Source organism: Mytilus galloprovincialis, chromosome 5 (genome assembly GCF_965363235.1).
Source record: "Mytilus galloprovincialis chromosome 5, xbMytGall1.hap1.1, whole genome shotgun sequence".
Lineage (NCBI taxonomy): Eukaryota > Metazoa > Mollusca > Bivalvia > Mytilida > Mytilidae > Mytilus > Mytilus galloprovincialis.
Genome location: NC_134842.1, coordinates 26523479 through 26595567, shown reverse-complemented (window position 1 = coordinate 26595567; position 72089 = coordinate 26523479). Strand labels below are relative to the sequence as shown.

General features: G+C 33.1%; 4 protein-coding genes across 4 annotated transcripts in view; 2 read left to right on the top strand and 2 right to left on the bottom strand.

Moving 5' to 3' along the window:
- LOC143075497 (uncharacterized) overlaps nt 1-3402 on the top strand; it is a 10152-nt gene extending 6750 nt beyond the window's left edge. The window contains exon 2 of the mRNA XM_076250928.1: nt 2055-3402. Coding sequence (XP_076107043.1) covers nt 2055-3150 — 1096 coding nt within the window. The 3' untranslated portion in view covers nt 3151-3402. The remainder of the gene's footprint in view (nt 1-2054) is intronic.
- Nucleotides 3403-7378: 3976 nt separating this feature from the next.
- Nucleotides 7379-12406, bottom strand: LOC143075496 (uncharacterized). The gene is made up of 3 exons (XM_076250927.1): nt 12008-12406; nt 10338-10525; nt 7379-8688 (listed from the first exon to the last, which is right to left on the bottom strand). The coding sequence occupies exons 1-3, from the start codon at nt 12289-12291 to the stop codon at nt 7532-7534; spliced, it is 1629 nt and encodes a 542-aa protein (XP_076107042.1). The 5' UTR covers nt 12292-12406; the 3' UTR covers nt 7379-7531.
- Nucleotides 12407-23699: 11293 nt separating this feature from the next.
- Nucleotides 23700-32569, top strand: LOC143075495 (uncharacterized). Its single transcript, XM_076250926.1, has 2 exons — nt 23700-23755; nt 30993-32569. Exon 2 carries the CDS (start codon nt 31039-31041, stop codon nt 32404-32406), a length of 1368 nt encoding a protein of 455 aa, XP_076107041.1. The 5' UTR covers nt 23700-23755; nt 30993-31038; the 3' UTR covers nt 32407-32569.
- Nucleotides 32570-45818: 13249 nt separating this feature from the next.
- LOC143075505 (uncharacterized) lies at nt 45819-54028 on the bottom strand. The gene is made up of 2 exons (XM_076250939.1): nt 53995-54028; nt 45819-46941 (listed from the first exon to the last, which is right to left on the bottom strand). The coding sequence occupies exon 2, from the start codon at nt 46894-46896 to the stop codon at nt 45874-45876; it is 1023 nt and encodes a 340-aa protein (XP_076107054.1). The 5' UTR covers nt 46897-46941; nt 53995-54028; the 3' UTR covers nt 45819-45873.
- Between the last annotated feature and the right edge of the window lie 18061 nt (nt 54029-72089).

The following is a 72089-nucleotide window of genomic DNA, read 5'->3' as shown; positions in this document are numbered from 1 at the left end:
TCTTCTTCACGTTCTATGTTTGTTTCGATTGGGTCTTTGTTATCAAGATTGTCATTTTGGTCCTTACTTCGGCATGCATTAACAAATTCTAATAGTTTAGGGAATTCCTCTTCACCAAAAACAGTATACCCATTTCCTTGAATAGTAATTGTTCCAGTTTTCAAATATATCTTTATAAGAAAAAGTCTTGGGTTATCTACTTTTGTCATCTTGTCATTATCTACCTTTATTTGTATTTCATGTGTTTTCTCAGAGTTAATTTCTTCCCAATTTATGCTGAATTGTTTATTTTTTCCCAATTGTTCCCAGTATCTCATTGTCATACTTTTTATCCAAAGATGTAGTCTTTCCTTACTGGTATGAAAACTGTACATACTTGCTTTTGGTTTATATTGGTTTATTTTGATAGTTTCATACGGAATTTTCTCGATTTTGGATGGTTCAAAGGGAGGTAATTTAAGAGACTGAATGTATTCATCGTAATTAAAAGTTGAGTTATCACTGGTGAACGGGAACGGTGGCATTTCTAAGGAGCTCATCTTGAATTGTTTGTAAATATCTTGTTTATTTGTAGCTATGACTCACTCTTGTCAGTATTGTGATCATTTTATTGTTTAGAGCATGGACGCTGCCATCTTTTCCTTCAACCGGAAGTTATTTAGATGATGTAGAATTATAAATATTCTGTCACAGCATTGGCCCCAACAAATATATTTTCTTTCTAAAAAATTATGAAGAAAAAAAACCTGATTTCTTAAGGTGTCCAAAATTATACTTTTTTTTTAAATTTAAGTGGGATAACCCGGATAGGCATACATGTACTTGTTTCAATATTTTTTAACTTATTTTTCTGTATATGTGACATGTTCATGCAGCTGTGTTCATGTATGAAAAAATGCAGAAAAAACTACTATAGTTGGATGTTATATATTAACAAATTCATAGTTAATTCAAAGTCCTTGTTAAATCTCTTATCTTCAGTTCAGTTAAGAAATTAATTGAGAGTTTACTAATCTCAGTAATTTAGGTATTTAATCTATGATATCCGAAAAAGTTTAAACTAATTCAAATATTGCTTTTTCCTTATTTGATACTGAAACATTTTTGTAGGTCAATATACTGTTCATTCTTTATGAAATGTACAATGTACAAATGTATACATGGTATATTGTAGTACTTAATTTAAATACTAAATTTACAATTTAAATGAAATCCTTTTTCGTCCTCAAAATGATTCACACTGTGTTACATATTCTTTTTATTTAAATAAAAAATGTCTTTAAAGTTATAATCATTTATTTATTAAAGTCTGATGCCCATATGCATTCTTCTATTTATTTAGACAAAACTAATGTATGCATACTTCTTTAATATTCTATCCTTAAATTTTCTTAACAAGTGTGTTAAAACAGGTTCTTCCATCTATAATTTTCTAGTACACTTATTTATATCTTCTACATGACCAGTTATTTACTAACAAAGAAAACAATTTATTTAACAATGCCTATGAAATTTTGTGGTATAAGATGTATATATAGTGTATATGATCCAGTTTTTTTTTCATTTTGTATGAACTTACAGACTCAGTATTTGTTTAAACATTATATGTATATGTATTTATAAATGGTATATGGATAAAAAGTATACATCAGTGAGACAGCAACTGAACAACAAAAAATAAAAATGGATTTATATTAGTTGTAATAACTTGTTCACAATCCTGTATATATGAGTCACTTGAGCTTTGAACTTTGAAAAAAAAATGAAAAGGTGTCCACATTTTGAGAATTACATGATTTTTAAGGAGAATAATAAATTCTAGAGCCAATTTAAAAAAATGATCTCATGAATTCAAGTTGATTGTAAGTCATGAATAATACAGTATATTTCAAAAAATCTTTTTTGTCAAACCTACTCCAGTGATAGAGTAAAGTAAAAATAAGAACTTAAATCTTAATTTGTCATCTGGGCATAATAATCTAAACATATAACTGTTCTTTACATACATGTATAAATATCTTTTATGCTCCTGAATTTCTTTCTCTATTTTTCAGGGATGATGGAGGATGTAAGCATGTTGTAGCACTGTTATTTTGCCTAGCAAACTGGTCTGACAGACACATAGATAGAAACACAGAGACATGTACAGATACCAAATGCGGTTGGGATATTCCAAGAAAGGTATCTGTTCCTATGAAACTGGATAGTATAGAACATTCAGTAAATTCCAGGGTACAGCCATTTGAACATGTGTATGACCCAATAAACCATGATGACAACATGTCTGATGTAGAATTTGAAGCAGGTCTCCACAACTTAATTCAAGGTCATGACACTCAGATTATTGAAGTGCTTGATATATCTGAAGACAGTTTAACCATGCCTAAATCTATCATTGAATCAGCAGAAGACTTCTTGGAAAATTCTTCTTTTTTGGAATACCTCAAATCAAAAGTGAACCAGGATGACTGTGACCAAATTTATTCTTTAACAGAAGGTCAGTCTGATAATCAGAATTGGTATGAGTACAGGCTAGGTAGGATTACTTCATCAATAATTCCTCTTGTGTATCACTATCAGGGCAATGATAAAAACAATTACATTGTCAGACAGATATTGGACAAAAACAACAATTTTTCAACTCCTGCAATGATTTATGGGAAAGAAAGGGAGCATCTTGCAAGAGACTTATACAGCAAGGAATATATTTCTGAACATAAAAAGGCTGTAGTTGAACTATCAGGACTGATAATAAACAAAGATATTCCACATCTAGGAGCTTCTCCAGATGCTATTGTTAACTGTAAATGTTGTGGGAAAGGCATTGTAGAAATTAAGTGTCCTTACACATTCAAAAATCTAACATTAGTTGAAATCAGTGAAAAAAAATATCATCTTACCAAAACCTCTGATGGTGTCATTAAATTAAAGAAAACTTCAAATTGGTATATACAGATTCAATCTCAAATGGCAATTTCTAATTTACAATGGTGTGACTTTGTACTTTACCTTGAAGGAAGTATTAAAACAGAAAAGCACAAATTACATGTTGAGAGAATTAAATTTGATCCCCATTTGTGGAGTAGTGTATTGAACAAAGTTAACTTGTTTTACAGTAAATATGTTGTCCCTAAATTAATCCAGGATTAATGAAGATCTTAGCATGCTAAGCATATATATTGATAATGAATTGTTTCATTAATGTTCATTATTGTGTTATTAGTACAATTACAGAAACAGTCAATGTCACTTTTGTGCATGTAAAATTTGTAATTGTGACTACTCTAATAATATATGGGTCTTTTAAAATTATTGTTTTTATATTATTGTTTTATTGATGTTAAAAATCATAAAAAAGGTGATATTAAATTGCAGTTAACTTAAGTACTGTTTTCAAGTTCATATCGTTTGTTTTATCATATATTTAAACTACATGTATTGATACATGAACATGTACTGCTACATGTATTTTATACTGGAGAACATGTGTTTCTTTAAAAAGAAGATTAAGTATTATTGCTGTTGAGACAGCTATCCAGCAGAGATCAAAGGACAATAAAACAACTATTTTTTGTCACCTCATGACCTTATAGATGATACATGTAGATATAGGAATACACTAACAATTGACCACATCCCCTCAAAAACATTTCAAAAGGAAATCAAAATCAATCATATTGAAAGATAAATTTCTAAACATACTGTGTCATATTTATTTTCACTAGGATAAGCTTTAAACTGAGGACTTACCAAAAGTTTTACTACAAGTTCTTATATATACAAATGTACAACACCCTTTTTTGTACTCCTGGTTCAGTTTTGCAGCATTTTTCTTTTCTTCATTTTTTTCATGGTGGCCGAGTCTAACACTTATTATTTGCTGATTCTTCAATAAGGATGTAATGTATAAAGAAGTACCTGGAGTCAGAAAAATGTGTCCTCCTCATAGACTTTTTCCTTGTTAACTACATGTATGTGAAGAATCTGGCGGTTGGAGTCATTCAAGTATAAATAAGGATCAATCTTTGAATTATTCCTATCCCAATAACATATTCTCCACCTGAATATGAATTTTTATTATCCTTCTTTAAATGTGGTTACACTTTTAATAGGCATCATGCACTGAAGAGGCATACATTGTAAAAATGCACATCTGGTGTAATAAAATTGGTACAACTTGAACTATAAACTTGCCACTGGACATCAAGAAACCATGCATAAATCTTTTTAATAAATGACTGTTTCAATATCGTGAAAGTAACACATTATGAATAACACATTTGGGATATACAATGATGGAGGCAACAACCCAACAACAAAAAATTGACATCTTAAGAAGAAAAAAAAAGCCACTAACAAGAAATTCTCTGGAAAAATCATTATCTGACAAAGACAAATGAGGGGTTACTGATTTTAGACAGGCACATCATGATTTTTAATGCTGAGAAAAACCGCACACATGCTACATGTATATAAATGTAGCAATGGGTAATATGCCAAAAAGTGTCACAAGGGTGTACAATGATTGTGGTTTTTTGTCGAGCCTGCAACTTTTGTTGCAGAAAGCTCGACATAGGGATAGTGACCTCGACCTCATTTCATGGATCAGTGAACAAGGTTAAGTTTTGGTGGTCAAGTCCATAGACTATAAATTCGGTGTATGGAAGGACTGTAAGGTGTACATGTCCAACTGGCAGGTGTCATCTGACCTTGAACTCATTTTCATGGTTCAGTGGTTATAGGTAATTTTTTGTGTTTTGGTCTGTTGTTCTCATACTATATGCAATAGGTCTACTATATTTGTTGTATGGAATGATTGTAAGGTGTACATGTCTAGCGGGCAGATGTCATGTGACCTTGACCTCATTTTCATGGTTCAGTGGTTAAAGTTAAGTTTTTGAGTTTTGGTCTTTTTATCTAATACTATATGCCATAGGTCAACTATATTTGGTGTATGGAAATATTTTATGATCTTTATGTCAGTCGCACAGGTTTTATTTGACCGTGACCTCATTTTCACGGTTCATTGCACAGTGTTAAGTTTTTGTGTTTTGGTCTATTTTTCTTAAACTATAAGTAATAGGTCAATTATATATGTTGTATAGAAGCATTGTAGCTGTACATGTCTGCCTGGCATGGTTCATCTGGCCTTGACCTCATTTTCAAGGTTCATTGGTCTTTGTTTAGTTATCTTGGTTAATGTTAAGTTTATGGTACTTGTTATAAAGCGTAGCTTTATACTTAGGACTATCAACATAATATCAATGATTAGAATAGAAGGGGAGACATTTCAGTGTGTGCACTCTTGTTTACTTATTTAATGGAGGTTGGAATTCTGTAATGTTGAAAATTCACTGGTTTCTCTCTTATTTTATTAGCTTTAGTCTGAATGTTTTAATTTATATATAATTACTCTAAATAACAGCATAACAATGTCAGACCTGCATTTTTCTTCCCTCACAAGGATTTTAATTCATGCTCCTGTGATATCATGGAAACACTGCCAACACTGTAACTACATGTAGCACCATAGACCACTTAACCACCTACATTGTACATGTAAACTGATTGTCTAATGTAAAGTTTGAAATAATGGTAAAAACATATAAAGCTAGACCATAATCTCTGTCATTACTTCCTAATTTTGATTGCAGGATAACCAGGTTACTGCATCATCATATAAATAAGAAGATGTGGTATTAGTGACAATGAGACACTCTCCATCCAAGTCGCAATGTATTTAAAGTTAAGAATTAATGGTCAAAGAACGGCCTTGAACACAGAGGAAGCATATTTTACTTAAATGGTCAAATTTTTTATGTTCCACTTTAGGGCTTTTGTACGCATGTACTTTCTATGGACATGATGGACACATTCTTGTTTTCTTCACATTTCAATTTACACTGTTCAGATGAAGTTACTACTAAGGCATGAACAAAACACATTGAAATTGTTATACATACTTTAAAAATTACTTTAAATGGCAATATGAAGTCATTCATTTGTGTCAGCTTATTTATTGGAAAACAATTCATAAAATGTTCTACAGTGGTAACCAATATAAATATTCAACAGTGATCAACAATATAAATATTCAACAGTGATCAACAATATAAATATTCCACAGTGATCAACAATATAGATCAATATAAATATTCAACAGTCATGACAGTGCTAAACAATTGCACTTATCATCCCAGACATCAAAATGAAGTTATTGCATAGAAAACAATACATATACAAACAGAATAACATATATAATTTCATTTAAGTGATCTGTAATTTGTTACAAATCAGCCCTAGCTTCCAGGTGTTTTCTCTAGTTCCCCACCAAAATGTAAAATAAGACTAAAATTTAAAATGTTTTTTTCCGCTCTCCCCCCATGTAATCAGGCTGTGACATCCAGTTAAAAAAAGTTAACCTGCCTTCCTGGTCTGTTTACAAAGGATAGTCCCAGGGAGGGAAAACAGATATTCTTTTAGTTGCGGCCTAAATCCACAATTTCATATTAATCTACTTGTGCATGTATGTCTTTTAGAATCTACTGATCGTAAAGCAGTGCAATTTAGGTACAATGTAGGGGACCCTCATCTGGATTTTTTTTTAAACAATCCTTTTGTATTGCTAAGATGCTAAAAATTATCATGACCCCCTCTAAGAATCTAAGGAGAAAATTAGATACCCCCCCTCCCCCCCCCCCTTTAATAAAAAAAAATGAAGCAGTAAATTAATTAGACTAGCTTTCAACTTTGGTAATGCGGTAATGCTGTTACATATCATGAAAATAATTCCAACTGATATACCTTTAACTTGAATATTTTAAACTTCTAATAATATAATCATTATGCATGAAAATGTTCAGATCTAACAAGTAAGAAGAATTCTGCAAGACATTCAAAAGTCATAAATCAAATACATGAAATAATGCAAATTTTACAGAATTTTAATGAAATCAGCAGGAAATACTATAACATGGTCTCTGTTCCAGTATATATATAACGTAGCCTGATATCATAAACTATAATTGCAGTTTAACTAAAAGCAGTTAACTGTAACAAAAATTCCAATCTAAAGATCATATATTGAAAAGACATCATATTCATTGTAATAAAGGTCAAAGATTCAGTATTTTTGCAATAAACACAAAATTGTTACATTGATTAAACACCAAAAGCAAGACATTACATTGGTGCAAATTTTAAAAGTTTAATTTTTCAGTTAATCATACTGTTTTCAACCTATTAAAAAAATGATGTGGTATGATTGTCAAATGAGACAACTCTTTGTCCAAGACTAAATTTTTTTTAGGGGGGGGGGGGGGGTATCATGACCCCCTCTAAGAATCTAAGGAGAAAATTAGATACCCCCCCCCCCCCCTTTAATAAAAAAAAAAAAATGAAGCAGTAATTAGACTAGCTTTCTAAATGGCATTTTTTTTAAAAGTATGAGTTTTAAAACTAGATTAATGTGTAAATTTACTTTTTCCGGTAATATCTGTAACTGTGCCATTTCTAGATCTCTATGGACATTTTACCGCCTAACTAATTTTGGCATTAAATTGCATAAAAATGCTGAAACTTTGACCATTTGATTAGTCAATGGTTTCAGAGACCATGCTATAGTATTTCCTATTAGTTTAAATAGCTTTAGTCTTTGAATGGCTCTTTCAACATGAATTCTCAACTTAGCTATAGAGCGAGTTTGTTTAATTTCATTCACATTAAGTCTTTTCTTTTTTCCCCACACACACTTGCGGGTAAATGGTGGCATATTTAATGTTGCTTTTTTTTCTGTTAATAAATCTCTTATTGTGAAGCCTCTATCTGCCATAATGTCATCTCCCTCTTCAATATAATCCATAAAACCAGACTTTTCAGTAATAAAACGATCAGATACATTGCCGCCATAAACATCTGAAACAAAAGTGAAGGTTCCAGAAGGTGAGATCCCTAAAAGACATTTCCCAGTATTTTTTGATTTATAAGTGCTGTATGTTGAGGCCTGTGCTGTAGGAGATCTTGGATGTTGAAAAAAAAATTCTGTACAGTCAATTATACATCTTGTTTTCGGATATAACATTTTGAATGAATGTGGCATATGTTTTCTTACTTGTTGCTTCGATGGCCATTTTATTAGTTTTCCAAATAAACCTGACATAAATGTTATCCATGTTGTAAATATCTGTGAAACACGGGTCTTTGAGATTCCAAAAATATCAGCTAAGTGATAATCTATTAGACCAAGACGAAGACGTACTAACGTAAGTATAAATTCCTGAAAATCTGTCAATTTCCTTTGTGGTCCAGGCTTTAATTTATTTCCAGTTTGGTAGTTTTTGTCATTAACACTTCCCTTGCCAGACCAATACTTTAATTTGGAACATTTGGTAATAAGAAGCTGGAAAATACCCATTAAAATAGCGAAATTTTGAACACCGGTGTAAAACTTCACATGTTTGTCATCTTTGGTAACATGTTTAACAAAAATTTCTCTGGACAAGCTCTCTTTATCTTCCAGGGTATGCTTGAGTCTGTCATTTTCCTGTTCCAGTAGCCTGATATCATTAGCTGTAACTTCTGTTTGAGTAGACGAATCTACAAGCACTTTATCATCTCTGTGATAACTGTAGTCATGGTCTTTAGTTGGCTTACGTGTGGGATAGTTTAATTTTGATACATATCTTTGACCTGAAAATAAAATTAAGATTAAATAAACAGCAGCACCAAGTGTTTTGAGCATTTTAAAATTTAATAAAATTATATAACTCAAGTTTCAGTTATTGTATGACATTTGAGATAAATGGTGAATGTACATGTGTCCATGTGACATGTATGCCCCAGCTGGTAAATGATATGAAGATGCATTTATGTGTTGTGAAAATAAGCATGGAAAAAAAATCTTCAAACAATTAATATTTAAATTTCAACCTTTTGATTGATTACATTTAACCATCCCCATTCATAGAAGACAAGAAATTTAATGGTATTTACCGCCCTGGACAATACTCCCCAAGTGGTCAATAGGTCCGAGACCACAATTATTTCGTAGTGCATTTCTTTTAGAACATAAATGAAAATAAAAAAAATCCCACCTGCGCTTTCTCAAAGAAACTTTTACAGTGTGTTGTACTACTTTTGGGACAAATTATATCAAAATAATAGAAAACTTCATTGGCTCTAACTCAAAATATGGACAATTTTATGTTTAGGGCGTCTTGAAATCTTTTGACAGCTTCCAAAGTGCTAATTTTCAACCTTTTTCAGCTGGACCAAATCACTACTTTCCTTTAAAATTATGGACCCAAATTATTTTACAGTGTAATTTCATCCCCCTTCTTGCAATTTGAGGCATTAAACATGGAGAAATAAATTTGGAAGGGGTATAAAAATTAATGGCAAGTAACCCACTATCAACACTAGGGTGTATATTCGTGAACAACGAAAATCAAGGGACGACAATTGTGGTCTCGGACCTAATAGGATAGAAAGAGTTGACAAATCTTAAAAAAACTTGGTATGACCATAGCTTAATAAATTATAACACTGCTTACAAAGTTTCATGACAATAGGATGTATATTATAGACAATAAGTGAAGTTCTATACTCATATTTGCGTGTAAAATTTTGACGTTAAAATTGAAAAATTTCAACTATAAACATTTGGGGCTTTAAAAATTAAAATATTGCAAAAATTTACTTTTAAAATGCCTAATATATAACTTATCATGTACTAAAAGCAACTGAGTACTCATTTGATTTATCAGACTTGGCATAATTATTTAAAAGTCAAATTTATATGAGCCTGTGCCTAAAAATTGAGGTTTTTCAATGAAGGGGGCCTTACATGAAGATGTAATATTTTCCAGCAATTTTAAATTTGTGAAGCTTTTTGGTTATAAATAATCCATACATATGTATTGAAAATACTTTAAATGGAAAGAAAAGTTACAAATAACCTATCATATTAGTATAAAAGGGTCTTAGGCCAAGTAAGACTGGAAAAAAATTAGGGTCTATTTAGGCCGTACCACATATTTACATTAAAAAATGCATATTGAGGCTATAAGAAATAAAAATTTGTGTCTTTAAATGCCAGTATTTCCAGGTATTTACCACTGGCATGGTCAATACTAGTATTGACCACTTTTTTGCCAACCTTGGCTTTTTGCCGTGATCATTGATCCATGAAATGAGATTGCAGTCGACTAAAAAACATTCTGACGGGCATGAGGACCTTGCAAGGTATAAATGTACGCAAATACCAAATATATTTATCCTTTTACTCATAATAAGACAGAAATAAACATTACAAAACTTTTTAACTTTTTTGTTCTTACCTGGCAAATATTCAGTTGTAACAAACTTTTCTGTGCTAATGACCTCAACTTCTCCACAAACATAAGGTATAGCCGAAAAGATAACTTGGCTCTCAGGGATGGATCCATGATGATGATCAGAGTTACATGCATGCATTGGAGATTCAAGGTTATTGTCTGTTCCAACTTGTGTTGAATTGCTGGTTTTTCTGTAATATTAAATTAAATATATCATTATATAATAAAAAGAAAAACATATATTTTGTAAATATAAATGATATACAAAGTATTTATTGTATCGACAGTTAACACATTATTAATGTTCATACCCTCTGCTGTTGTTTTTTATTTGGTCAGGTTGTTGTCTCTTTGACACATTCCCCATTTCCATTCTCAATTTTATGTTAAAAAAAGGATACATGTACATGTACATGTACATATTAAAAAAATATTAATAAAACATTTGTTCTCAATTAAAAACAATCATTAATATACTTTAAGGTGATTTTTATAATGACTGACAAACTGCTATTTAAAATTGTGGTCATATGCCTCAGTGTTATAGCTGAATGAAATTTAATAAAATTGAAATAAAGATTAGGTATAATATTTTGTATATAAGTATCCATCAAAGATGTATAGAAAGGATAGATTGAAAAGAACTGGTATTCATCCTCAATTTCTTGTTTATTACTGTTTCACAGGATGAGTAAATGTTTTGATTTCTTTCAATGTTGGTATAACGCCCCCTTTACAATTGCTAGGGAATGGGCACTGAGATTAAATTTTCTAAAAACTGATATAAATATATATATACATAATCAGTAACAATAACAAGATCTCTTATATAATGCAGCTTTAATAAATAATGACTTAGTCATACATTGTATTAAAGTATTTGGGGAAAAAACTACATCCTACTCCTCTTAAATCCAAGCTTTAAACATGTACATGTAGCTGTTTACCAATTCTTCATCTTAAAAGGTAATAGATTATTTTACAAAATTAAATGCCATTTTTTGCATTCTGACAGATCTTAGAGTTTTTGCATAATAATAATAAACAACAAATATTTATAAATAGGATTTTTTATGCAAAATTAAAGTATGATTCTGAAAAAGCCCCCGCCCACCAAAAAATAATGCTGAAAATGGCAAAGTCCAGACTTGCAAACAATTTGGGCAGCACTTCTCCTAGTAAATATGCTTTGTTACACACCCATCCCCTATTCCTCAGACCATACAGAAGGAAATCAAGAAAGATACATTGTATCGAGAGGTGCTGGGCAGGTTTATTTATATGACATCAAACCATACACCATCTCAAGTCTTAACTACATGTATAGTATTGAAACTAAAGAAAATCTACAAGCCTTGCACCATTGCTAGTAAGCAATCTTTGAAAAAAACATTTTTTGTGGTTACTCAACATTGTAGTATATTTTTTAAGAATGTTTTTGCACCATCCCCTTTCTTTCCTGATCAACTGCTGTAAGCACAGGCACTTGTTTCTATTAATGGGAAGTTCGACTTTCCATGCTTCGATTATAATAGAGAGTTTGACCTTCCCATTGATAGAAACCTGTTCCTTTGGTTCATAATCATACATGTACTCATAGACCTGTACAAGTAAGATCGATACTTTGCTTTATTTTTGCGGGGGGGGGGGGGGGGGGAGGATCTGTTAATTACCTTTCACTCAACGGCTTCTTGAAATTGTTGTAAGGAAACAGTGTTGGTAGAGTGTTGTTGTTGTTTTCATCAAAGTGCAGTGAACAAATACGTGTGTATTTCGTTGGAGTCCAATCATTCGGCCGCCTAATCAATCTCAACCAGTCTCGCCTTTCCTTTGCATTCCTTGTCTTATTCGGCAGAGAAATAAATGTCACACCTTGCATCCAAGGATATTTATGCAGTTTGTTAAACTTTCTAGTTGATGCGGTGCAGTTTGGAACACAACAATGATAAACCACCATTTTCCCGCAGGCGTCCTTAGCAGTCCCACCTTCCGGTACAGAAATACACGGAACGCAACCTCAGACCGGAGATTTCATTCAGTAACGATAACTCAGGCAGGAACCCGAAACTTGCGTATTATAGACAACCGAACGGCCTTCAATAACGAGGAAAACATATATCGTATAGTCATTTATAAACAAACAGCCGTTTATGAGGAACATTTTATTTATTTACCTGATAATGAAAAATATTTTATATACGCTTTAGACATGTTAGACAGAATTATTGGCTTCTTTATTTTAAAAAAAATGTCATTATAGAACTGAGGACAGAGCTGAGGTCTTATTGTCACATGGATATTTCATAAGTGTAACAATTTAATTTTGGATGTAACGCGTCTTCTGATTGGCTGACGTTATTTTGTTATCAACCCATATATACAATTTAGTCATGTGACCGTGACGTCATCAACGTTTCTTCGTGGTTTTCTACGGTTTGAAATGGAATTTAGAATAAAATTGTAAGAAATGAGTGTAATATTTTTTTCTGTCTATTCAAAATAACATAAAAAATGTGGTACACACTGTTAAATAACCCGCTACGCACTTTATTCAGTGTGCACCAAATTTTTAATGTTATTTCTTCATAGACAGAAAAAATATTACAGTCATTCCTTGAATATTATAAATTTATCACTTATGGCTTTGTCTATTGGATTAACTTTCGTATATATTATGTTACTAGTAGTGAGCTTTTAAAATCGACATTATAATACACACAAACAAATAACATGATGTAAACAAAACACACATATTTAGAAAAACATACATGTATACCTTACAGCAGGACAATTAAAAGCACATACATGACATAAGCAAATAAAATAACACTGTTCATGCAGATCAAAATATAAAATCATAGTTAGCTAATTTTAGTATTTAAAAAAGGGGGAAGCAAAACTATGCCAATCAAATCACTAATGGCATGCTTTACATTGGCATAAGTTGCCCTTCCAGTTCTGTATTAGATTGGAAAATTGAGTTAAAGAATTTTACTGTCTTATATGTGGTTAGGCAGATCATTGCATAATTGTGCAGCACTAAAACGAAATGATTTTAACCCGTATCTTGTAGTTTTAACTTTCGGTATGTCAGCTGTTTCCTTAGATCTAAAATTATAACGCTGAGTTTTAATATTTATTAGGTCATGAAGATAACTGGGACTTTTCTTGTGTACAATTTTAAATGTTTCAATTCCAATGGTTCTACGTCTACGTCTGCGAATTTTTAAAGATGGAAGTTTAGAAGTCAAAAGCAAATTAAATTTCATAACTGCTTATATAATTACTAGTCTTCATATATGAAACGGAGAGTTCTTTCCTGTATTTTTTCAATTTTTTGCGTATTTTTTTCACTACAGAAATGCCAAATTACCGGACAATAATTAAAATTTGAAAGAATGAAAGAGTAGTAAGCTGTTAGACGTCCCAACCTGTTTAGATATTTGCCAAAGCGTTTAAGAATGTAAATTAGTTGTTTAGAAGCTTTTTTACAAATTTGTGAGATATCATATCAAAATTTAGTTCAAAATCTATCGTTACACCTAGGAGTTTAACATCTTCATCACATGAAAATTCATTGCCTTCTAAATTAAAAGTTAAATTATAATTTTCAGTCTTCAGTTTCCCAATAGCAATGGCTTGGAACTTATGCGGATTTGCTTTCATTAAATTTTGTGAAAACCATTTTATCATTTTTCCACTGTCATTTTCAAGTGTTTTTACTAAATTATCTACATTATTGTCACAGTAAGACATGCAGGTATTATCCTGTGCATAATATTAGTTACACAGTGTGTAATTGTCCTAATACGAGAATTTATCGGGTCAATAAAATCCGTATTAGGACAATTGAACACTGTGTAACGAATTTATCCTGATTTTGTAATATTACATATTATTATATTTAAATTCAATATAAGGACAATATCAACCAAATATATTTTAGATATTTAATCTAAAACTGTGAAAAATTAAAATATAAGGACTATGAAGCAATTAATTTTTTTTTATTAGGTCAATGGTATAAGGGAGATAATCCCAATTGACGTAATAAATAAGGGAGATAATTTCTATTGACGTAATAAAAAATTGTACTGAAATTTATTAGGACAATATCAGCCAATCAAATTGCGAGAAATTACTCTAAATCAGGATAATTATATATATTGTACTGTCTTAAACACAGTTGAAAATATCATTTATAAAGACATTAAACAACATTGGACCAAGAATTGACCCTTGGGGACCCCCTTTATTAGTATTTCCCAGTCACTGTAAGTGTTGCAAATCTTTATACGTTGCCTCCTATTTTCAAGGTCACTTTTAAATAATTTTAACGAGCTTTTAGAGACGCCATAAGCCTCTAATTCTAACTTGAAAAGTAAATTGTGGGGCAAACAGTCGAAGGCTTTTGATAGATCCATTAGTATGGCAGCAATATATTTATTTTCATCAAGAGCTTTTTTCCAATCTTCTAATATTTTTAATAACGCTGTTTGACAACCAAAACCAGAACGAAAAGCTGACAAAAGGGGATTAAAATGGTTTTTTTTTTAAATTCCATTACTTGATCGTGAATTGCTCGTTCATGAAATTTTGAAATAGCTGACAGCACACTTACAGGACGGTAGTTGTAATATATTAGTTATAGAAACTGGATTGTATTATTACATAGCAAATATATTACACATTTTGGCGACGAGGAAAAAAACTGAATATTAAAATAAATGTGAATTTCTACAAGTGACAATGCCGACTTACGGGAAATTAGACTCTTTTGATGAATCCGAAGATTGGACACAATATGTAGAACGTATGGAACATTATTTTAATGCTAATGAGATAGACGAAGAAGACCAGAAAAGGGATATTTTATTAAGTGTATGTGGGAAGAATACCTACAAATTAATAAGGGATTTATTAGCACCAGCCAAACCAGGAACGAAATCAATGGCCGATTTAACAAAACTAGTGAAGGACCTCGTCGGGATAAAGAGTGACCGCATACAGAGGAGACTGTTAGCAGAGCCGAATTTAACATTTGAAAAGGCATTGGAAATTGCTACCGCTATGGAGACTGCAGAGAAGAATGCACAGGACATCCAAGCGAGTGGGACAAATGGAACATTTCAGAAACAAATCAACAAAGTTTCAAAATCATATACAAGAAACAACTCTGGAAATTCGAAACAAGGAGATTGTTACCGGTGTGGAGGAAATCACTTAGCCGCTGAATGCAGGTTCAAGGATGCAAAATGCCACAGTTGTATAAAAAGAAAGGACATATCGCAAAGAAATGCCGTAACAAATTTGCCAATGGGAATTTAAGTGAAAATCACAGAGAGTTTAAATCACGTTTTAAACCACGTGCTCATTTCATGGAGCAGGATGAAAGTAGTGAAAGTGAAAATGAAGTTTACTCAGTTTTTCATTTTGGAAATAAATCTAATGAGGCATACAAAGTGCAAATCAATGTAAATGAATGTGAAATAGCCATGGAAATAGATACCGGAGCGTCAGTTTCTATCATGAGCGAGGATACTTACAAGGAATACAAGTCGAAATTCAGAATCGAACCGACAAGTGCTAAACTCCGAACATACATGGGAGAGCAGATTCCAGTAATAGGACGTGCAATCGTCAATGTCAATTACAAAAAGGAAAGCGCAAAATTACCGTTACTGATAGTGAAGCGTAAAGGTCCGAATTTACTTGGCCGAGACTGGTTGAACAAACTCCAATTGGATTGGAAGGATATTTTCTCCGTCGTTGGAAGTGATAATCAATTAAGTGATTTGAATGTGATCTTGGAAGCAAATAAGGAGGTTTTCAAAGATGAACTTGGAACTGTAAAAGGCATGAAAGCCAAGATCTATGTTGATGAGAGTGCCGTACCGAAATATTTCAAGGCTCGCCCTTTGCCGTATGCGTTGAAGGATAAAGTGGAGATGGAACTTAAACGTCTTGAGAAGGAGGGTCAGATTCAGCAAGTGGAATTTTCCGACTGGGCCGCTCCGATAGTAACTGAAGTTAAGGAGAACGGATCTATTAGAATTTGTGATGACTACAAGGTAACTGTAAATGCCGTTTCAAAGTTAGACAATTATCCGATTCCTAAAACTGAGGATTTATACGCAACGCTTGGAGGACAAGAATATACAAAATTGGATTTAAATCAAGCATATCAACAGATTGAACTTGATGAGGACAGTAAGAGGTATGTGACTATAAACACGCATAAGGGTTTATTCAGATACAATAGACTTCCGTATGGTGTAGCGTCCAGCCCAGGTATTTTCCAAAGAACACTTGAAAATGTTGTTCAAGGTATAGCCAATGTTTTGGTTCGAGTAGATGATATACTGATAACGGGTAAAACAAGGGAGGAACATCTAAATACTCTTTCTGAGGTTTTGTCTAGATTTAAGAGAATCGGAATTCGGTTAAAGAAACAGAAGTGTGTGTTCATGGCCGAAGAAGTTGTTTATTTGGGATTTAAAATAAACAAACACGGAATATATCCAGTGGAAAGTAAAGTTGAGGCGATCGATAAAGCACCAAGTCCGACAAACGTGACAGAACTGAAAGCTTATCTTGGAATGCTGAACTATTACAATAGATTCTTAGCGAATTTGTCTCACTTGTTAAAGCCTCTACATGTACTTCTACAGAAAGACACAAAATGGAGTTGGGAAAAAGAACAGGAAAAAGCGTTCATAGAGTCAAAACAGCTGTTGAAATCCGCATCAGTACTTGTACATTTCGATCCGAAAAAGAAATTAATATTAGCATGTGATGCATCACCATATGGATTAGGCGCCGTACTTTCGCATAAAATGGACGACGGCAGCGAAAAAACCAATAGCTTATACATCTCGAACACTTACATCAGCAGAGAAAAATTATTCCGTTCTTGAGAAGGAGAGTCTAGCCATAATATTTGGTATCAAGAAATTTCATCAATATTTGTATGGACACCCCGTTACAATCATAACCGATCACAAGCCGCTCATATGTTTATTTCGAGAAGATAAACCTATACCTACAATGGCCGCATCTCGAATTCAAAGGTGGGCACTGACTTTAGCTGCATACGAGTACACGATTGTATACAAAGAAGGGAGTTTGAATGGTAATGCGGATGGACTAAGTAGACTACCACTGAAAACAAACATTGAAAAGACACCAACGCCAGGTGATACTATATCATTAATGGAACATTTAGCCACTATGCCAGTTGATGCTAAACAAATTCAAAAGTGGACACGCAAGGACACAATACTGTCTATGGTGCTTAGATACATTTTGAATGGATGGCCGTCAAAATGTCCCAGTGAAGACATAAAACCGTATTATAGCAGAAAAAATGAACTGTGTAGTCAGAACGGATGCATATTGTGGGGAGGAAGAGTAATCATAACACAACCAGGACGTGAAGCCATGTTAAATGAATTACACCAAGGACATCCAGGGATTACTAGAATGAAAAGTCTAGCAAGAAGCTATATATATGGTGGCCGGGAATGGACAATGACTTGGAATTAACTGTTGTTTATTGTTATAGTTGTCAGGAAAACCGCAAATTGCCAGCAGAAGCACCGTTACATCCGTGGGAATATCCGAGCCATCCGTGGTCAAGAATACACATAGACTTTGCAGGACCATTTATGAACAAATCATTTCTAATTATGGTTGATGCGTATTCAAAATGGATAGACATACACGTTATGAATTCTACAACATCCGAAGCTACGATTGCAAAACTTCAACAAAAATTTGCAACACATGGATTATGTGATCTTATTATTAGTGATAATGGAGCCGCATTTACTAGTAAGGAATTCGCCGATTATGTGAAATCAAATGGAATTGAACATCCCACTTCCGCGCCGTGGCATCCAGCTAGTAATGGTTGTGATGAACGAGCAGTTCAGTGTTTCAAAGAAGGAATGAAGAAAATCAAAGAAGGAACTATCCAGGAAAAGTTGAACCGTTTTCTTTTCAACTACCGTATTACACCACAAACAACGACAGGACTGGCACCGTCAGAATTGCTAATGAAAAGGAAACTCAAGTCACGTCTAGATTTAGTTTTTCCAAATATCGAGAAGCGAGTTCAGGAGAGACAACAAAAACATGAACATTAGGGAGCTACCATTTGATTTTTATGGGGGGGCTAGGATGAAATTTGAAAAAAAAAGGCAGGACAGGATTTTGAGTAAAAAAAAAAGGCAGGATGAGTAACTTGGCAAAAAAAAAAAGGCAGGATGACAATTGTTGTAAAAAAGTCAGGATAAGCTAAGAAAAAAAAAGGCAGGAACGAATAGCCTGAAAAATAAAAAGGCAGGACAGAGATTACAACTAAAAAAAAAGGCAGGACACAATTTTTCATCCTAGCCCCCCCCCCCCCCATAAAAATCAAATGGTAGCTCCCTTATCACGATAAGAAATCTGTGAACAGACAAATTAATGTAGGACAGGGAGTATTTGGCCGAAATTTCGCAATTGGTTCAAAGATTAAATGGATTCCAGGAGAAGTTATAAAATAATCAGGACCACTTTCATTTCATATTAAATTGCAAGATGGACGTGTCATTCGTAGACATATTGACCACATCAGAGTACGAAACTTCGATTGCACAAACAACGAAAATGAAGAAAAATGTGACAATGACAGTGATTTGTTTGAGCCAGAAATAACTATACCGATAACATGGATAAGTACTCCTGAACAACCGCAAATCGAGAAACCGTCAAACATGACTGAACAAATGGAACCACGCTATCCGAAGAGAATAAGAAAAGAACCATCGCATTTAAAGGATTTTGTGTTGAAATAAATGGTTGATTTATAAAGAGGCATAATAATCCTCACAACCGTTTGAAGTGCATTAATTAAGTACTTCGCAGTGCATGTGTGTACATATCAATTAGTGTAATAAATAACAACAAGACCAGTGCGAACATTTTAATTTTTATTTTCATAGTAGGACATTATAGTTTCAGTGCAGACAAACTTTAACGAATGAATCTTTGTGATCTGACATTTTTATTTGTTTTCAAACTGATATGGACTTATCAATCAGTAGCCGTGAAAAGACATTAATTTTCTGTAGTCTGACCATCAAACGATGTACTTGTTAATAAATTAGTTATAGAAACTGGATTGTATTATTACATAGCAAATATGTAGGACTCGGAGGTGCGATGGGGACGCTGAAGTGCGATGGTCACGCTGAAGTACGATGGTCTACGCCGAAGTGCGATGGTCCTTTCGCTGAAGTGCGATGGTTTAGCGACTTTTAGTTGTTTTGACGTTTTCTAAACAACACGGATTCGCAGGCAGGTGGATAAGATTATTTAGATTAAGATTTATTGCGAACAAAGGAATTAAAAAAAAAAAAACCCAAAGTAACGAACAATTCAAGTCCAGAACAGTTTTGAGCATTAGAGGTTGAGGTTACAAAATAATTTATAACTAAGTCATGCTACAAATCATAAGGAACAAATCGGCTAAAAGATGATCTTGGTCTGCATATTGGTTATCTAGCGTTTGGTGTTATGCCGCAAACATTTTGTACGACCAATAAAATGTCTGGGTCTTTGCTTCAAGTATGTTTCACTAAATTATATATGTGATTTTTTTTTAAATAAAATAAAATTTATTAAAAGCAATCATATTTATCGAGTCGATATAATTTTGCTTTACTATTGAGATGAATTCTACTTTGTAAGAAAACTCGCACTACATATAAGTCTAATTTTATTGTTCTTACAGTATAAATCTTCTGCAACAGGTTAGTCTGCGGAATAGCGGAAAATCAGCTTATTCTAAATTTTTCACAGAACTCGCGTCACGTTTCGCTATAAGTCAAGCATAAAATGTTTTTAACAAATAAAAGCCATCAAGTACATGTATATTATATACATGTACTTGATGGCTTTTATTTGTTAAAAACTGTGGATGAATGAGTGTCTTATGAGCAATTTCTCGGCTATGATCGATATGACGAGAACAAGTTATATTTGATAAAATGAGATTGACCCTGCGTATCACTATATAGACCGACACGCGGAACCTCTTTTTTTGGCGCACTTGACATTTCCTCCAACTCGAATCGCGTATACTAAAATAAAATTAATGCCATCTAGCCCATTTTTTCTGACTCCATACTTCTCCGTGCTAAGCGGATGATTAGCAAATTAGAATTGTATGTATTTTTTATTAGACCTGACTAAAAATTGAAACCGATCTCCCAAATGCGAAGCTAGAACGCTTACCACTACACCACACCTCATTCAATAGAGTTCTTCCTTCAGTTCATCGCATTTAGCTGGAATAAACCATCACACAGTTTCATTAAAGTCAACTTTATAGTTAGACCATCTCTGACAGAGCCGCCATCGCACTTCAGCGTAACCACCATCGCACTTCAGCGTAGATATCAACAAGTTAACGTCACAATGTTACCATCGCACTTCAGCGTGTTAACCAACGCACTTCAGCGTATACACCATCGCACTTCAGCGTGACCATCGCGGTTCGGAGTACCATCGCGGTTCCGAGTCCTACAAATATATTACAGTAGTTACTTTTTTCAAGGGTGTTGTTCTTTTTGAAAATTGGGGCCACTTAGGCAGATTTAAGTTTTTCTGGTAAGACTGAATTTTCAAAAGATTTATTAATTACCAATTTAATAGGACTTGCAATAGCTGATAGTGCTAGCTTTATGATTTGAGAAGAAATACCATCATACCCTGTAGCCTTTTTTACATTTAATTTGTTTATCTGTTTATTTACAAAATCATCTGTTACTGGTGTAAAAATTAGTTCTTCTTTATTTATTCTATTCATCTCAATTTGTTTAATGCTTGAATGGTTTTTTTCTTCAATTTTTATACTGTATACTGTCTCCAATGTTTTTAGCAACAATTACAAAGAAATTGAGGCCGATGGTTTTTCCGTTTGAATGGTTTTACTTGAGACTTTTTGGGGTCCTTTATAGCTTACCGTTCGATATGAGTCAAGGCTCCGTGGTGAAGTCCGCATTTTGACCAATAATGGTTTCCTTTTACAAATTTTGACTTGGATAGAGAGTTGTCTCATTGACACTCATACCACATCTTCTTATACTAGTATCTCTTTTGCCGTAAATGTCTATACCAGTTAATCTGTATCCATGTTTAGGAACCCCATGAGTTACTAGGGAATATTATTCAGTTTGTCTTCTTCCAATCGTCAGTAAAACCATTGAAAAAGACCTTCAAACTAGGAAAGTGAAAATTAGGAACCTTTATTGTCTAAATTTCCGTGCATATCAAATTTTATACTCTGATGTTCCATTGGAAGACCAAATACTAGTATCCATCACGTTCAACCCCTATTACCGAACTTTCCTATTGTAAGTGTTAATATTGTGATCATGTAATTTGTTCTTGTCCTTAACATCATCATGCGTAAATTATTTACCACCGGCCAATCAGCGATTTTAAAAAAAGGTGTGGAATTGGGGAGGGGAGGGGGAGATGGTAAGAGCTAAAATGACAAATTTTCTCCTACATTATTTTTTTAGTTGTAATCTGTGTCCTGCCTGTTTATCTTACACTATTCGTTCCTGCCTTTATTATTAGTTTCTCTGACTTTTTTTTTACATAAATTGTTTAATATCTTTCTAATTTTTGCAAATTGTCTCGTTCTGCCATTTTTTTTGCAATGTTCACTCTCCTTTATTGTCTTGTAAAATATCATGAAGTTAAACACAGCTTAAGGTATCTGGTCACGTATCATGCTTGAACACATCAACTTTATTTTGTTATTTGAATATATGATTTTATTCATGATTGATAAAATGCATGACAACATCGATCACAACCCGGTAAGAAGACACATATTCCCCATTTCCATTCTCAATTTTACATTATAAAATATCAATTACAATGGCTTTATAACTCAATCAAAAGACAAATTTACACAATTGAACAAACACTCCAAACAAATAAGAATGTTTTAAAAGCATTTAGCATGCATCTGTTAATGAGTATGTAATATCATGAAGAGTGTTTCTTTAACAAGGATTGGTCAATTGCATGTAAAAAAAAAGATGTGGTATGATTGCCAATTAGACAACTCTCCACAAGAGACCAAAACGACACTGAAATTCACAACTACGTAAAAGTACGGCCCTCAAGAATGAGCAAAGCCAATACCATGATAGTCGGCTATAAAAGGGCAAGAAATGACAATGGAAAAAAATTCAAACGAGAAAACTAAGTAACGGCCTCATTTGTATAGGTGTTCAGTGGCAAATAGTTAACGCATGTTCAGGATGAAAACAAATAACATTGTAACAATACATACAATCGGAAGTCCAGTAATAGCTAGGTATACATTTTGGGGTATTTTTTTTTAATATTTCTAAATATAAAAAAAAGTAGGCAGTTATTGTTATAGGTCGAGTTTTATAGGCCTAATGATTTATAATGATGATTTAGGGTCGGCATAGTATAAAAATTAAATAGTGAGCCCGCTCACACACCCCACGTCCCTATTGTCATTGGAGAAAAAATAAGTGTAAAAAAAAAATTTTAAGAAAAAAATAATTGAATCATAATTTCCTGTCAATATGCACATCTACATAGTATGTCCTTTAAGACCTTATCATCTACAAAATTTCATGAAATTCTGTTGTGTGCCGTTTCAGACGGAGGAGTTGAGGTGACAAACTGTTGCAGTAAAGTACATTCATGAAAGCAAATAAGTTCAAAGGGGCGTAATTCCTAGAAAAAAAATAATGAATCGTAATTTCCTGTTAATATGCACAACTACATAGTATGTCCTTATTATCTATAAAAAAAGTTTCGTGAAATTCTGTTGTGTGGTTTGAGACATGTGAGAGGAGTTGCGATGACAATTAAGAAACAGAACTGACGGACTGACTGACGGGCGGACGGCCGGTAAAAAACATTATACCCTACGCAACTTCGTTGCGTGGTGTATAATAAGGACATGTATGACATGACCTATAATGGTCTTTTAACCGACATAATTGAACGAGCAGTGCTAACTTATGTTCTGTTCTGTAGAGGTATGTGCATGTACATCCGCTTTTACTTCGGAGAACTCAACTTTACAAGCCTTATCGGATGAGCAATGGAGAGTTGTCTCATTGGCACTCACACCATATCTTCCTATATCTAAGTAATGTTTACTAATCGAAAAGTCCGATATCTTAACACAATAGCAATGACACAATGGGTTATGTTCATTATTAACAGAGAAACTATATAGGAGTGCACCTAATATACAAAACGGGGATTCGTATCCATTGAGGAGGTGTTCCATAATTGGAAGGGGAAGGACAAAGAGAAGAAGATAACGTTGGTCTCTTTCCCTCGACTTATATTATCCCTTGAAAAACAAAGTAAGTTTATGACTAGAATAAACATTAAATAGATCTGAGACTACTATAACAGTTATAGTAGTCTCAGAATAGATCAAGCTTATATATTTCGGCAAAGAGTTGGTGGTACTTACCTTTATGTCTTTATGTAACATTGTTTATGATTCTAAATAACACATCATAACTTTTATTTACAATGTTTAAGATGGTACTGTTGCCTTGTTCATATTCATGGGTTTTTTTTACATTAAATTTGGGTCTTTCGTCGATCCAGACGTTCCGTATTAGAGGACGTCTCTGGCATTTCCTCTGCACTTCTTGTATTATTATTACTTCATCACGATGACAACAAGAACAGTAGAGAGTATCATTAACAGATTAATTGATAGAACAAAACAACAATTCGCTGAAGTCATGTTTACAAAATGTCAAAACGAGCAAAAGACCAAAAAGTGACAAGGACAGTTAAGCGCCTTTTATGGAGACCAAAATCTATATTCATAAATAGGCTTTGGGGTTTTTCAATCGAAATAATAGCAAGCTAAACTACAAAAATGTAACTTAAAAGATTATAATTAGAGATAAATCTTGTTTGGTATAGCCGAATTTCACATTTATAGTTATGGTTAATTACGTTTTTGGGTAATCAGTTTAAAAGATCCCGTCAGTATGATATGATATGATCTGATATTGTTCTGATTTATGTCATTATGATGAAAAATCGCTGACATACTTAGAATTCCCAAGTCAACAGTTATTGACAATGTTCGAAAATTTTTAGACACGGGTTCTGTGGAGAATAAACCCAGAAGTGGCCGACCATTGTTTGTAAAACCACGCGACTACCGCAAGCTTGAACGCATTGTAAAGACAAGTCGGAGGAGCTCTTTATGTGACATAACAAACAAGTTTAATGAGGAAAATTGTGTTCCCGTGTCTAAACGTACCATCCAGCACCATTTACATAAACATGGGTATCACAGGTGTGTAAATAAGAAAAAAATCGTGATCCGGGAAGTCAATCGGAAAAAAAGACTTGCATGGTGCAGAGAAAAAAGGAGATGGACGGTTAATAACAACTGGAAAAAGGTTATTTTCTCTGATGAAAGTAAAATCATGATTGGACATGATGAACGTGTGTACGTATGGCGAAAAAGAGACGAGGGGTGGAGACCGGACCTTGTGCAACCGCGGACTTCACAAACTAAATATCAAGTCATGATTTGGGGTTGTATTTGCTGGAATGGCGTCGGTACACTTACTCCTGTAGAAGGCAATATTAATGCTGTCAAATATCAAGAAATACTTGATGAACATTTGTGGCCAGTGATAGCTCGGCATTTTCCGGGAGGAAATTATTTATTCCAGGATGACAACGCCCCTGTCCATCGTGCACGGTCCACACAAGAGTTTGTAGCTCGGAACGGAATAACCGGTATGAGCTGGCCTGCACAGTCCCCCGACTTAAATATAATCGAAAACGTTTGGTTACATGTAAAAAGAAAACTTCAAACACGTACTGGGATGATTAAATCTAAAAATGAATTATTCCAAGAAATCCACCGTATTTGGGTCAGTATTTCCCCTGCCTATATTCAGTGCTTATACAAGTCGATTCCGAAAAGGATATTAAATGTAATCAGGCTAAAAGGACACTTAACAAAGTATTAGAGGTAAGTTTTTATTTTTGTTGTATTTCATTGGTTGATTTATTTACAGTGCAAGCATGAACTTTACAACTTTCGTTTTGAAATGTAAACACGACGCCATTGTGACCGAATACTTTTTGCACGTCTCTATATATAATATTTCTATTATGAATTACAAAATACGTTGAACCATAAACGTCAAAATCATTCATGCAGTCGCGTAGTGGAATTAACTATTTGTGGATTCTTATAAATTCTATATATAACTTTTGGACTATTTTCAATCTTGGTCTATTTTTGAAATTTATTCTTACATACTTTTGATTTTTTAACCCTATAGTAGATAGATGTTTTTGTGTTCTGTTAAATTGTTCCTTTTAAAATTGTTATACGATCACGACTGATGTACCCATATTTTGACTATTTTATTTATTGTATCTGTTTAGTTAACGCATCAATGTAAATGTAGTAGTGTCATTTTTACGTCTATTAATTATATATAAATAATAGTAAAAATATCTTTAAAGTTCTGTAATTAATTGTATAAACGTTTAACTTGAATTTTGATAAAGGAATATTATTATTTAAATCAAATCTAAACTTTACTTTTTATATTGAGTTCATGAATATTCAAAAGGTTCTTACTTTAAATTACGTATTTGATTGGTCATTGTGATTTCGCGGTCAATTTATATTTTGTATTGACCAGGTATAATTTGCACGGGAACTTGACAATTACAGTCGCATTATATTGTATCCCGATTTATATAACTGTGTTATGGTTTTAATTCATTGTGGACACAACCTATTACCTGATTATTGTAAGTTAATTTCTTTATTATATTATTAATATTTTCACATGTAAATGATAAATTTAGTAAAGTTTCCATTATATGATTTCGTTCTCCTCGTAGAGTTTGGTTATTACATAAGTAGGATAGATGAACCCGAGAATATTTTATTTAGCTTCGTGCTACATGTATTTTATTATCTACCGTTAATTTGTCACGGTAGAACTAGATATTTGCTTAGCTATTTTGATTATTGATACAGATAATTTATATTTCATAAATGGCGGCATATTAGACAAAATAAGGAAAAGTGTTAAAGTGGATATTTATTAGTACACTTATATTATACATTGTAATGATAGAAGTATAACTATAAATGAACTGGAGTTATTTTGTCATATCGTATATTTTAATATTTTACTAGTCCGAATGTTTATGATTGCATTTTGGTTTTAGGACTCCATTGATGTAATTGTATAAAGAATGTATTAGTGTCTGAACTGTGCCTTGTCCTTGCCAGTAAAAACTCACTCCACAAGTGGTAAGAGTCAATCTATTTTTAACTATGTAATGTTGTAAACAAGACGTTATGGATTATTTCCCTTTAAATATGCGGTTTTAAGCATATTTAGTATATTGGCTTAATTAGTCTTTATGAGAATAGTATCTACATTTTAATTATTGTTGTAATGTAATTGTATGTAAAGAACAAACAATATATTATGTTCCGATCAGTTTAATGTTATGTTCGCAGTTTTAACTTTAGTTTTGTACCGTACACATAGTAAACCAGTAAACACTATATAGTATATAATTTACGGTCAAGGGTTACATTCTTGTGTAGTGTATCACAATTAGAAGTAAAAGTACACGTGACATCAGCTCACTGATTGTCTATTAAAGGTATTCGCAGTATAGTACACAGTATTAATGTGCATTGTATTTTACCATAACTATATGTGATAATGTATAGCTTAGTTTTATAATAGATCCGTTATTTATAATTGTGATATTGTTATTTCAGAGTTTATTTTTATACTACTGGAATAATAAATCATCCGAACCCTAAACAGAGTTTGTTATATCTTTACCCAAGAACCGACCCTGTTACATAAATATAACAGAAATTGATGAGACTGTCATCAAAGTGAGAGGGTTAGCGCTATAAACCCAGGTTTAATCCGCCATTTTCTACATTTGAAAATGCCTGTACCAAGTCAGGAATATGACAGTTCTTGTCCATTTGTTTTGTTATTTGATTTTGCCATGTGATTATGGACTTTCCAAATTGATTTTCCTCTAAGTTCAGTATTTTTGTGATTTTACTTTTTATACAGCATATATTTCTATTGTCATGATTATTACCCAAGGAAAACACCCAAGACATTCCAAAAATATATAAGTGCTCCTATCATTGGAGGAACAGTACACACACATGGCGGCACGGAACACGATCGGAAATCCATTTGACGATATCTAAACGTTTCGAAAACAAAGTGAAATATTTCGTGCGCCACGTGAGCGCCTATATTTGTCATTTGTCTATATTTCTGGTGGATATACGCTGTAGGCGCACGTCCTTCCCGGAGTTCACTGATCAAGTGCAAATATTGTGTCCATTTTTACCCCAACTGTTCAGGGTTGGACCTCTGCACTGAAAAGTCTACAGTCATATCAGCTGCGCTCGACGAAGCAATTTATTTTACATTTAATCTTGGTTGCTTAACAACTGATTTCATTTGAATTTTTCTTTTGAACTTCTCTTATCTTGCTACAAACATGTACGGAAAATTGGTGTCCTGAGGTCTTATCCCTTGTAGTTCATGGTTCAGCAACTTCATATTTATTACATGTAGCAATGTTGATGTCCATCAGATTATCTCATTCTGATTTTTTTTTCTGCTGACAGGTGAGACATATCTCTGAGTCAACAGTTTATTTTTTATAAATAAGAAAATTTGGCTTGCATGCCAATGGAACAACTTACCATCCACTTTTATCTAATTAAAATTAATCTGATCAGCACTTGCAATGACTTACTCCTCAATGTTTATATGTTGCGCATGGGATTATAAACAACGAGGAGCAAGTGCTGAGATTTAATTTTTGGGGAAAGACGGCTTTCAATTCCCTGATGGGGTTGACCAGAGTATCATTCCCTCACGTCAATCATTTTGTTTTGATAGTTTGGAAACCCCCTCATAATTATTAATGGCATACTGAAATTGATGACAAGGAGAACAGATTGACTTTAAATACATTTTTTACACATTTCCCTTCTGTATCTCGTGAAATTATCGTATATTGAGCTTTCCCTTACACTATATACGTTTCTTTTACAGTCCGGAAAAATCAGTATTACGAAATATTCTAAATATATCTAACCTAGTGAAGTCATTGTTGGAATGCCGACCTACACAGGGATATCCTTTATTCATTATAAAAATCCTTCACAGTATTTGTATACTAATTTAAAATCCGTATTTGTTAAATGTAAACCTAATGATGTTTGCTGTAGTGTAGATGATTCATACACCAACATGCAATGCTTTAATCTAAGACTATAATCAGATAATTTGTAGGTCAACTTTCGCGGTATAAAACAATGTCAATGGGGATACATGAGATAGGGGAGAGAAACGGCAGTTTTCATTGTTTCTGTAAAGTTTTGTTTTTCGAATCTTCCTCCAATTCAGGAGCACCTCAATTGATGAGTAATTATACACTAAAATCAAAGTAAATGTTTCTGAACACTTAAAATGTGACATTTAGTACCTCTGCTGGTGGACTATCAGTCCCGGAGGGTATCATCAGCTCAGTAGTCAGTGCTTCGGTACTGACATGATTGAACAAACTTTATTAAAATTGTCCGTTTATAAATTTTGAAATTAATAACTAAGGTTTCAACTCCCTCAGGCAAAGTTGTCTTTAGATGAATTTGGCTATTTATTTTAGGTATTTTTAACATATAGCTCTTCAACGATTTTCGGTACTTATACATCTTCGGATTTCAAATGTTTGGCTTTGAGCGTTCCTGATGAAGGTAAATCCAGAAAAGCGCTTCGGACGCAATAAATTAAACGTGTTGTTTTATATTTTTGGTATATGATAAGTAGTCTTCTATATAAAAAAAAATTTGTGTACCAACATAATTATTGAAATGGTTAAAAAAAAAATGTTGCTTTTTGCAGTTTATTCCTATTGAGATTGGGGAGAGCAACTGCAGTTTTCATTCTTTCTGTAAAGTTATGTTTTTAGAATCTTTCTCCAATTAAGGGGCACCTCAATTGATGAGTAATTACCCACTAAAATGAAAGTTAATGTATCTGAACACTAAAAATGTCACATTAAGTATATATATGATAAGTAGTTATCAATTAAAAAAGAATTTTGCGTACCAACATAATTATTGTAGTGGTCATTTTTTTTACTTTTCTTTTTTTTTAAATATTGCTTATAAAGCTATTTATTCATGAATTTTACAGATATATCAAAATGTGGGATCTGGAAACAAACTTCACACAGCTTATATCAATCATATTTGATTTTATAAGTACATGTATCCCTGTGATGAGAGTTGTAACTGGGAAATTTATCAATGGAAAATTAAAACTGAATAGATTTTTCAGTCCTCACTTTCTTGAGAATACTGTCACAAATAATTGAGAATGGTCTTAGCCTGCCGTTCAGTTGTACATATTAAATTAAAATTCTAAAATATATTGTAGTAGGTGTTAAATTCAATTGAATTTTAGATAATTAACTCCCAACTTTAATTAAATGTTTTGATTTAGATGGTGCAGATCTCATTGGTCCAAATTGTCTCTATGATGAATTCTTGACTAAGGAAATGAAACAACAATTAGTTTCATTATTGTCAGCCTTTCTATATGTTCTAGCTGTTCTTTTGCTCATTCTTTGTATGTAGACTATCAAAAGATACCCCCCTAAAAATTGAAACAATGGCCGTCTTTTCCCTCAGAGCTCTTCAGCTCTTTGATTATTAGATTGCATCCGAGGTGGAATTAGAGGTTTTTTTCTAGGGAGACGGGCCCCTTTTGTGGTTAAATTCTTATTTTTTGATTATTATACATGTATAAAAGGAATCATTGAAGCATGACTGGAGCGGGCTCACTCTTAGACAGTCAGTGGGCCCCATCTTATGAACATTTCTGGATCCGCCACTGGTCTTCAACATGCAGTACAGAGCCTGTAAATTACAAATGAAATATGTTGACATAAACCAGCATTTTTTTCCTCATGAATAAAGAAGATGTTAGGTATACATCAATGAGGCAGAACAGCATATACATGATATATATACGTCTTGTATACATGTTATACATAACATGAAATATAATGAGGCAGATCAGCTTATATACATCTTGTACATGTTAGGGGGGATACCTTTTTGTGTTAACCTGTTATGGCCCTTTCTTTTCAAGGTGTTGTAACTGTTATTATCTGGGATCAATTTAAGGTTTTAACTGTTTTCAACTCACTTTGTTAACTCTTATCAGCATTTTTGCAACTGTTTTCCCAAAATCAAGGTGTTGTTAAACATGTTAACAGATCCCCTATTGCCCCCCTCTGTTATATATAGTATGGGATTAGAATTACCCAAACATACAGAGAAAGTCAAAATAGATATATATATTTCTGTGTCATTTTGGTCTCTTGTGGAGAGTTGTCTCATTGGCAATAATACCACATCTTTTTTTTATATGTTACGTTTAAAATTTGCCGGAAGGTATAACATACATTGGCATATATAAAAAGGTTTATGTATAAAATTAAATTTGTTTTTGTTTCTTACAGAGTCGTGAAAAAACTCACATTCTGGAGATAAAACATTATCAATAAGATGTTAGAGGGAGGAGAGGATTTACATGTAGTCACACTCAATGGTACTCTACAGACACACATAAACACACAGGCTGGCAAAACACATCATAAATGTGATGTTTGTGCTAAAGAATATAGTCAAAGTAGTCACTTAAAGAGACACATGAGAACACATACTGGTGAAAAACCTTATAAATGTGATGTTTGTGTCAAGGAATTTTCTCAAGGATATGACTTAAAAAGGCACATGAGAACACATACAGGTGAAAAGCCATATAAATGTGATGTTTGTGCTATTGTATTTCCTCGCAGTGCTGTTTTAAAGGAACACATGACTACACATACAGATGAACCTCATAAATGTGATTTATGTGGAAAAGGGTTTAGTGAGCTTGGAAGATTACAAATTCACATGAGAATACATACAGGTGATAAACCTCATGTCTGTGAAGTATGTGGGAAAGTGTTAAGTCAGCGTAGTGGTTTACGGAGTCATATGAGAATGCATACAGGTGAAAAACCTCATAAACCTCATGTCTGTGAAGTATGTGGGAAAGGGTTTAGTCGGCTAAGTGGTTTACGGAGTCATATGAGAATGCATACAGGTGAAAAACCTGATAAACCTCATGAATGTGATGTATGTGGAAAACGGTTTAGTCATCTTCGTTATTTACAAATTCATACGAGAACACATACAGGTGTTAAACCTCATGCCTGTGATGTATGTAGTAAAGGATTTAGTCATCAATGTAATCTAAAAATTCACATGAGAACACATACCGGTTATAAACCTCATGAGTGTGATTTATGTGGTAAAAGGTTTAATCAGCTTGGTAGTTTAAAAATTCACATGAGAACACATACCGGTTATAAACCTCATGACTGTGATGTATGTGGTAAAAGGTTTATTCAGCGTAGTAGTTTACAGATTCACATGAGAATACATACCGGTTATAAACCTCATGAGTGTGATTTGTGTGATCAACGTTTTAATCAACATAGTCATTTACAAAGTCACATGAGAACACATACAGGTGAAAAACCTTTTCACTGTGGTGTGTGTGGTAAACAGTTTAGTCAACTTAGTATTTTACTCAACCACATGCGAATACATACAGGGGATACACCTTATAACTGTGGTGTATGTGATCAACAGTTTAGTCAACATAGTAGTTTAGAGATTCACATGAGAAAACATACAGGTGTTAAACTTCATGTCTGTGATGTATGTGGTAAAGGGTTAAGTCATCATCGTAATTTGCAGATTCACATGAGAACACATACAGGTTATAAACCTCATGTATGTGATGTTTGTGGGAAAGGGTTTAGTGATCCTGGTAATTTCATTAAACATAAGAAAATACATACAGGTATGCAGGTTAAATAGGAAAACCCAACATTTGAGATGGCAAAGGGTTAAGTCAATTGAGTTGTTTAAAAGGAAGATAAGTTTTTTTTGTACATAATTATTAATTCATTTTTACCCTCTTTAAAGATAAATAATTTTGTTATTCATGATTGTATGAAAGGTTGAGTGGGTATTTAATGTTATAACATCAATTGATTGAATTTTGAGTATTTTACGTCACTTTCATCATGTTCATCATAAACATGATAAAGAAACCTGTTTTTGTTTTTTCGTCGAAGTATACAGGACATAAGACGACATGGGTATTACTATTCGGCAGCAGTGTAAATTATTTGAATACAGCTTTATATTGCAAATGGTAGGACATGTAGGAGACTTGGATGTTTCATATCTAATAAATAAATACCTATTGTTTGAACTTTAATTTATACTGCAACTAGTTGTGTTTATTTCCTTAATATAGTAACCATGGTACAGTCAGGATTCTACTTCGTCAAAATTATCTCCCAATTACGCCAGTTCATTTTCACAATCGTAGAAATGGAAGCCATTGTAGGGATGACGCCCTGCCAATTTTGCTCTTGGAAACCGATAAATTTATCCACATTGCACCATTACAATTCTTACATGTCAGTTGTATTTTAAAAGACAAATGTATCAACTAGCTAATAAGCATCAGTAAATGATGATCAATGATCTTGTCTGCATTGATTCAACTTTAAACTATTGTCTGATTGCATGGATCGGTTGTCAGGTGGAATTTTTGAAAATTCATAAACACTTAAAAAAATTCTAACTAAATATTTCGTGGAGGGGCAGACTAGATTTGTTTAGTGGTTGGAGACAATAAACCCTAGTTATCACACACAAAAAAATCATACTTTTCGAAGATATGCATTTTTCAAAGCATAACATATTTGGTACACTGTTCAGGTATAATACCTTGTTTATTTGTAATATGTTTCTTTTTTCATCAAAGAAATCTTAAAAATAAAGAAAAATTATGATAAATAGATTGAAGTTAGATTTTAAAATTTTTGAATATGTAACCTTAAAAAATTGTCTTCTGTACTAATAAATCGTGATATAAATAATATTATAACCAAGTATAATTTTAAAATGTGAAATAAGAGTATACTCTAAAAATATAATTACTTTGACCATTAATCAAAGATATAAAATAATGGGTGAACATGTTAACTTAACTTCAAAGCATTAAAAATTGATATAAAATGTGGTCCTTATCCAGTCAAGTCATTATTCAGTTACAATGGCTAATGCACAACTACAAGTAAAGTTTGTTACAAACAGACTCAGGAACCAAAACCTTGTACACAGTTGGTTTAAGTTCCAGGCAAAGAACAAAAGGGGCATAAGAACTTACTGGAAGTGTTCAACTTCAAACTGTCCTGACACCATCAATACATTGAACAACATACCAACCAAAATCTCAGCAAATTACAACCATGGGTCTGACCCCATACAGCTGAAATTAAAGTAGACTATGTCCTCCAGAGAATGAAAGTTCGCTGCACAAATGAGCTGACACCAATTCCAATCATCTACGATGAAGAACTAGTCACCTTTGGAACCACTACTTAACACAAGGACTAAGGACAACAAATCATCTAGAGGGAAGGCACTGCAAGCTGAGGAAACAAGCCATCTACGAGTATTGCCACAGAACCGTGAATACACACACCGTATAAACCTAGTCATAGCAGAGATAGTAAAAGGTCAATAAGAGTACACCAACATATTGTCTTTACAGATTATTGTACTTTAATTTGTTCACCTTTTCAGTCCGAAAATGCATTAATTAAAAATAACTTTTTGTGTTGTCTAAAAAAATAATTCGAATATATACGTTTAACATAGAAAATTTATCTCATGAATGTGTACAATTGCACATCTGTGCGTTTTATCTTCTTATTATCGGCTGGTTATTAGATAAATCATAAGTCATCGGCGCGCTTACGATTACGTTAAAATATAATTAAAAACCAAGACTTTTAATGATTGTATTTTAAATCCCGGCATGCAAAAACCAGGAGAAAACGTCACGACCTACAGGAAGTAGTTAATATTTTTTCATTAATTATTGAATTTCTCCTTTATTACTGCACATTTAGCGATAAAACTTTGTGAATATATAAATTATGTCATTATGAACATATTTAAACCATAAGAAAAAAATCGCGAATTTTCCCTTTAACAACCGGTTATCCGATTCATCTGAAAATTCTATGGCAGACCGATCTTCACCTGAAAAACAATTTCAGCTCATGTCAAATTTGCTCTAAATGCTTTGGTTTTTGAGTTATAAGCCAAAAACTGCATTTTACCCCTATGTTCTATTTTTTAGCCCTGGCAGCCATCTTGGTTGGTTGGCCGAGTCACTGTACACATTTTTTAAACTAGATAACCCAATGATGATTGTGGCCAAGTTTGGTTTAGTTTGGCCCAGTAGTTTCAGAGGAGAATTTTTCTAAAAGATTACTAAGATTTACGAAAAATGGTTAAAAATTGACTATAAAGGGCAATAACTCCTAAAGGGGTCAACTGACCATTTTGGTCATGTAGACTTATTTGTAAATCTTACTTTGCTAAACATTATTGCTGTTTACAGTTTATCTCTATCTATAATAATATTCAAGATAATAACCAAAAAACAGCAAAAATTCCTTAAAGTTACCAATTCAGGGGCAGCAACCTAAAAACGGATTGTCCGATTCATCTGAAAATTTCAGGGCAGATAGATCTTTACCTAATAAACAATTTTACCCATGTCAGATTTGCTCTAAATGCTTTGGTTTTTGAGTTATAAGCCAAAAACTGCATTTTACCCCTATGTTCTATGTTTAGCCATGGCGGCCATCTTGGTTGGTTTGCCGGGTCACCGGACACATTTTTTAAACTAGATACCCCAATGATGATTGTGGCCAAGTTTGGTTAAATTTGGTCCTTTAGTTTCAGAGGAGAAGATTTTTGTAAAAGTTAACGACTACGGAAGACGACAGACGACGGACGACAGACGCAAAGTGAGGGGAAAAGCACACTTGGCCAACCAACCAAGATGGCCGCGGCCATGGCTAAAAATAGAACTTAGGGGTAAAATGCAGGTCTACAATCCATATAAATTGTTTCTGTCCATAGGAAGGTCGACTATCCATATAAATTATATGGATAGTCGACCTTCCTATGGATAGAAACAAGTGTTATATCATTTGTATATGGATAGTCGACCTTCCTGTGGATAGAATTTTCTTTACAAAGCATACATTGGTACGATGTAATTTTATAATAGATTCACACGGAATCCGTGTGAATCTTTTATAAAATTACATCGTACCAATGTATGATTTGTAAAGAAAATGATATAGAAACCCAGTCGGAACCTTGTTGAAATAGAACAAAAGAATCGAAGCTCTTTGTTATATTAGAGAAGGCGATAAATGCTTACTGTAATGTTTGATATAGTGACAAAATGTTTTAAAGTTAATAGAAACAAATAAAATTACAATTTTTTTCTCAATTGCGAAGTGTTTTATTTAAGAGTCAATTCTAGGTGATAAATTACTATCCTATAGATCTACTGTCAGACTTTAGTCAATTCTAGGTGATAAATTACTATCCTATAGATCTACTGTCAGAGTTTAGTCAATTCTAGGTGATAAATTACTATCCTATAGATCTACTGTCAGAGTCAAGTCTAGGGGATAAATTACTATTCTATAGATCTACTGTCAGAGTCAATTCTAAGTGATAAATTACTATCATATAGATCTACTGTCAGAGTCAATTCTAGGTGATAACTTACTATTTTCTAGATCTACTAACTGTCAGAGTCAATTTTAGGTGATAAATTACTATCATATAGATCTACTGTCATAGTCAATTCTAGGTGATAAATTTCTAGCCTATAGATCTACTGTCAGAGTCAATTCTAGGTGATAAATTACTATCCTATATATGTACTGTCAGAGTCAATTCTTGGTGATAAATTACTATCCTATAGATGTACTGTCAGAGTCAATTCTAGGTGATAAATTACTATCATATAGATCTACTGTCAGAGTCAATTCTAGGTGATAAATTACTATCATATAGATCTACTGTCAGAGTCAATTTTAGGTGATAAATTACTATCCTATAGATCTACTGTCAGAGTCAATTCTAGGTGATAAATTGCTATCATATAGATCTACTCTCAGAGTCAATTCTAGGTGATACATTACTATCCTATAGATCTACTGTCAGAGTCAATTCTAGGTGATAAATTACTATCCTATAGATCTACTGTCAGAGTTTAGTCAATTCTAGGTGATAAATTACTATCCTATAGATCTACTGTCAGAGTCAATTCTAGGTGATAAATTACTATCCTATAGATCTACTGTCAGAATTTAGTCAATTCTAGGTGATAAATTATTATTCTATAGATCTACTGTCAGAATTTAGTCAATTCTAGGTGATAAATTACCTTTTATCTTTTTTTTCAATTGCTATTTTTTTCATATAATGTGGATACGTGCAAAGAGAAACAACGCTTACAGTGTATCTTCCAAATTTTCCATGTACAAATGTACAACCCTTACATCATTTTTTGTACATTATCAAGCCAAACATTATTAAATTATTTTCATTCTTATTTTCTCATTTAATTATTAACACACAACTTATATTTTGAAATTACATTGCATCTAATAAGAATTAAGCCTAATATAGTAAGAATAATGGATTTGAAATTTATTCATATAATTTGTCGTACATAAATGACAGTGCACCATAAGCCTCTATAAAAGGCTGGTTGGTATAAATTAATATACATGTTATGTTTAAAATTGTAATATATTGCATTTCATATATATGTTCCAAGTTGTACTTTAAAAATAAAAATATCTATCTATCATACTAAATTGCTTCGCTGAGCCCAGCCTGATACAATCACAGAGGTTGAACCCTGATCAGCTGGGTCAAATTTGGACACAATATTCAAGCTTGATACTGTCTGAATTTGGATTGTGATCAAATTTTTGAAATAGTATAGGTTTCTGACACAACATAATTATCAAGATCTTACAAATCTATAGTGCAAAACTGTGCAATTAAAGATTCTTCTTGACATTTTTCAAAAATTTGAAATTTGAAAAATTTTGAAAAAATATTTGAACCCCTTAACAAAATTGGAACCCTCCCCTAAATTTTTTTTTGAATCCCCCCTTTGAGCAATTACCCTTACACTCAATCCCAGCCTTTCCTTTGAAGTATGGAACCTTGTAGTACAATTTCAGAGAGATCCATACTCTTAAACACAATTTATTGTCTGGAAACTAGAAAAAATCCTTTTTTTGGCCCCTTTTGGTCCCTAATTCCTGCATGAATTGGGCAATTACCCCCCAACTCAATCCCAGCCTTTCTTTTGTTTTATGGAACCTTGTGGTACAATGTCAGGGTGATCCATGCACTTACACACAAGTTATTGGCCAGAAACTACAAAAATGCTTGTTTTTGGCCATTTATTCCTAAACTGTTGGCACCTCAACCCCAAAAATGAATCCAAACCTCCAACTTGTGGTATCGTATAATTTCAGAGCAATTGAAATACTTATACATAAGTTTTTATCCTGAAAGTAGACAAGAGTGCACAAACTGAAATGTCTCGCCCTCTTTACTAATGATTAATATTATGTTGATAGTCACATAAATAAACTCATCATAGATACCAGGACTAAAAGAGTAGGTTTATCTGACGAAAGATTATGACCACTTTTAACGAGTTCTGTGCCATAGGGCCGATGATCGGCCCAAAGTCATACTCCTTTCAGTGCCAAAGGGCCGATTCATCGGCCGATTGAAATGATGTTATGAACTACGTAATGTACTATGACGTCGCCGTTTTTGTGATAAATTTAATTCCTCCGTCTTGAAACATTCGCGCGTTTTTTTACCAATATAAAAAGATTTGAAAGGGGAGCTTTTTTATGAAATTTATGAAAATAAAATTATGTAAGGATGCAAAATAAATATATATAAAATTATATAATATTTAGAACTATAGAGTTTCAAATCCACTCTTTTTTCCCGACGCTATTGCAGTAGGCCATTTAGTATATTTATATATTCTAGGCTTAAAAAAAAAGAGTATTGCCGGATTGTGCCGGCCAAATTAATATTCCAGGTCAACATGACACTTTTAATTGATACATGTAACATGTTTCCTAGTAAACTACATGTTCTTTGATCGGTGCATGTCTGTACTCATTTATTATTTATCCCTTCTTCCATTTGTCTTCCAAAATAAAAGATAGCAAAACCGCAAACAACATGAAAACTTTGTGAACAATTATACATTCAAAATTACAATCACAGTAAATTATTATTGTACGGTTGTCAAGAATTAATGAACACATTATTTTTAATATTAAGATACGATAGAAAATTCCTATTAAAAGAACTCTGACAATGTTCGATCAGGTCTTTATTTTATACAATTAATTGTTTGATGACATTTCCGAAGATCATATAATAAGAACAAAACGACATTTGAGAAAATTGCCGGGTCGAAAAGAAGAGAGTGTTCTGTATGTTCTGTACGAAATGTCCCTGGTTGCAGGAAAGGGCGTAAACATGTATATGCATGTGTGCTCTCTGTCGTAAAATTGTTCATAAACCATGTAGTAAATATAAGAAACACGACAGACGATGTAACACCGACGAATAAAATATCTTTCTTGAGAAATGTTAATATGAATCTTGAATTTTGTATCAAGCTCATATAATGAAGTTGTTCACACAAAATAATCACAAACTTTCTTTAATTTATAAGTAGTGACAAATTAATTTGCATTATCTCTTTTCGTATTACCGAACTTTGACTCGGGAGTATATGATTTTTAGACAGGTTACCGTCTCTATAGTAGGGATTTTCTGGTATTAGTTCAAGTGAGGGCAACTAAAAGAAGTAAAGTCAAACTTAAAATCGGTGCAATTAGTTTGTCATGTTTCATGGAAAACATAAAATAGTGACCCCTCCCTCAAAAAAAAAATAATTTACCTTATCTTGTTGCTTTTACTAGAACCGGGACCAGAATATCTTATTACACGTAACTTGTCTAAATATTATAACTTCGGAGTCAAAAATCGGTATTATATGTAAGAAAATGGACTTTTAGTAAAAAAAGTTTAATTTTCCCGCCACTTGCAGTTAACATCTTTTGGCGCTATTATACCTTTACTATGACGTCGACGTTTTTGCGGTCTTGTTAAGACAATCAAAAAAAGCATTGGCACTGAAGGGGTTTTGTTAACAATTTGTTTGGCAGCGAAAGGGTTAAAGCGTTTTTAAAAGTGTCTATTTAATTTGATTCAATTAGTTTATGTGAAAGATTTTAACTGATTTAAGAGATAACTGTATTGTATTTGAAGCTTTAAGGACGTCCATCGGTAGTTTTACTGTCGCAAATTTAGTTTACCTGGCGACGCGAAGCGGAGACAGGTAAACGGGTATTTGCGACAGTAAAACTACCGATGGACGTCCGCAAAGCTGCAAATACAATACAGTTATCTCTATTCTAATGCAAAACAAGTTTATAATTAAATTTCAATCATTATTTCAGTGTAAAATGTTCATTAAAGAAAATTCCGCGAAAAGATGTTATGTTCTTTGGTCCCTACACTAGGTGACGTCATAGGTATGCTTCCGGCGTCAAACATAAACACCGGCCGTTTTCTGGCTTCTGTGCCGCTTCAGAATGTAATAAAATTTGATAAAAAGAAGAGTTTTAGGCGCAACAAGTGAGTTTTTTGTTTATTATTGTAGAAATAACATGTCAATACATTCCGAAATTCAAAATGTCGGCTTCCTTAGTTACAGACAAGGAGATAGAGAATTTTACGCTTGCTGTTATCCAATCAGAACAATTGTTACAAAATAATTGCATTAGAATTAGTCATTTAAAAAGATCCGATTCAAGCTCAAATATGAAAAATCTACTAAATATGCCGAAAAATGTCACTTTTCAGATGGTTTTCGTCAAAAATGAAAGTGGCCGCATCCGTGTTCATCCTCAACCTTTATATATGTTATGTTTTATAATAAAATACAACTTACATTTCAATATTAAGAATGAACACGAATGCGACCACTTTCGTGTTACACGACAACCGTCTAAAATTTAACTCAAATGCTAGAATTATGAAGATTTCAGTAATTTAGCATGACTTGATGATGCTAGTACCCGATACATGTGCATTGTATTGTCAAAAACAGCCAATATTTATGTAGCAGAAGCATTTTACTGTCCAATAAAAAACTAAAAGTTTACATTTTAACAATTTTGTAAAACTGCTATATTTTGGGGACAAAAAGGGGTCTTACTGGACCTACTTCTTTAGTATATACGCCAGACGCGCATTTTGTCTACAAAAGACTCATCAGTGACGCTCGAATCCAAAAAAGTTAAAAATGGCAAATAAAGTACGAAGTTGAAGAGCATTGAGAACCAAAATTCCTAAAAGTTTTGCCAAATTAAACTTAACATAAACCAAGAAAATGAAACATTGACCAACGAACCATGAAAATGAGGTCAGGGTCAGATGAACCATGCCAGGCAAGCATGTACAGCTAACAATTCTTCTAGTTGACCTATTGCTTACAATTTAAGAACCAGATGCTCCGCAGGGCGCAGCTTTATACGACCGCAGAGGTCGAACCCTGAACAGTTGGGGCAAGTATATATGGACACAAGATTTAAGCTCTGAATTTGGATTGTGATTAAATAGTTGACACAACATAGGTTTCTGACACAGAATGAATGTGGTCTAAGAACTTTAAAAACTTCAAATTTTTAAATTGGACAGTACAGCCTGCGACTTCCTCTTAGTTATGTCTATCCTCTTGTATGGTCACCTTTAAATGGTGACCATTTATTGGGGTATTCAATCTTGAGATGTTGGCCATTTATTGGGGTCATAAAACATAGGCTGATGTTTTATCTAATTATGTTACCTGATGAAATCAATCAGGGTTGAAGTTTTCTGCCTGTGTGTGTCATTTTAAAAATTTACCTGTACAGGTAACTAATGATTCTTTTGAAATTGACATTTTAACCTATTCTTGAATTTGTATAATAAAATTTTGTTTTAATCTTTGTTCATTTATATTACTTGTTTATTTATTTTTTTATGTTTTGATTCTGCTTTTTTTTTTCTTTTTTTTTCTTTGTTTCATTCACTTTTGTATCTGTTTCTTTTTAATTGTTTTTTCAATGTTTTGATTTTGTTTCTTTTTTTTTCTTTTTTCTTTGTTTTTATTTATTTTTCTCAGGTTGGTATGTTTTTCTTTTTCTTTTTGTAACTTCTTTCTAGTAAGAATTTTGTATGATGTTGCAGAGTTCACATATTTTGAAATAAATAATATTCTTTTTTTAAACCTTTTTTTTTAAATGTATGCATGTTTATTCTTGAGTACATGCAGAAATAGGATATTGTCTCTTTCAGTATTAGATTTTCCTGTCATGATAAAATTATTGATGTGTCATCAGATAATAAAGTTCTTATTACATTTATTACACTTGCCATCAAAGTTTTTCTAAACATAGCATGAAAAATAAATGTAATATTTAAAATTATTTTCTGAAGCAACAGCAATTTTTGAAACAGTTTCATAAGAAAAGAAAATGATATGTGTTATAATTTAATAATACTAATAGATAAATTATAATATTTATTAAACTACAATGTATATAATTTTAATCTGATGGTAAATAAGATAATAATTATTACAGTTAAAACATTAATGCATTCAACATTGTCATAATTGTCATATTAACAATACAATATATAGTTTTTTATTCAACATCAAGTGTTTTAGCACAAATATGAAATTGTCAAATCAAAAAACACAATTTTCCTATGCTGTTTAACTGGAAGTCTCAGGGCTTGGTTTATTTTTGGTTGATGTACCTATTATGGTCCAATATCCAAAATTGAAATACTTGGTTAGATTCAGCATATCATAGAACCCCAAGAGGTCAATTTTTGATGAGATTAAATAATGTTCAATTTTAGACCCTTTAGACCTCAATGTAGACCAATTTGATAACCAGGACCAAATATTAAAGATCTCAATACACAGTTAGATTTGGCATATCAAAGAACCCCATTAGTTCATTTTTTGATGAAATCAAACTAAGTTTAATTTTGGACCCTTTTGGACCCTAATTCTTAAACTGTTGGGACCAAAATTCCCACAATCAATTATAACCTTCCTTTTATGGTCATAAACCTTGTGTTTAAATTTCATAGATTTCTATTTACTTTTACTCAAGTTTATATAGTGCGAAAACCAAATGTCTTCGGACGATGACAACGACGCCAACGTCATATCAATTTACGACCAAAATTTTTTCAATTTTTGCAGTCGTATAAAAACATAAAAACTTAGCACTGAGCAATGAACTGTGAAAATGAGGTCAAGGTCAAATAAAACCTGTGCGACTGACATACTAAGATCATAATATTTCCATACATCAAATATTGTTGACCTATTGCATATAGTATTAGAAAAAAGACCAAAACTCAAAACTTAACTATAACCACTGAACCATGAAAATGAGGTCAAGGTCAGAGGACACCTACCAGCATGACATGTACACACCTTAAAATCATTACATACACCAAATGAAGTAGACCTATTGCATATAGTATAAGAAAAACAGACCAAAACACAAAAACTTAACTATAACCACTGAACCATGAATATGAGGTCAAGGTCAGATGACACCTGCCAGTTGGACCTGTACACCATACAGTGCTTCCATACACCAAATATACTAGACCTATTGCTTATAGTATGATAAGTATCTGAGATATAGACTTGACCACCAAAACTTAACCTTGTTCACTGATCCATGAAATGGGGTCAAGGTCAAGTGAAAACTGTCTGACGGGTATAAGAACCTTGCAATGTACGCATATACCAAATATAGTTATCCTATTACTTATAATAAGGGAGAATTTAACATTACAAAAAATAGTAGTCATTGAACCATGAAAATGAGGTCAAGGACATTGGACAGATCACTATCCATATGTCAAGGTTTCTGCGACTTTTTTCTGCGACAAAAGTCACAAGCTCGACGAAAAATGCTTGTTTAAGGCCCCTTTTGGGCCCCTTTTTCCTGAATAGATGGAACCATCCTCCCCAAAATCAATCCCAATTCCCTTTGTGGTATTGAACCATCTTGTTAAATTTCATAGAGATTTATTCACTTAAACTTAAGTTATTGTCCAGAAACCAAATGTGTCTTCAGATGACGACGTTGCAGACAACGACATCATACCATAATACGATCGAAATTTTTTTTGGCAGTTGTATAAAAACAGCTTTACAATATATACAAACAAACAAGCTATTACAAAACAGTGAGTTGCTTATAGGTGTTACTGTAAAAGTTTACCTATAGCTCAACCTGTTTTTAAAATTGACAATACAATAGGGACATTTAAATTGACCAGTTGGTATTGTTAGATTTAAATCTACCTTGATGCTACCTGTAAAAACTTTTATTCACCTAACCCAAAGTTTCAGCATGCTTTTTTCCTGAACTTTTTCTTACCTAGGATTATTCTATTGAGAGATTTTTATTTTACTGTCATTCAAAATATTAGGAGTTATCAAGCCAAACAAGAATGACTATATCATATATGTTATTTTCTTGCAGTTTATTTAAAATTGCATGACCTAAAATGCACTACATTTCATCTTAATGTTTGCATAGCCACTACTAACAGTGTTTAATACCCTAAATAATCCAGTCGTAATATTTCACTCACTTTATGAAACATCAAAATCATATTTGAATAAACAATTTCATTTATTTTTTTACACTGATATTTGACATCTCATCCAGAATTCCAAAGTTTTTAAATAATTCCCAATTTTATTCATTTTTCACTACTTCACTAGATTTTTTTCTAAATCCATAGTATAAATTCTGATTAACTTCCCATGATATACATCCTAATTTAACAGGTGCAGAATCTATACATAATTCAGAATCTTGTAATTTTTTTTTATCATTTCCATTACTATATTCCAAATAGTTATCCTCACTTTACAAATATTTTGTAATATTTTATTTATATTTTTACTATATATCACTTGATTTTTCTATATCCACAGTAAACATTTTATTTCATTTCCTATTATAAATTTCCAAAGCAAACAATATTTGATCCAGAATTTTATAATGACTATTTCCAATTTCACATTCACTTAAAACATTTCCCCATGTTAGGAATATTTTAGAATATTTTACTTTCATTTTTCACTTTATCACTAGATTAGACTATATCCACTGCATTAATTCAACATTTTATTTCATTTCCAAGATCCCATTTAAATGGTAAATCATCTTAAGTTTGTAATAGATCCCAAATTAATAATGAATGTTTTTAAAATCACATTTAAAGCCACAGAAACATGTTGGATGAACTCACACTATATCTCCTACTTGAATTCCAATTTTGTAATTTTTTAATCTTTAACATAACTAAATCCCATCGTATGAAAATTTGAATTTCCTTGAGCAAACACAGCATTTAATGCACAAAAGTCCCACTAATATTATAATAGATTTCAAAGAAAAACACAGCAAGGTATACTCCAAACTTATTTTCGAATTTTACATGTACAACATCATATGTAAGCCCCACAAAACAGTTTGAATGAATTATTTCCTCCTTGATGTCCTTCATGACAATAAAATCTTGAAAAAAACACATCACATTGTTTAAAAGAAGCAAAATTGCTATAAAAAATCTAAGAAGTGAATTCAAATAAAATAAATCCAATATTGTATGCACAATGACACCAAAAGATTTCAAACATTGCAAATAATAATCCAAAATGAAAATCTTGAAGGGACATGTGAAGAAATGAACAACATATCCATCTGAAAATTTAAACTGTAAACACCTGAACAGCTATTTCTTGTTTCACTGGCAGCTGGACAATACTGTATATAAGGGTTAGAATTTTAATGAAGCATTTAGTGTGTAAAAACAGTTTAATTTTCAAACATAGTAATACATATTTAATTTAATCTTTTACTGATTTAGAATTTTAGGTAAAAAATAGATAAATTATATATATCAGGGATTTAAAACAATGAAAACCAAAACTATTTTCTTCCCTATCAATTTTTTAATAGAATAATCCTAGGTAAGAAAAAGTTCAGGAAAAAAGCATGCTGAAACTTTGGGTTAGGTGAATAAAAATCTTTACAGGTAGCATCAAGGTAGATTTAAATCTAACAATACCAACTAGTCAATTTAAATGTCCCTATTGTGTTGTCAATTTTAAAAACAGGTTGAGCTATAGGTAAACTTTTACAGTAACACCTATAAGCAACTCACTGTAAGAGTACCCTGCCTTATTTCTAATGATTTTTTTAAGAAGGATCATATTAACTACATAAATCAGTCATGAGGTTTATTGTCTGATTCATGTATTCTCATGTGTCTCTGTAAACAAGCAAACGTACTTAACCTCTTCCCACATTCACAACATTCATAAGGTTTATCACCTGTATGTGTTCTCATGTGAGTCTGGATATTACCTTGCTCACTAAATCCTTTACCACATATATCACAGTTATAAGGTTTATCACCTGTATGTATTCTCATGTGAATCTGTAAATTACATTTCGCATGAAATTCTTTACCACATATATCACAGTTATAAGGTTTATAACTTGTATGTGTTCTCATGTGACCCTTTAAATTAGAATGCTGACTAAACGCTTTACCACATATATCACACTCATGAGGTTTATAACCGGTATGTGTTCTCATATGACTCTGCAAATAACTAAGATAACTAAACTGTTTACCACATAAATCACAGCCATGAGTGTTATGTCCAGTATGTTTACTCATGTGTGCCTTTAGGTGAGAACCTTCAGAAAATTCACTAGCACAGACATCGCATTTATAAGGTGTTTCACCAGTATGTGTTCTCATATGTTTCTTTAAGTTACTACTTTGACTAAATTCTCTAAAACATACATCACATTTATGAGGTTTTTCACCAGTATGTGTTCTTGCATGTCTCTTTAAGTCACCACTTTGACTAAATGCTTTAGCACAAATATCACATTTATATGATTTATAAGGTTTTTCACCGGTATGTGTTCTCAAGTGTCTCTTTAAGTGACCACTTTGACCAAATTCTTTAGCACAGACATCACATTTATAAGGTGTTTCACCAGTATGTGTTCTCATATGTTTCGTTACGTTACTTCTATGACTAAATTCTCTAAAACAAACATCACATTTATGAGGTTTTTCACCAGTATGTGTTCTCAAGTGTCCCTTTAAGTGACAACTTTGACTAAATTCTGTAGCACAAACATCACATTTATGTGTTTTACCAGCATGTGTGTTTATTTGTCTCTGTAGAGTACCATTGAGTATGACTAAATCCTCTCCTCCCTCTAACATCTTATTGATAAGGTTTATCTCAAGTATGAGCGTTCTTATACGACTCTGTAAAGAAAAAAAAATAGAGACATATAAACAAGATAACTCTTTTGATACCGTTCTGTAAATTGACACAAATGGCATATAACATATTTATTTTGAAATTTTTGGAATTTACGCATCTGTATGTTTGGGTAATTCTTATCCCATACTATTATTTATTATATATATATCTAAGGCATTATATATCAGCAAATGTTTGTTCCATCCAATCAACTTTTTTTTTAAGAAAAACATTTTTTTTTACTATAATGTTTATATTTTCATATCATATATGTCATATATTTATTGATCTCGTAGATTTCTTATTTCATTAAACATGTTTTAAAAATATTGTAAAACAAAACAAAAAATATTAACACTTTTCATATCAGTAACATGCACTTATCCCATACTATATATATATGCTATATACGACATCTACAAGAATTGTAAATGATTTTCTGTCTCATTGAAGTATACCTCACATCTTCTTTGTTCATAAAATGCATAAGGAAAACAATGTTGGTAAATGTCAACATGATTTACAAGCTCTGAGTTCATGGTGTTGAAGGCCGTACTCTAACCTATGATTGTAAACTTTTTATGCATTGTAACTTTGATTGAGAGTTGTCTTATTGCCATGCATGCCACATATTCTTATCTATAGTATTTAAACAGTCTACATATAAAATCAAAAACGACAATTTGATAAACAACAACACTGCTAATGAATGTGAGTACTTTAACCATGAAATACTTTACTAGGGATAGGACCTCAAGATAGTTGTGAGTACTTTAACCATGAAATACTTTACTAGGGATAGGACCTTAAGATAGTTGTGAGTACTTTAACCATGAAATACTTTACTAGGGATAGGACCTCAAGATAGTTGTGAGTACTTTAACCATGAAATACTTTACTAGGGATAGGACCTTAAGATAGTTGTGAGTACTTTAGCCATGAAATACTTTACTAGGGATAGGACCTCAAGATAGTTGTGAGTACTTTAACCATGAACTACTTTACTAGGGATAGGACCTCAAGATAGTTGTGAGTACTTTAACCATGAACTACTTTACTAGGGATATGACCTCAAGATAGATGTGAATACTCAAGATAGTTGTGAGTACTTTAACCATGAACTACTTTACTAGGGATAGGACCTCAAGATAGATGTGAGTACTTTAACCATGAAATACTTTACTAGGGATAGGACCTCAAGATAGATGTGAGTTCTTTAACCATGAACTACTTTACTAGGGATAGGACCTCAAGATAGATGTGAGTACTTTAACCATGAACTACTTTACTAGGGATAGGACCTCAAGATAGTTGTGAGTACTTTAACCATGAACTACTTTACTAGGGATAGGACCTCAAGATAGTTGTGAGTACTTTAACCATGAACTACTTTACTAGGGATAGGACCTCAAGATAGATGTGAGTACTTTAACCATGAACTACTTTACTAGGGATAGGACCTCAAGATAGATGTGAGTACTTTAACCATGAACTACTTTACTAGGGATAGGACCTCAGACAGATGTGAGTACTTTAACCATGAACTACTTTACTAGGGATAGGACCTCAAGATAGATGTGAGTACTTTAACCATGAAATACTTTACTAGGGATAGGACCTCAAGATAGATGTGAGTACTTTAACCATGAACTACTTTACTAGGGATAGGACCTCAAGATAGATGTGAATACTTTAACCATGAACTACTTTACTAGGGATAGGACCTCAAGATAGATGTGAGTACTTTAACCATGAACTACTTTACTAGGGATAGGACCTCAAGATAGTTGTGAGTACTTTAACCATGAACTACTTTACTAGGGATAGGACCTCAAGATAGTTGTGAGTACTTTAACCATGAACTACTTTACCAGGGATATGACCTCAAGATAGTTGGGAGTACTTTAACCATGAAATACTTTACTAGGGATAGGACCTCAAGATAGTTGTGAGTACTTTAACCATGAAATACTTTACTAGGGATAGGACCTCAAGATAGTTGTGAGTACTTTAACCATGAACTTCTTTACTAGGGATAGGACCTCAAGATAGTTGTGAGTACTTTAACCATGAACTACTTTACTAGGGATAGGACTCAAGATAGTTGTGAGTACTTTAACCATGAACTACTTTACTAGGGATAGGACCTCAAGATAGATGTGAGTACTTTAACCATGAACTACTTTACTAGGGATAGGACCTCAAGATAGATGTGAGTACTTTAACCATGAACTACTTTACTAGGGATAGGACCTCAAGATCGATGTGAGTACTTTAACCATGAACTACTTTACTAGGGATAGGACCTCAAGATAGATGTGAGTACTTTAACCATGAACTACTTTACTAGGGATAGGACCTCAAGATAGATGTGAGTACTTTAACCATGAAATACTTTACTAGGGATAGGAGCTCAAGATAGATGTGAGTTCTTTAACCATGAACTACTTTACTAGGGATAGGACCTCAAGATAGATGTGAGTACTTTAACCATGAACTACTTTACTAGGGATAGGACCTCAAGATAGATGTGAGTACTTTAACCATGAACTTCTTTACTAGGGATAGGACCTCAAGATAGATGTGAGTACTTTAACCATGAACTACTTTACTAGGGATAGGACCTCAAGATAGTTGTGAGTACTTTAACCATGAACTACTTTACTAGGGATAGGACCTCAAGATAGTTGTGAGTACTTTAACCATGAACTACTTTACTAGGGATAGGACCTCAAGATAGATGTGAGTACTTTAACCATGAAATACTTTACTAGGGATCGATAGGACCTCAAGATAGATGTGAGTACTTTAACCATGAACTACTTTACTAGGGATAGGACCTCAAGATAGATGTGAGTACTTTAACCATGAACTACTTTACTAGGGATAGGACCTCAAGATAGATGTGAGTACTTTAACCATGAACTACTTTTCTAGGGATAGGACCTCAAGATAGATGTGAGTACTTTAACCATGAACTACTTTACTAGGGATAGGACCTCAAGATAGTTGTGAGTACTTTAACCATGAACTACTTTACTAGGGATAGGACCTCAAGATAGTTGTGAGTACTTTAACCATGAACTACTTTACCAGGGATAGGACCTCAAGATAGTTGTGAGTACTTTAACCATGAAATACTTTACCAGGGATAGGACCTCAAGATAGTTGTGAGTACTTTAACCATGAAATACTTTACTAGGGATAGGACCTCAAGATAGTTGTGAGTACTTTAACCATGAACTTCTTTACTAGGGATAGGACCTCAAGATATTTGTGAGTACTTTAACCATGAACTACTTTACTAGGGATAGGACTCAAGATAGTTGTGAGTACTTTAACCATGAACTACTTTACTAGGGATAGGACCTCAAGATAGTTGTGAGTACTTTAACCATGAACTACTTTACTAGGGATAGGACCTCAGGTCACATGTTTACTGTATAATATCAAAATGTTTACCGGAACATGTCAAAAAGTTTACTGTAACATGAACATTAGGCCAAATAAAAATATATGTGTGGTTCCAGTAACCCTACCTTCCCTACTTTTTCTGCTTGAAAATAGCCTACCCTAAAGATTTTATTGTCATTTTCATTAAGCACTGTTAAAGTCAGAATGTTGCTCCCATAGACTCAATGTAAAAAAAAAACATAAAAATTTTAAAAAAATCCCTACCCTACCTACCTTAGTACCTATCCTAACTTATTTTCAGATGTAACTGGAACCACACATACTTTTTTGTTTGGCCTAAGCTAAATATAGATAACTGTAACCATGGAAAATCCCACTTGGATTTTTCACTGAAAGGATAAATGAACTTGTTTAGATATCAACCAGATACATATTTATCCACTGGATAACTTTGATTGGCTGGTTAACTCTGAACCGCCGGTTAAACATTTGTTAAATCTGAACCACCGGTTACCATATCTATATAAATAGGGTGCAAACATTAATCTATCATTCTGCCTCTGATGAAGGTCCTTTTTGGGCCGAAACTGGTCAGGCTATGAAACATCACCAGGCGCTGTTAATTATGTGTATTGGTATATATATATACTATATTTTTATGCTTTTACAATTTTCTCACTGATATACATTGTTAATATGGCTTCTACTAACGAAAGCTCCATTTGGAGTTAATGTGTTTAGAGACCACTTATGTCAGTACACCTTTCCTATATTTGATGCCTATATATATATACATGTAGCTAGTTAAGTGATAATGGACGTCATACTAAACTCCATAAGAAACTAAAATTAAAAATCATATAAGACTAACAAAGGCCAGAGTCTCCTAATTTGGGACAGGCGCAAAAATGCTGTGGTGTAAAGGTTCATCATAACAAATGGACAAATATGGCCGTATTTTCACCTCAAAATTCACTCTGTGAACAGACTTACCTGTGCTGTTTGGAAAGTTTTAAGGCCTAGCATCCACTAGATACATAAATAAGTTAATGCATTTTGTGTTTAAGAAAGATAAAATCTTTTCTGGTTTTTGATGGGCATATTTTTCCTTTCTGCAGAAGGTGTAAAAATAAACAAACACCTGAATTACTGTGATACTGTCCACTCAGCATGCTTAGATAAACTCTTTAAAGTAAATCACCTATACATGCCTATAGGTGTGAAGATACCTATTGTTCAGGTAGCAATACACAGTTAGGAAAAAAACTTAAAATTGACACTCATAATTTTTAAACACCCTCTTTCCCCTTTTGTCTAACAAAGAAGGCTTTATATGTGTGTTATGCATGTACCGGTATATACTTATAGAAAGAGAATCTTCCATAGATTTGATTTCTAATGGTCATATATATTTATACATGTATAATATAAGGGTGAAATATAATCCCTTTTGGGTGTAACCATGGCAACAATCTGCATTTCTTTGATACAAAATATAGCAAAAAAGGGGGGTGAACATGTCACAAAAGTCTCCAAAATTTGGTCTAAAGCAAAATTTCAATCAATTACAGTGATACCTTTCCTGAATCCATAGGTTTATATCTTTCAAGTGGTCCAAAAAAAATCATATGCATTTCTGCTCGTTTTTCCATAAAATTGAATTGAAAAGATCGAGCGCAAAATCTTTGTTGATAAACACTACAATAATTTATGGACCTATGGACGGTACGGATAGGAAAATACGGACTGTCAATCATATAAATGGCCTATAAAACATGTTAAAAACTAGGTCCATTTATAAGTAAAATACGGAAAAAGTGAATTTTTTTTTTACAAAATTTACTTCTGAATAATATCTTATGATCAGAAACAAGCTTTTGTCTAAGTTTGATAGAAATCCAGGATAGTTTAAGAAAATTATAAAAATTTAAAAACTTAAACCACAGAGTGAATGTTTTGTTTCTGGCAAAAAAACTAAGTCCATTTATAACATGTATAAGTAAAATACGGAAAAGTGGAAATTTATTTTTACAAAATTTTCTTCTTGATACTATCTTATGATCATAAACAAGCTTCTGTCCAAGTTTGGTACAAATCAAGGATAGTTTATGAAAGTTATTAAATTTTAAAAAATTAACCACAGAGTGAATGTAATGTTTCCTCGCAGAAAAACTAAGTCCATTTATAAGTAAAATACGGAAAAGTGGAAATTTATTTCTACAAAATTTTCTTCTTGATACTATCTTATGATCATAAACAAGCTTCTGTCCAAGTTTGGTACAAATCAAGGATAGTTAAAAACTTTAACCACAGAGTGAATGTAATGTTTCCTCGCAGAAAAACTAAGTCCATTTATAAGTAAAATACGGAAAAAATGGAATTTTATTTTTACAAAATTTACTTCTGGATACTTTCTTATGATCATAAACAAGCTTCTGTCCAAGTTTGGTAGAAATTCAGTATAGTTTAAGAAAGTTATTAAAATTTCAAAAACTTTAACCACAGAGTGAATATTTGTGGACGCTGCCGCCGCCGCCGACGGAATGTAGGATCGCTTAGTCTCGCTTTTTCGACTAAAGTCGAAGGCTCAACAAAAAGCAATTTTATTGTACAAAAACTTTCATATTTAAAAAATTCACAGGGTCCATAATGCGAAACTAAACTTCTAACTGTGTATTGCTACCTCATGTCAATTAGGGACAATCAATACAATACAATCCAGAGTTTACATGAGGGAGCATCTCAGAGTTGTACCACACCTAACCTTATCCATGAAAGAAAAAAATGCCCATCAAAATCGAAAAGAGATTTTATCATGTTTATCTTTCTGTAACATTAAATGCATTTAACTTTTATATGGGGACGAAGTCCCCAATTACGGTAGAAAAATTAATAAAAAAAAAAAAAAAAAAAAAATCGGGAAAATTTCCCTAATTTTTCATTCTACTAATGAACTCAAAATCGTTAACTTTTTTTTTCAGATCTAGTTCCTGTTCCGGTTTTCCCCGCATTTGCGCAGAAATCTGTCTTGTTTGCATGAGACTTTGAAAAGAAAATTATATGTATCAGTCTAGTAAAATATAAGATTGGAACTCAAAACAATTTCATTTTTAATAATTGTTTGATTTGAAAAAAAACGTTACCTGATGGAAGTGTTTCTTTTGTTTACATTGAATATGACGTCATAATTTAAACAACGTCACAACTAAACCCCTAACAACAGAACCAACATCGGAAACGTTACGGTATTTCCGTTTCTTTTATCAACATGTTTGAATTAAAAAAAATAAAAAATTACAGACTTCGTCCCCATTCACAGGTAATGCCTGCCTCATATTATATCTAGTGGATGCCAGGTATTAAAACTTTTCCAACTGTACAGGTAAGTATGTTCTTGTTATTTATAACTGTTGATGTAATTTGTAAATCATAAATGTCTTTTGTTTGGTTGCACGAGTCTTTGACTTTGTTTACGAATTACCTTTGTTTACTCCTTGGTTTTGATTGTTATTGCCTTAACCCTCACCCTATACCTCTAGTCAGTGTAGAGAAGTAAGCGCATAACAATACGCACATTAAAATTCAGTTCAAGAGAAGTCCGAGTCCGATGTCAGAAGATGTAACAAAACAAAATATCTTACTTTGCTTTTGAAGGGAGAATATAAGTCAAGGGAAAGAAACGGAAGCAAGTTAACTCGTACCAACGGAAACTCGTACCATGTTAACTCGTACCAAAAAAGTTAACTCGTACCAACTAAAAGTCGTACCATTAAACAAAAAATTTTGTGGTGTTTTTTCTTTCTAAAACTAATAAAAAAAAAGTTGAATTACTGTAATTTTATACTGGATTTTAATGAAAACTTGGACAAAAATACGTTTTTTTTTTTTATTAAGATACTAATATAAATGGTCTTAATTACCTTAATACCCTGCTAATTAATATACGATATTCCTTTGATTGTGTGATCAAATTAATACATTCCTTTGATTGTGTGATTATTGGTTGATTATTAACTAATCAACTTGTTTAATCATATTATTACATTTTGATTGTTGTTATATACTTTCACAGCTTGGAATTAAACATATAATGTTTTTTTTATTAAATGAAATTCCTGATTATCAAAACACAAGCTGATATGAGTTGTCTCAAAGCTCACTTTCCTCATAAACATAAGGTGTATGTGTATCTCTTGAGAGAAAAATATAATAATAATTGATGTTTTGTTAATTTTTTATAGATGATTGTTATTGAAATTGTGGTAAATAAAGCATAAAAATAAAATATATATTCTTAGTTATTCTGCCAGTACTACCATTAAGCCTACTGGCCATTCACAATACCTTTATTCACAATACAAATGGACAGTCAAACTCATTACTCATAAATAGAAATAAACTTAAAATATTATGCTGCCAACACTACCATTACATATACTGGCTATTCACAATACCATTAGAACCATGGATGGACAATCAAACTCATAAAAAGAAATAAACGCCATGGCTAATAAATAATATCACACAAGACCGTGACAACATATCAATCAATATGCATTTAAATAAGAAACCAACGTCATCTTCTCTACTTATGCATATTTCAATCCGATTATGGAACACCTTGGATACGGATCGCCGTTTTATTCAAGGGCACTCCTACATACTAGACTATTTTTGTTTGTTAATAACGGAGGTATAAAGTATGCACAATTCTATACAGAAAAGAACATATAATTAGCGCTGCTCTTTCAATTATGTCGTTTACTAGATCATCATCTACATCTACACGACTACTACTATATTAACACAGTTATAGTAGTCTCAGATCTACATGGGTAATCCGTAAGGAGTCGGTTATGATCCATCACATGAATATGTTAAAATTAAAGTTATGTCATCCAATATGTGCTCTCAGTTTAAAATCATATGTTCCGCAGGCTACCGTTGCGGCGGTGCCTGACGGTGTAGATAAAACATTTGTGTGCTGATTTACGGATATCTGTGTGCTATGATGTTGGTCTTGAATGCCTCATAGTTATCAATGTCCAATAGGATAGGCGGTAGTTCATTCCAGTTTGTGGTTCTTACGCAGAAGCTATGTTTTCCTTGTTCAGAACTTGATCCTAATCTGTCAAAATATCTTTGATGGAACTGACGCGTCATTCTTGCTGGTGTCATTATAGCTTGTGTAATATATATATGACTGTCCTTTAGGCTTATTTGTATACTATGCCGAGTCGACTCTGGATACAGGTGATGCATCAATCATTTAATTCATTCAACCAGAGACATATAATGCAACCAAGGATTTGTATAGTTATAACTATACAAAATCCTTGATTCCACCTACAGTAAACTGATTAAGGCATGTCCAGAGTCAGTAAATCAGTACACTAGACACCATTCATGTTAAGGTACCAGTCAAGGGTGACAAGTGAATATAAATATGATCACTCTGGTCCTTCCTCCGATCACCAGTAAAACTCTTGACAAAGTAGGATGTCCATTTGATTGTGCAACATGCATTTATAATATAAATATCACTCTGGGCCTTCCTCCAACCATCAGTAAAACCCTTGACAAAGTAGGACGTCCATTAGAATGTGCAATATAAATGTATAATGTAAATATGATCACACATAGTCTTCCTCCGATCATCAGTAAAACCCTTGTAAAAGTAGGATGTCTATTTGACTGCGCAGTATATGTATGCATAGTAATTCGTGGCCACGGACAAATAAGTCGTGACCAAGGACACCGAGTAAGTCGTGGCCACGAATTACATTTTTTTTCTAGAGCATAGAATGACCCAAACAAGCTTTCATAATGTATAGTGCAAAAAATAAACAAAGATTTAAATCGCGAGTTTGCCGAGCTTTTTAAATAATTGAGATTTAACTGCTGAGATTTCAAAATACCATGTTTTAAAAAGGCCGTATTTAATTTACTGGCATTAATGGAATTCGTTTGTTTTTGTAGTTAGCTTTTAGATACATCAGTAACTTTTAAAGTTAAACCATCATAGAACGTTACGAAACTTGTCAAAGAAATGGTGAGATATGTCAAAGAGATAACAACCCGACCAACGACTGAGTAGATAACAGCTAAAGGCCACCCGTAAAACGCAGTGAGAAAATCCCACACCCGGAGGTGGTCCTCAGCTTGCCCCTTAAAAATAAAGTGTGTACTAGTTCAGTGAAAATGAACATCATACTAAACTCTAAAACATATCAATCAACTAAAATTTAAAAAAAAAACACACATGCAAGACTTTCAAAGGCCAGGGGTCCTGACCGGCTTTTGGGACAGGCGCTAAAATGCGTCGGTGTTAAGCTTGTTTAATTCGAGAGATCTCAACCATCCCCCTATACATCTAACCAAATTAAGTTATAGTTATTGACCAAGCAAGTCGGTATATTGGATTTAATCTGCACAGCTTGTGTGACCCTGATTAACCCGAACGACGTAGGAGTTTGGGTTAAAGGGTCACACGAGCGTGCAGATTAAATCCAATATACCGATTTGATTGGCCAATAACTGTTTTAACACATGACGCCATCAATTAACGTAAACGTTTTAGAAATATGCGGAAGATATTCCGCAATCCACGACTCCTATGAAAGTTTCTTGTATAGTAAAGAAAAGGGAGAAACGAGGCTTTATGTAGTAAGAGCTTGGTAAGTTTTGAATAATATTTGTTTTTATATTCAGGCTTCTTAATTCCTAAATTGTTACATTGTAAAATTTATTAAAAAAAAATATTATCAGTGCCAATTAAAATCGGTGTTATTGAGTAAAGATTAATTTCTTTCCTTAATGATATGTTTAGAGAAAGATGAACCGAGGAAGATGTTAGTACATAAATTTAAAATGTTAAATAAACAGAAATAATGATTCTCATTCAACTTGAATCTTTAACACACACCCCTTTCCGACCCCAAATAATTCGATACCCAAAGAGTCCCTTTATATGAATTAATATGCCAAAAAATCGTAATGAATTTCATTGAGTCTAAAACTTATTCAAATCAGAATTAAATACATGAATTTTTTTTGGCAGAAACTAGAAAAAAATGTTATTATCTGTTCTGACTTTAAAACACTGATTTAAGATTTACATTGTGTACACACGAAATAAAATAAAATATGTTATGTCCCATTTTAGATAATAAAAAAGGAAGGAGAAACCTTTCTTTTTCATCAGGAGCCTGGTTTGCCAAGACGTCTAAGTAGTTTTTTTTACTGTAATCACTAGTTAACACTGAGGGTTTGAGGGCCAACTCCCCCGTTCGGGAGTTTTCGACTCCAATTTCAATTGATTGGGACGGTCAGTATTCCTATCAAAGGTGTGTGGTTTTCTCCGGGCACTTCGGCTCCCTTAACCAATAAAAACTGGGCGCCACGGAATAGCCGAAATGTTGCTCTCTTAAAAGTTACGTTAAAAACACAAAAAATCAACCCATCATTTTCTTCTCTTATTTTGAAACTACGATGTTTGTACGAAGTGTTTAATTGATCAACTTTTTTGTAACTTCAAGTCAAATGGCGGATTTAAAAAAAAATGGGGGAGGGGGGGGGGGGGAGAGAGGTTGTTCATCCTTGAATTGGACAACGTAACATTTTTAGTCTCGCTACAATCGTTGGTATTTTTTAATTTTATAGAATACATGTAACACCCCTTTCAGAATCCAGGAAACGCCCCTAAAGGTAAGAATAGATTTGAACTGTGCAGTTATCTGAGGTAGTTAATGCACACCTTAGCTGTGCATTATTAAGATTATAGCACAGTAATAACAAAGAGATTTTACCCATGTCATGTGTTAAATAAACTTGAAACACTCAGCAATACGCACAGAACAACTCATGTCAAAAGAAGTCCGAGTCAGATGTAAGAATATAATAGGGAACAAAAGTTTAAGAAACGACGCAAAATGACATTGATAAATACATCAATAAAGGCCTACTAGAAGTTACTGACAGGCCAACTTCAGACTATGGCAAGCCGTTCTCGTCAAAACTATGTTTAAACCAATTTTCGAAAAATTTACACACTGAGAATTACAACAAAGCACACTGAGATTTAAAAACTTCAAAACGCACATTGAGAATTACACACTGAGAATTGAAAATTACACACTGAGAATTAAAAATTACACACTGAGATTTCATAAAGACGCACTGAGATTACAAAAATGAAAAACGCACACTGAGAATTGAAAATTACACACTGAGAATTGAAAATTACACACTGAGATTTCAAAAAGACACACTGAGAATAAATAAACTGAAAACACACACTGAGAATTTGAAATTACACACTGAGAATTTAAAATTACACACTGAGAATTTGAAATTACACACTGAGAATTTAAATTACACACTGATATTTGTGCGCACTTTTTATGCGCACATATCTAATCAGCATACTTAATCTGAATTTATTACAAGCTTAAAACAACAAGGGGACAAAACTCGTTAGTCCTTAGCCTGGGATCCGGCCCAATCTAGCTGCGCGTCGTATACTGACAAGATTAGCCAGGACCCCAGGCTAGTTAGTCCTTCGATTTAACTGGACCCCTGCTGTTGTTACAATCTTATCTACACAAGTGTCGAAGTATCAATCAGCGGGTGGCCAGTTAATCCTTCGATTTGGTTCCAAATTATTAATAAAAAAAAACTTTAGAAATACTAGAACAAGAAAAATACCCACTTACTCTTATTACAAAATATAACCAAATGGTGAAAAACTTTATTAAAATTATAAGAAAACATTGGAACAATCTGCAAAAGAATGCAGTGAAATTTTTACTCAAGTGTCTATTACTATTACAGCATATAAACGTAACAAAAATGCAAAAGATTAAATAGCGAAATTAGGGAAACAGTTGGAAGACTTTGAAAAGGGACACATGTTTAATTACTGGTAGTAATGATCTGAATTATATGCAACAAACTTATGAATATGAGCGATGTTAAGTCTTGAAATTTATTACGAATGTTGGTTGAAGGAATCGCATTTCATTATAATGACAAGAGTTCTTGAGATTTATAGTATAACTAATCGCCGTATTTGAATATCAAAAAATAAGACAACGCGTGACCGAACGACGCATAGATTAAACGAGTGCGCAGCACGAGTTTAATCCATAGCGGCGTTCGGTCACAAGTTGTCTTATTTTTTATATTTAAATACGGCGATTAGTTATACTTTTTATTTATCAAGTTAAGAGTTCAGGCGTGCCAAATGTATTTGGTTGTAAAATTCCTGTTTACTCAAAGCTGAATGTCAATTTTTTTTTAGGTCTATGTTATCTTTGTATCATGATTCAGATATAGCTAATTTTTTTAGAGTATTGGTTCCCTTTGAGTTGTGAAGGTTCATGTTCAGGTTTATCTGAAGAAAAGAATCATGCTGAAGCCAGAAGTCATCCAGATGATATGAGAAAATATTTGAAAAAAGAGTGCACTTACGGTAGCATAATTGGGCCTTTTTTTTTTTTTAGTAATCCCTTTAATACGGACATGGTTATTTCTCCATTAAATTCTGTGCCGAAGAAGGATACTCTAGATCGTAGGGTGATTTTAGATTTGAGTTTTGGTGTTAATGGTGAGGACTCGGTAAACAGTCATATTTCTAAAGATTTGTATTTGGGTAATCCTATCAAGGTTTCTTATCCTTCAGTTGACTCTTTGGTGGAGTTAATAAGGAGAAAAGGTTCTGGTTCGTTATGTTTTAAGAGGGACTTAAAGCGGGCTTATAGACAAATTCCAATTTGTCCTGGTGACTGGCATTTGGTTGGATTTTCATGGGAAAATCATATCTTTTTTGATCGGGTATTGTCCATGGGATTAAGGTCAGCGGCATATATTTGTCAAAGGGTGACTAATGCTGTTAGTTTTATATTGGACGCTCACTATCACTGGGGTAAAGCTGATGACCGTAACTGCATTCACGGTCATCCCAAGATGTCGGATGAAACATTAGGTCAGTATCTGTATCGTCTGTTAAAGTGTTTCTATATCATTTTCTTTACAAATCATACATTTCAACGATGTAAATTTATAAAAGATTCACACGGAAATCAATAATTACTACCGAGAAATGTGTATGAAACAGGAATTTCGATTTGAAAAAATCACTCAGATGACCGTAAATCACAATCGAGATGACCGTAACAGACTCAGCGATTCATAACAAGGCTGACCGTAATTGGTTTTAAGATGACCGTAATTTGTAAGTGATGACCGTAACTTTTAAAGGATGACCGTCATTTGTAAGAAATATCCGTATTCATATAACTACCTTTTTGTATCCAATAAAGTAAATCGTGTTGGTATAAACGTATTAATATGAGAGTTTTATCCAACAAGTAGAAGAAACTAAGACGTGCTTCAAATGCATATTTCACCATATGTATCTTTTTTAATTGTGAACCATATTTGATTCAACTTAAAAACTATTGTCTAATCGGATGTCAGGTGGAATTTTCGAAAATTCTTAAAATTTTAAAAATATTCTGATTAAATATTTCGTGGAAGGGCAGACTAAAAATGTTCAGTGGTTGAAGATTATAAACCCTAGTTATCACACACAAAAAAAATATTTTTTCGAAGATTTGCATTTCATTATCCAAATTAAAAGACTGTCGTCAAGTACTCTTAGAAAAAAATAGCTATTCGAACACACCTACTCTGTTTTTGTGATTCATTAGATAGGTATTTCACTTGACCCCTATATTTCATCTTTTCGTACTGTCATTTTTTACGTTATAAAGTCAACCTGTAGCTTTGATATATAAAAATTATAGAATCTGAAGCGATATCAAATACTCTTGCTTTGTACGTTTTAAAGACAAAATATATACCTCAAAAACGCCCTAACATAAAAAAAAAAGGTGCTCTCGATTTTCTCTTTTCGAAACAATCGTTACTTTTTTTGGAAAATATTTTCTTGATTCACATAATGGAAGGTCAGACACGAAAATTTCTGAACTAATAGATTGATATGTTCTCCGTCCGTGGTAAAAAAAATGGAGGGATGTTAAGCATTTTCTACATCCAATTTATAGTACTTATGTCGTCGACTTGATATCTTATTGTTCTGTATAACTATGTAATAGATAAATTGAAAACTTATGCAAATGGTGTTTTTAAAATTAAACACTTCGTAATTGAGAAGAAAATTGTCGTTTTATATATTTGTTTCTAATAACTTTTAAAAATTGTGTTACTATAGTAAACATTACAGTAAACATTAATCGCCTTCTCTTACAAAGAGCTACGATTCTTTTGTTCTATTTCAACTGGGTTTCCGCCTGCATATATCAAGACATATTAAGATTTTAATCTGCTTCTTGAACCATACACATGGGCTCGATTACCGAATATTAATATGCATTATTAATGTTTTTTATGCTCCATTTATGAACGTTATGTTTTTCTGGTCTTTGCGTTTGTCCGTTTGTCCAGCTTCAGGTTAAATCAACTTGAAACTTAGTACAAATTTTCCCTATGGTATGATCTTTTTAATTATGATGCCAAATTACAGTTCTATCCCATTTTTTCACGGTCCACTAAACATAGAAAATGATAGTGTAGATGAGGCATCCGTGTACTAGGGACACATTCATGTTTCTTCAAGTTTTCGTCGTATCGCTGTCAATTTGTATTAAAATTTTAACGTGACGTTATCAATAAATATTTCATTGTTTACAAGAAATATGCAATTTACTATCATTGTCATGAACCCAAAATACGGCCAATAGTATAAAAAAAAAGAAATTTATGAAAAATATTTATATCCGCTAACCGAGCCCCTATTGAGATTGACAAACTCAACAAAAATATTTGAATACAAGTACGGATATTTCTTAGAATTGACGGTCGTCCTTTATAATTAACAGTCAGCCTTTACAAATTACGGTCATCCTTTACAAGTTACGGTCATCTTTTTACCAATCACGGTCATCCTTGTTATATATGTTACGGTCATCTTGAAAAATATTTTGATTATGATTTACGGTCATCTTAACGATTTTTTCAAATCGAATTTCCCATTCCATGCACATTTCTCGGCAGTAATTTATGATTTCCGAGTGATTCTTTTATAAATTTACGTCGTTTCAATGTATGATTTGTAAAGAAAATGGTAAAGAAACACTTTAACAGACAATACAGAAACTGACCTAATTTTTCATCCGACATCTTGGGATGACCGTGAATGCAGTTACGGTCATCAGCTTTACCCCAGTGACTATGATTTACAAATTGTTAACTATCTTGATGATCTAGCGGGTTGTGATGTACAAGAGAAGGCATTTGACGCTTATGCTATTTTGGGTGAAGTATTGGACAACTGTGGTTTAGAGGAATCGATAGAAAAGGCCGCTCCTCCTTCTACATCTATGGTTTTTCTTGGTATACTCTTTGATACAGTAAGTTGTACTCTATCTATTACTAAGGATAGGTTGGAGGAAATATTTTATTTGGTTAAAAGTTGGTTGCAAAAGGAGAGATGCTCTTTAAGAGATTTACAATCTTTACTCGGTAAACTTCATTTCGTGAGTTCATGTGTTCGCCCTGGGCGACTTTTTGTTTCAAGGTTATTGGTTTGGTTGCGGACTTTCGGTGGTCAAAATATTACAAAACGTGTACCCAAGTATATTAAGTTGGATTTAGTTTAGTGGAGCAAGTTTCTAGACATATATAATGTGGTTTCTATGATGTTTCTTATTGACTGGTCTAGTCCAGATTGTGTGCTTTCTTGCGATTCAACTTTGATTGGTTGTGGAGGTATTTGTAATGGGAGGTATTTTCATACAGTCTTTCCAGCATTTATTCGCAGGCAACAGTTGCATATAAATGCTCTGGAACTACTTTGTGTTATGGTGTGTCTGAAAGTTTGGGCAAGTGTACTTAAAGGTTCTAGGATTGTTATTTATTGTGATAATTCTTCTTCTGTCACTGTACTAAATTCTGGTGCTTGCAGAAACACGTTCATGCAATCTTGTCTCAGAGAAATCTGTTTTCTGACAGCTAGTCATGAGTTTAAAGTAAAAGGACGGCATTTGAGTGGTGAAGCAAATAGAATTGCTGACATGCTTTCTAGGTGGGATATGGGTCCCAGTGTGAGCACAGAGTTTTTAAAGCTGGCTCGTGTCAATGCGTGGAAAGAAATTGAATTGGATGATGATTTGTTTCATTTTACGTCACCTTGGTGAATTTTTCTTTGATATTGTTTATTGTAGATACTGAGCTATGTAAGTTACAGAAAGACACGGAGTTGTGTAAAAAATCTGCTTTTGCAGAAGGAACTTACAAGAATTTGAAAGTGCAATTTGTTTCTTATTTTGTATTTTTTACATATAATTTAATATGTCGCCTTTGCCTACTTCTGTAAATACTCTTTGTCTATATGGGAAATTTTTGAGTAGGAGTTTTAAGAGTGTAGCTTCTATTCAAAATTATATTAGTGGTGTCAAGACTTTACATTTGCTATTAGGAGTTGAGTTTCCAACGGAAGATTGGTTTAATTTCCATAAAGTTATTGTTTAGAGGTTTGTCTCGTCAAAATCATCATATGCCTCGCAGAGCTCTGCCTATTACTCCACAGATTCTTTTTAAAATGTATGAATTTTTAGATATGTCTAATCCGACAGATGTCACTATCTCGGTTGCTGTTTTCTGTTTGCTTTTTTTCTTATGGTTAGAAAGCCAAATTTAGTTCCAACTTCGGCAAAGAATTTTGATCCGCACAAACAATTATGCAGAAATAACGTTATTGTTTTTAGTGATTATTTGTTGGTTAGAATGGAATGGTCAAAAACCATTCAATTTGGTAATAGGAAACTGAGTTACCATTGGTCAAGATAAAAGAGTCTCCGCTTTGTCCGTACAATGCGTACAATATATCGTATGTGCACTCTAATACCAGCCGATGGTGATAAACCCGCCTTTTAAATTCCACAATCTAAAGGATATAAAACTTTATGTTATTCATTTTTTTCAGAAAAGACTAAGGGACATTTTAGAAATGTGTGGTTTAAATTCTTCCAAATTTTCCTCTCATTCTTTTCGCAGAGGAGGGGCTACATGGGCTTTTCACAGTAAAGTTCCTTCCGAGTTGATACAATTTCACGGGGATTGGCGTAGTGATGCATATAACGTTTATTTAGAGTTTGACTTACATGACAAATTGTCTATTTCACGAGCTATGGCTGATGAAATTCTGAATTAATATTGTTTGTTTACCTTATCTTATTTTATTTTTTGTAGACTTTGTGTCAAAAAATAAGGTTTTGTTGCTGTCAGATTCCACTTGTAAATATGTCAATAATATTAACTGGCTGGATTGCAATGCTTTATCTGGTGCTAATATATACACTCTTCAACAATTTGTAAAAGACAACAAATCACTTTTAAGAAAATATACACATTTGTTATTGCAAGTAGTAGGGAGTGTGGAGTTTTAGTCCCCCCAAAAACGCAAGGCGCTAAGGCGCTGACGTCATATGAACAGTATGACTCACGTAGATCTTTGCCAATTCTAGTACGAAGGGCTATATATCAAAATGGAAGCACCAGATGTCGGATTATGACTCTTGGACCACCATATGATGAATTCCATATATGGAAAGCGACCACAATACCCTATGACCATATATGGAAATTATGACCAAATTTGGTAAGAACCTTATTTTCACTCAAAATAAACATACATGACCATATATGGAAATCGACAAAACAACCTATGACCATATATGGAAATCATGACCAAATTTGGTAAAAACCTTATTTCCGTTGAAAAATCTAAATAAAATACATGACCATATATGGAAACCGACCAGATACTCTATGATCATATATGGAAATGATGATCAAATTTGGAAAAAAAACTTTTATTTTCACTCAAAAATCAAAATAAACATATATGACCATATATGGACAGCAGGTCACGTGATCGGATCGAGGAACGTTAACTCTGGTACAAAACAAGAGAAGCAACTCTGTATATATATCTCTCGTGGAGTGACAATTCAACGAGGCAAGTTCACGTGATCGTATCGAGGAAATCTGATACAAAAAAGGGAAGCAACTCTTCATGATGTGAACATCAATCACCGATTAATCGTATCGTGTTCGGGGCAAATAGAAAAAAATACCAACGCAGATGTCAGTTTCATATATATTTATTACATTCATTCGTACAATGCAAGTAGTTTGTCGTCGTTACTCATCAAGTCTCTAGACTAAAAATCTTTCACAATGTCTTCCATGCTAATGTTTCTATATCTCATCTTCACGAAATGTACACAATAGAGGTCGCACGTATCGGATGATCCCGGTTGCACTTGAGTCGTACTGAATCTGTATTGAGGTCCATTGGCGATGAGCACGTTCCTGAAGCGACGAAGGTAATACTCCGGAGAACGTCCGAACGAATCGAAAAATTCGACGGGTCCCTCTCGCGGGAAGTGGAATGCCACCCAGTGAATGCCCTTGCCGTCGCAGTCCTCCGTGTTGACGACGAAACTGCGGGGCCTGTTCGAGACTTCATCCGGCAATTCATCGACACAATTCCACCTACAGTAAACTGATTAAGGCATGTCCAGAGTCAGTAAATCAGTACACTAGACACCATTCATGTTAAGGTACCAGTCAAGGGTGACAAGTGAATATAAATATGATCACTCTGGTCCTTCCTCCGATCACCAGTAAAACTCTTGACAAAGTAGGATGTCCATTTGATTGTGCAACATGCATTTATAATATAAATATCACTCTGGGCCTTCCTCCAACCATCAGTAAAACCCTTGACAAAGTAGGACGTCCATTAGAATGTGCAATATAAATGTATAATGTAAATATGATCACACATAGTCTTCCTCCGATCATCAGTAAAACCCTTGTAAAAGTAGGATGTCTATTTGACTGCGCAGTATATGTATGCATAGTAATTCGTGGCCACGGACAAATAAGTCGTGACCAAGGACACCGAGTAAGTCGTGGCCACGAATTACATTTTTTTTCTAGAGCATAGAATGACCCAAACAAGCTTTCATAATGTATAGTGCAAAAAATAAACAAAGATTTAAATCGCGAGTTTGCCGAGCTTTTTAAATAATTGAGATTTAACTGCTGAGATTTCAAAATACCATGTTTTAAAAAGGCCGTATTTAATTTACTGGCATTAATGGAATTCGTTTGTTTTTGTAGTTAGCTTTTAGATACATCAGTAACTTTTAAAGTTAAACCATCATAGAACGTTACGAAACTTGTCAAAGAAATGGTGAGATATGTCAAAGAGATAACAACCCGACCAACGACTGAGTAGATAACAGCTAAAGGCCACCCGTAAAACGCAGTGAGAAAATCCCACACCCGGAGGTGGTCCTCAGCTTGCCCCTTAAAAATAAAGTGTGTACTAGTTCAGTGAAAATGAACATCATACTAAACTCTAAAACATATCAATCAACTAAAATTTAAAAAAAAAACACACATGCAAGACTTTCAAAGGCCAGGGGTCCTGACCGGCTTTTGGGACAGGCGCTAAAATGCGTCGGTGTTAAGCTTGTTTAATTCGAGAGATCTCAACCATCCCCCTATACATCTAACCAAATTAAGTTATAGTTATTGACCAAGCAAGTCGGTATATTGGATTTAATCTGCACAGCTTGTGTGACCCTGATTAACCCGAACGACGTAGGAGTTTGGGTTAAAGGGTCACACGAGCGTGCAGATTAAATCCAATATACCGATTTGATTGGCCAATAACTGTTTTAACACATGACGCCATCAATTAACGTAAACGTTTTAGAAATATGCGGAAGATATTCCGCAATCCACGACTCCTATGAAAGTTTCTTGTATAGTAAAGAAAAGGGAGAAACGAGGCTTTATGTAGTAAGAGCTTGGTAAGTTTTGAATAATATTTGTTTTTATATTCAGGCTTCTTAATTCCTAAATTGTTACATTGTAAAATTTATTAAAAAAAAATATTATCAGTGCCAATTAAAATCGGTGTTATTGAGTAAAGATTAATTTCTTTCCTTAATGATATGTTTAGAGAAAGATGAACCGAGGAAGATGTTAGTACATAAATTTAAAATGTTAAATAAACAGAAATAATGATTCTCATTCAACTTGAATCTTTAACACACACCCCTTTCCGACCCCAAATAATTCGATACCCAAAGAGTCCCTTTATATGAATTAATATGCCAAAAAATCGTAATGAATTTCATTGAGTCTAAAACTTATTCAAATCAGAATTAAATACATGAATTTTTTTTGGCAGAAACTAGAAAAAAATGTTATTATCTGTTCTGACTTTAAAACACTGATTTAAGATTTACATTGTGTACACACGAAATAAAATAAAATATGTTATGTCCCATTTTAGATAATAAAAAAGGAAGGAGAAACCTTTCTTTTTCATCAGGAGCCTGGTTTGCCAAGACGTCTAAGTAGTTTTTTTTACTGTAATCACTAGTTAACACTGAGGGTTTGAGGGCCAACTCCCCCGTTCGGGAGTTTTCGACTCCAATTTCAATTGATTGGGACGGTCAGTATTCCTATCAAAGGTGTGTGGTTTTCTCCGGGCACTTCGGCTCCCTTAACCAATAAAAACTGGGCGCCACGGAATAGCCGAAATGTTGCTCTCTTAAAAGTTACGTTAAAAACACAAAAAATCAACCCATCATTTTCTTCTCTTATTTTGAAACTACGATGTTTGTACGAAGTGTTTAATTGATCAACTTTTTTGTAACTTCAAGTCAAATGGCGGATTTAAAAAAAAATGGGGGAGGGGGGGGGGGGGAGAGAGGTTGTTCATCCTTGAATTGGACAACGTAACATTTTTAGTCTCGCTACAATCGTTGGTATTTTTTAATTTTATAGAATACATGTAACACCCCTTTCAGAATCCAGGAAACGCCCCTAAAGGTAAGAATAGATTTGAACTGTGCAGTTATCTGAGGTAGTTAATGCACACCTTAGCTGTGCATTATTAAGATTATAGCACAGTAATAACAAAGAGATTTTACCCATGTCATGTGTTAAATAAACTTGAAACACTCAGCAATACGCACAGAACAACTCATGTCAAAAGAAGTCCGAGTCAGATGTAAGAATATAATAGGGAACAAAAGTTTAAGAAACGACGCAAAATGACATTGATAAATACATCAATAAAGGCCTACTAGAAGTTACTGACAGGCCAACTTCAGACTATGGCAAGCCGTTCTCGTCAAAACTATGTTTAAACCAATTTTCGAAAAATTTACACACTGAGAATTACAACAAAGCACACTGAGATTTAAAAACTTCAAAACGCACATTGAGAATTACACACTGAGAATTGAAAATTACACACTGAGAATTAAAAATTACACACTGAGATTTCATAAAGACGCACTGAGATTACAAAAATGAAAAACGCACACTGAGAATTGAAAATTACACACTGAGAATTGAAAATTACACACTGAGATTTCAAAAAGACACACTGAGAATAAATAAACTGAAAACACACACTGAGAATTTGAAATTACACACTGAGAATTTAAAATTACACACTGAGAATTTGAAATTACACACTGAGAATTTAAATTACACACTGATATTTGTGCGCACTTTTTATGCGCACATATCTAATCAGCATACTTAATCTGAATTTATTACAAGCTTAAAACAACAAGGGGACAAAACTCGTTAGTCCTTAGCCTGGGATCCGGCCCAATCTAGCTGCGCGTCGTATACTGACAAGATTAGCCAGGACCCCAGGCTAGTTAGTCCTTCGATTTAACTGGACCCCTGCTGTTGTTACAATCTTATCTACACAAGTGTCGAAGTATCAATCAGCGGGTGGCCAGTTAATCCTTCGATTTGGTTCCAAATTATTAATAAAAAAAAACTTTAGAAATACTAGAACAAGAAAAATACCCACTTACTCTTATTACAAAATATAACCAAATGGTGAAAAACTTTATTAAAATTATAAGAAAACATTGGAACAATCTGCAAAAGAATGCAGTGAAATTTTTACTCAAGTGTCTATTACTATTACAGCATATAAACGTAACAAAAATGCAAAAGATTAAATAGCGAAATTAGGGAAACAGTTGGAAGACTTTGAAAAGGGACACATGTTTAATTACTGGTAGTAATGATCTGAATTATATGCAACAAACTTATGAATATGAGCGATGTTAAGTCTTGAAATTTATTACGAATGTTGGTTGAAGGAATCGCATTTCATTATAATGACAAGAGTTCTTGAGATTTATAGTATAACTAATCGCCGTATTTGAATATCAAAAAATAAGACAACGCGTGACCGAACGACGCATAGATTAAACGAGTGCGCAGCACGAGTTTAATCCATAGCGGCGTTCGGTCACAAGTTGTCTTATTTTTTATATTTAAATACGGCGATTAGTTATACTTTTTATTTATCAAGTTAAGAGTTCAGGCGTGCCAAATGTATTTGGTTGTAAAATTCCTGTTTACTCAAAGCTGAATGTCAATTTTTTTTTAGGTCTATGTTATCTTTGTATCATGATTCAGATATAGCTAATTTTTTTAGAGTATTGGTTCCCTTTGAGTTGTGAAGGTTCATGTTCAGGTTTATCTGAAGAAAAGAATCATGCTGAAGCCAGAAGTCATCCAGATGATATGAGAAAATATTTGAAAAAAGAGTGCACTTACGGTAGCATAATTGGGCCTTTTTTTTTTTTTAGTAATCCCTTTAATACGGACATGGTTATTTCTCCATTAAATTCTGTGCCGAAGAAGGATACTCTAGATCGTAGGGTGATTTTAGATTTGAGTTTTGGTGTTAATGGTGAGGACTCGGTAAACAGTCATATTTCTAAAGATTTGTATTTGGGTAATCCTATCAAGGTTTCTTATCCTTCAGTTGACTCTTTGGTGGAGTTAATAAGGAGAAAAGGTTCTGGTTCGTTATGTTTTAAGAGGGACTTAAAGCGGGCTTATAGACAAATTCCAATTTGTCCTGGTGACTGGCATTTGGTTGGATTTTCATGGGAAAATCATATCTTTTTTGATCGGGTATTGTCCATGGGATTAAGGTCAGCGGCATATATTTGTCAAAGGGTGACTAATGCTGTTAGTTTTATATTGGACGCTCACTATCACTGGGGTAAAGCTGATGACCGTAACTGCATTCACGGTCATCCCAAGATGTCGGATGAAACATTAGGTCAGTATCTGTATCGTCTGTTAAAGTGTTTCTATATCATTTTCTTTACAAATCATACATTTCAACGATGTAAATTTATAAAAGATTCACACGGAAATCAATAATTACTACCGAGAAATGTGTATGAAACAGGAATTTCGATTTGAAAAAATCACTCAGATGACCGTAAATCACAATCGAGATGACCGTAACAGACTCAGCGATTCATAACAAGGCTGACCGTAATTGGTTTTAAGATGACCGTAATTTGTAAGTGATGACCGTAACTTTTAAAGGATGACCGTCATTTGTAAGAAATATCCGTATTCATATAACTACCTTTTTGTATCCAATAAAGTAAATCGTGTTGGTATAAACGTATTAATATGAGAGTTTTATCCAACAAGTAGAAGAAACTAAGACGTGCTTCAAATGCATATTTCACCATATGTATCTTTTTTAATTGTGAACCATATTTGATTCAACTTAAAAACTATTGTCTAATCGGATGTCAGGTGGAATTTTCGAAAATTCTTAAAATTTTAAAAATATTCTGATTAAATATTTCGTGGAAGGGCAGACTAAAAATGTTCAGTGGTTGAAGATTATAAACCCTAGTTATCACACACAAAAAAAATATTTTTTCGAAGATTTGCATTTCATTATCCAAATTAAAAGACTGTCGTCAAGTACTCTTAGAAAAAAATAGCTATTCGAACACACCTACTCTGTTTTTGTGATTCATTAGATAGGTATTTCACTTGACCCCTATATTTCATCTTTTCGTACTGTCATTTTTTACGTTATAAAGTCAACCTGTAGCTTTGATATATAAAAATTATAGAATCTGAAGCGATATCAAATACTCTTGCTTTGTACGTTTTAAAGACAAAATATATACCTCAAAAACGCCCTAACATAAAAAAAAAAGGTGCTCTCGATTTTCTCTTTTCGAAACAATCGTTACTTTTTTTGGAAAATATTTTCTTGATTCACATAATGGAAGGTCAGACACGAAAATTTCTGAACTAATAGATTGATATGTTCTCCGTCCGTGGTAAAAAAAATGGAGGGATGTTAAGCATTTTCTACATCCAATTTATAGTACTTATGTCGTCGACTTGATATCTTATTGTTCTGTATAACTATGTAATAGATAAATTGAAAACTTATGCAAATGGTGTTTTTAAAATTAAACACTTCGTAATTGAGAAGAAAATTGTCGTTTTATATATTTGTTTCTAATAACTTTTAAAAATTGTGTTACTATAGTAAACATTACAGTAAACATTAATCGCCTTCTCTTACAAAGAGCTACGATTCTTTTGTTCTATTTCAACTGGGTTTCCGCCTGCATATATCAAGACATATTAAGATTTTAATCTGCTTCTTGAACCATACACATGGGCTCGATTACCGAATATTAATATGCATTATTAATGTTTTTTATGCTCCATTTATGAACGTTATGTTTTTCTGGTCTTTGCGTTTGTCCGTTTGTCCAGCTTCAGGTTAAATCAACTTGAAACTTAGTAC

Excerpts from the sequence above, each read along its gene's own strand:
- LOC143075496 (XM_076250927.1), bottom strand. The coding sequence starts at position 12,291 with ATGGTGGTTTATCATTGTTGTGTTCCAAACTGCACCGCATCAACTAGA. Across the intron at positions 10,526-12,007 it reads AAGAAGCCGTTGAGTGAAAG|AAAAACCAGCAATTCAACAC; the intron begins GTAATTAACAGA and ends TTAATATTACAG. Across the intron at positions 8,689-10,337 it reads TACAACTGAATATTTGCCAG|GTCAAAGATATGTATCAAAA; the intron begins GTAAGAACAAAA and ends TTTTATTTTCAG.
- LOC143075505 (XM_076250939.1), bottom strand. The coding sequence starts at position 46,896 with ATGTTAGAGGGAGGAGAGGATTTAGTCATACTCAATGGTACTCTACAG.
- LOC143075495 (XM_076250926.1), top strand. The coding sequence starts at position 31,039 with ATGTTAGAGGGAGGAGAGGATTTACATGTAGTCACACTCAATGGTACT.